The following is a 72,089-nucleotide window of genomic DNA, read 5'->3' on the forward strand; positions in this document are numbered from 1 at the left end:
GTAGAACAGCTGTCTGCAGTCAGAAGGTGGTCCATAGACTGCAGACAGGAGTTGAAGCGCCATTTGCAGCGTGGCGCACGCCGTTCTTGGCGCCGAGGTGAGGGTAGCGAGGGCGTCACTGCCGAGCATCGCCGGTAGCGCGCGTAGTGCTTCGTCATCAGTCCATTGTGACATTTCTTGGTGAGCGAGGAACCGTCTTCGGAACACTCCCCAGTCACCGTCTTCCCCCACAAACTCTTTAAGGGGCGGCAATCGCTGCTGGAACGCGGCGTCCGCAGCCGTAGATCGCGCCCCGTCGTTCCCGCCACTCCGCACAGTATCGGCGGGAAGGGCGGGTGCCATCGGCGGTCGCTCTGCTGGTGACGCGCTGGCCGCTATTGACGACGTGGCGGCTTCTGTTTGGCGAATATCGGTCACCTGACGTAGCCCGGCCCCGCCCTCAGCACCCACTGTACTGATGGCGGCAAATCCGACTTCCAGCCCCGTTGAAATGGCGGGAACCGGCGTCGCGTGTCGTCCGTCGTCGCCCCGTGCAGCTCCTCCAGCCCCCAGGTGAGTGATTTCCTCCAACGTGGCGGCTGCCGCGTAGAGTAGCTCCGCCAGGCGGGAGTGAGCCAGCCGTAGTCCGTCCCCACCCATCCTGCCGTTGCGGTGTGGGTGGACTCGGTCCCGGTTGCTCGGATTCGCCCTCAACAATCTCGGGCTCTGAGTCGTTCGAGGTTTCCTCCTCCCCCAGTTCCCTGGTACGAGCCGTCCGTCTCGTATCCATCCTTAGAAGATCACTTCTGACGCCAGTTGTAGTAGGTTCCAGGAGACTTGGACGACGTTGTCGGAGGCACACTTATTTATTAACCACAATGAATATTACAGGCCGAGATATAAAACACTCAAAGGAGTATCGGCCCCTTCACCCATCTAACAGGGAGATCACAAAATCTCTGTCATGGCTAGCCTACTCCTAGGGCCCTCCACTACAGGGCTAGGGGAGGCTAGCTGCCCCAGCTCTGGTTAAGCTGGGATTAAGGCACCCTGAGCCCCAGACCGGCTCTTACAAGAGCATCGGCTCTGGGCTCTCGGGGCCACGCCACTGGCTTGCCCTGGTCAGTCCTGAGAAGGACAGCGATCCAGGGGAGTCCCAGGGCCTATCTAGCCGGTCTTCTTGCTTCGCTGGTTAAAGCTGAACACTGAACCCCGAGCCCTCTGGCTCACCGCCTTATATAGCAACTCCCCCACTGAGGGGTGGGGCCGTGGGGGATCCCAGCGCCGTGTTAGCCCCCCAGGCTAAACGGTGTGGACGTGGATGTAAGCATCTCTTGGCGTACGGGCATAACCACGCCCAGTGTGTTTGTTTGCCCTCCGTAACACCTCTACATCAGCACCAAATTGGCGCACATTATCTCCAAGGGTCACTTAAAATAAAAACTTTAATTTAGCCACCTAAAAAATAACCGGTACATAAAATGGTGGCCATCTTGGGGAAAATGGCGGCCACTTTTGATGTTGAGCTGTTAAATAAGTTCACTTTCTCTAAACCTCCACCATCGCGAGCAAGTTTCATCCTTGTGTAGTGGCATAACGCACGGGGTTAACAAAGAGAGGGTGCAACTGAGGTTGCGCAGGTGTAAGCGGGGAGACATGGATTGGCGTCGGCGAGGCGGCAGCAATTAGAGGGAGAAGCAGCGATTGAGCGGGTTCAATTGGGGACGAACAGGTGCAAGCTTCGAGACATGAAGTAGGCAACCTGAGAGGCGGCAGCAATTAGGGGAGAAGCATTAATCGAGCAGGGGCATCTGGGGATGAGCAGGTGCAAAGCGTTTGAACACGGGGTAGACGCTGGAGAGGCGGGAGATGGAGGCGATAAGAGAAAGCACATGCTGGAGGCGCCGGGGAGGCGCCAGCTTAATTGGGGGTAAGTGAGGACCCCTAATGAGGAGGGAGATATAAGGGAGTGTGCGGAGCAACACCGGGAGTTGGTTGGTGCTCAAGGGATGAAGAACACAAGAGTCGGGGAAAATATACCTGGAACGTCACCCTCCTCACCTCGTCCTCCCCAGCAGTTTTGGCTGATCCCCTGCTGGGGGCAGGGACGAGGGTGGAGGTGTGAGGGAAGTAGGAGAGAGTTAGCGGAGTATTAAGTGAGGGAGTTGGCGGAGTATAGAGTGAGAAAGATAGTGGAGTATAGCGGGGAGTTCAAAACAAGTGTGTGTGTGTTAGTGTAAGTGTAGTGGCGTTATTTCACGCGGACAACGTTTTTTCTCCTTTGTCACTTTATTCGTACAGAACTCCTCACGTTCAACACCTTGTATCCTCATCGCAACTCTTCCTCTTGTGCTGCTCATCTGCTACCCTCCGCTCGCACTCCCTCGCTCCGCTAGCCTGCTATGTCGCACTCTGCTATCTTCTCCACTGCTAGCCTCTTGCTATACACTCTGCTAGCTTCTCTACTGCTAGCCTTATCACACTCAGACTTAGGATTCTGCTAGCCTCTCTACTGCTAGCCTGTCTACCCTCACTCCTCCCAACGTTGCCCGTGCCTCGAGCAGGGGATCAGCCAACACCACTGGAGAGGACGAGGTGTGGAGAGCGGGGTCCCGGACTTCTCTTGTACTAATCTTCTGTCTTCACTCCAACCAACTCAACTCTGCTTCCCGCTTATATCCCCTCACTCATTAAGAGACCTCAGGTGGCCCTCGTTGAGCCGTCGCTCACGCGGCGTCTCTGCCCCGCTTATCGCCTCCATCTCCCGCCTGCGAGGCGCCTACCCCGTGTTTGCATTTTCAGCCAGCCAATCACCGCTATGCGTCTTAATTGGTTGCCTCTCTCTGATTGCTCTCTCTCTGCAACTGACGTGACCTCACTGTCTGCAGCTCACACATGCGTGCACACTATTTGCACACCCCCCGCGCGCATTACTCCACTACATAAGTGAGGAGCATCCACACTGGATGCGAGGTAAATAAAGTGACACAGGAGAAAAGCTAGTGTCCGTGTGAGTACCTCACTACACTTGCATTACAATTCAAACGATTCCTGTGGGGAGAAACAATGCTATGATCTGTGCCAGGAAAAACCAGTGACGATCATCTGGACCGGTTCTGGCCATCTCCATAGGTCGACTCGGCCTCAAATGAGTACTGGGTGCGGTGTGTAAACATTGCCACTGGGGAGACAAAGGTGGTTGGGCATGGTACTGGCCACCCACCCCCTCATGTGTGCCCTGCCAGTCGTCATAGGTACGTTTCACCTATGAAGACCGAAAAAACCCTTTATCATGGATAACAGCACTTTCTCCAACAATCTGTTAAAAGGTTATACGGGGGATATTTGTCCTTTTTCTGGTGGTGGTTGTGGTAGCGATGGTGTGAGTGTCGCAGAGGTGGGACAAAGTCATTGTTATGCAAGTCCAAGTCGAGTCGCAAGTCATCAAATTCATGACTCGAGTCTGACTCGAGTCCAAGTCACATGACTCGAGTCCACATCTCATAGGTGGGACAAAGTCATTGTTATGCAAGTCCAAGTCGAGTCGCAAGTCATCAAATTCATGACTCGAGTCTGACTCGAGTCCAAGTCACATGACTCGAGTCCACACCTCTGGAGTGTCGTACACCAGCACTGGGTGTGAGACAAAGGCGGCCGGGTGTGCGTGGCATCTCCATTCGCACGCGTTGTTAGCGAGCACCTCTGTTCGGCCCTGAGCAGAGGTGCTCGCTAATAACGCGTGAGACGGCGGACCGGCATTGCCCTCGAAACGCGAAAAGGGAAATCGAAGTGACGGGCAGCGCGCCCGATCCTGGCAGAGCTCGGAAGTTGACAGCGGCTCCTGAGTCTGCACGCACAGCAGGTGCCAGCACAGCAACATCCTTTGTTGTACCGTACTTGTGCTGTCTGTGCACCCCGCGTTCACCAAGCGGCATTGACCAGCGTGGTGAAAGTATTGCCCCCCACCTCTATCCACCACCATGCACGGGGCTGTGCACGTGCATCGCCTGTGAGCGTTCATGCGCGCCACGCACATGACGGTGACGGTGATGAGGGTGAGATCTCGCTCGCACTGCGGTAATTACACTCTTTACATCACGGGTGAGAATTTATACAAAAAATTCCACTATCGAGTCAAACGTCACCCCCCCACCACACTCCCGCGCCCTCCTGCCCACCCCGCCCCTGCCGCAGTGAGAGCGGATGATCCCCCGTTCGAGAGATAAGAGCTCTCAGCTGCGCCAAATGCTTGCAAACCTCGCAATCCGCTTACAAGTTTGCGAGCTTCTCTCCCCTCCCCGCACCCTCCCGGGCATCCAGCCCCATATCTCCACCCCCCCCCCTGCATATCCCCTCTCCTTCACACCCCCCTCGTCCCCGTCCCCCCCGCGTCTCCCCTTTCCCCCATATTTCTCGACATCTTCCACATCCCCTACTGCAGCTCCCCCGCCCCGCGTCTCCCCTCTCCTCCCCCACATCCCCTACCGCAGCTCCCCCCTCCCGCGTATCTGCTGAGTCCGAGCGGCGCTCGCGTTGAGTTTTAATCCGCAGGGACAGCGCCCTCGACCACGGCCAAGAGCAGAGACCGCGACAGCCGCGGGGTCACAGCTCGAGACGGGGGGGGCTGTGAGTGGGTGGGGGGTAAGGGGGGGGTCTCACACCCGGGCTGTGTTGTTGACGACGACGGTGATTGACAGGCGGCTGCTGCGGCTGCGTTGGGCGAGTGGCGAAGCGCGCACTGCGAGGGAGCAGGAGGCGCGGGGGAGGGCGATGCAGGAGCCATGAGCGCAGCTTCCTTCCGTCCCTGGGGCCACCGCCTGGACCCGTGCGCACGTCCAACCCCGCGGGAGGGCGCCGCATCTCGGAAGCTGCGAAGCAGCCTCCAGCCGTGTGGACACGTGACATGGGTTTATATACAGTTTATTTTGTAATTCATCGAAAGAAAATTCGCCTCCGAAAATCCCCACGGACGGGATCCGTCCCGGGCTGTGACGCGCCACAGCGGACACGCAGTGGATGGGCGCCCGCCATGCATGCCAGGTGTTACCGGCAGCAGAGGGCAGTGCAGCAACATCCATTGTTGTACTGTACTGCACTATGCCCCATTGAAATGTTTATGTTCCCTACCTTTGCCAAACCGCACTGACCAGCGTGGTGAAGTAAGGTTAAATTAAATACATTTTCGGTGGCAGCGCAGTGGTAGCGCTGGCAGGAGGGAGCGCTCAGCTTCGACTCTCTGTGTCGTCTCTCTCCGTGTCCTGCAGAGCTAAACACACACCCGGTGTAGCCACCGGTATTAGCCAAAACATGACCTACTCTAATCACCCAGAAATGTCTGTCCGTCACTCCACATGAGCCCCCCCCCCCCCCTCATTAATAATCATGAGCTGAACAATTTTTCTTTTGAATATTTCCGATTTATTGCAAAATACACCCGTCCTTGGACGGGCAAAAAAGCTAGTCACCAATGTTGATATACACCCTGCACATTTTTTGCATTTGGGAAGGTATCACAAAGCAGCAAAGAGCAGCAGCAACATCGCTCTCTCCTGCTAAACTCCTGGGAGGTCGTCATCCAGCAGTGGATTGATGCGTGGACCATAGGTGTACGCGTGAGTGAAGCCATGAGCAGGATTCCTTGTTGCCAGCTGCTGTGCAGCATGTGTCACCCCCCCGTCACCCAGTCCTGCACCCTCCCGCCACGCGCAAATTCTCCCCCTCTCTGCATCCCCCCCGCATCCCACCCCCTATCCCCCCCATCCCACCCCCCCCATCCCCCCCCCCATCCTACCCCCCGCCTCCCTCACCGCAGAATCACGAAAATCATCCGGGCTGCCGCTGCTACATCTATCACGCGTCCCACTGCTGACGTGACGCTGAATGTCGAAACCGGTCCAGAGTTTTGCTTGTGTTGTGAATAACTAACGCTGCAGGAAATATACATATATATGTGTGTGTGTGCACCTCCAATAGGCTGTGCCTCAAATGGGATGTGTAAAAAAATGTTATTATTTATGTGGAAGGAATGATAGGCGGCGGCGAATTGCCTGCTTATGTTTTACGTTGTACATTATATTTATCTACCAGGGAGAGTCTTTGTCTATAAACATCTTGCAGTTCACCAGCATTGATTCAAGAAGCATGACTCTTCTGACGAGAGACACTGAATGTCGAAACCAGTTCAGTTGCAGCTTCTGCAAGACCAATGCTTCTGGCTGGAATTATGTACTCCGATGCAAGTTGTGTGGCTGACGGGACGTGTAAAACAGATACTGTCATTTTAAACTATTAAAATATTTGTATTTTACCAGGTAAGGCCCACTGAGTTATATATCTCTTTTTCAGAAGCGACCCGGCCACAAATGATAGCTCAACAAAGTGGCTTATCATGTGGACATTTAAAGCGGCCAAATACTCTAAACGCGTTATGTTGATTGTAAATGTGGAGGGGAAAAAACGGAAGACCCGGAGAAAAATGCACGCGACCACGGGGAGAGAGAAAGAGAGAGACACGCAAACTCCAAATAACAGGCATCGGGTCGGGATCAAAGCCACGACCTCCTGCATACCAGGTGAGGGAGTTAACACCCCCACATGCAGCATACCCTGCTTACTTCTACTGACACTCACGACGCACACGGAGAGCGAGTTTAGTTAATAGCTCACTGTGTGGAGCTCGCTCGTTTTGCGTGCGTCAGAGCCATCCAGACTCGGAGTTCACGTTCGCACGGCCTGAACGCTGCTGTCACTGCTCCTCCTTCCCCCGGGCCAGGGCCACGCGGGCCCGCGGCGCCCCCTAGCGGTGCCCCCGGCAACAAACTTCGCCTCCAGCGGCGGGCGCAGGCTGCGGAATGGATACCGTGCAGAGGAAGATCGATAATTGTACGCGGGGAGCGTACTCGCGACATTGCGTTCGACAAAACACTTGAATACACGAACACATGCCTTGCTAACACGGAGCACTCATACACACCATGAAACATGCCTCACCGAGACCGCATTGACTCGAGGTGTACACGTGTGATGTGTCTGCATCTTGACCTGAGCGTACAGGCGTACCTCGGTTTACGCCCAGGATGCGTTCCTGAAAACCAGAACGTAAATCGAAGGAACCTAAATCGAAGCCTTCTTGCTGGATCGTAGAGTGGTTACAGTACCCAAACAGAGGATGCTCAGGAACCCAGTGTGCATATGTACTGTAAATCGGTAGAGTAGTGGGATGACATCATGTCATCTGTACAGGAGTGGGATGACGTCATGTGATGACGTCGGTGATCGAGGCGGCGGGGTACTTAAGGGGGACCCCAGGACGCGGGTCAGGTCGCCATGGGGAGTGAGGTGGTCGCCGTAGGGGAGTAAGAGAGAGAGAGGGGAACGAGAGCCTGCGTGGAAGCAGAGGCGTAGCTAGGATAGTTTGCGCCCGGGGACGAACTATAAAATTGGCGCCCCCCCTGTAAATTTTAATGAAACATTGTATTTAAAGAAGCAAATTTATAGAAATTATATTACATGGCTCACTCAGTCACTGTCGTAGACTGGTTGGCATAGTCTACAAAATATTATTTTTTCTTGATTTCACTGTCGCAAACTGGCCAATCACGTAAACAAAATCTGTTTTTTCCAATGTTTCTCTTTCAACGCTAAGAAGAGCAAGATCGCTGAGACGATATTGTCCCATTGAAGCACGCAAATACGACAAAATAAGTTTCAAATTGCTGAACGACCGCTCACAGCTTGCAATTGAAACTGCTATTGTTAATACAATTTGCAGTGAAATTCGCAAATTCGTAAATATGTCGTCTCCATAAAACACAATAAAACCAAGAAGATCCAAAGGAGTTTCTGGTAGAACTTCATTCCGGTTACTGAGCAGCATTTTGCAATCTCCAATTTCTGTGAAAAGTTCGTGGCCATTGATGTCGGTGTCATAGAAATTTCCAAAATCTGTGCAATTTCGACGAATTGCATCGACATCTGTGTCGGATAGAAGAGTTTTGACGTCCAGCAGAAATCCAAATTTTGTGTTCAGGTATTTTAGTCGATAAAACCGTGTTGACATCTCCTGTTGAAGTCGATAAAATACGCTCTTCATAACGCGCATAATTTCTTCTGCTGAAAGTCCTGCATCTCTTGCCAGTTCTCCTGGCATCTTCCGACGTCGCCTAATTCTTCTGTCCACATCGATCCCCCAGGCTGTGCGGGATATATAAACTTATAGGTTGAGGTGTAGATTTGTGCAGTAGTTTCAGGCTGCCGCGCTCGCCGCAATAAGTTATAATGTAACGTTGTAAGCCTCATTTTGGCGCCCCTTTACCTTGGCGCCCGGGGACATATGTACCCCCCTGCCCCCCCCTAGCTACGCCTCTGCGTGGAAGACATCCCAGCCGCCGCCGAAGAAGGGCTAAGGATGTAGAGGTGATGGGTGAGCCCCCGCCTGGGGCAGGCGAGGAGATAGGCATAAGGGAAGCCGTACCGGGGCGTAGATAGCTGAGGGATGTCCGCGTAGAGGACAGAGTTCTGACGTGTGTCAGCGTCGAGTGTAGAGAGTGTAAACAGAGTGTATAAGAGTGTGTAACAGTTGTGAATCAACGGCAAGCAGCCCTATGTAAGAATCCTCGTCTCAGTCTGGCTCTACAAGTATCCTGGGTGTCAAGAGTTTAAAAAGAAACACAACACATCCATCGGTGTTAAAAGTGTAAATTGATAGATTAATAAATATATATCACCTTGTATATTATACTATACATATTAGTTGTTTATGATATAAAAAATAGTTTACACGTGCAGAAAAAAGGCGCCATGAACAACATATGAACAGGGGCTCTCGCCAATCATAGACGCTAACGCTTGGGCACCTGAATGTTCACCGTGGAATGGAAAAAATGTGGGGCTTAATGGTTAAGTACGTAAATTTTGAGTACGTTGCCATCCCTGGTTATTCCAAGCCTCCGAATTGTGTTCGTGACTCACAGCACTAATAACCGTAACACTATAGAAAGCAATAAGTATTACTTATATCGTGTTACGGATTCACCAGAAAAAGCTCCGTGCCTTCTGACGTCATTCTAAAAGTGTTGGCCATCGTGTGCCGTCGTCGTGGTCCATGCTTGCCAAATAAGAAATAAGTTACCCGCAAATTACACAGTTGGGATTACACACATCAGCAATCGCCGCTCCATACCGGCAGACGAATGCCCTCTTGCAGACCTTCGTTGAGTCACCTCGTGCCACACAGGGACAGCTGTGCAGCACATGGTGCAAAGGCGTCGATGAGATAAGACGCGAGTCACTCATTGCGTGCAAAGCTAAGCTGCCGAGTTCCATTATCAGTGTGCCGTGCGGTCCCACGCTGATCTGGCACGAGTTGTCACTCGTACGCGCACACTGAACTGCCTATATTACTTATAATTTATCATACTGTAAAAGCTTATCCCGAAAAGCCGCAGAGTCGTGGGGCTCTTTTTCAGGTGTCCTGCATTGGGTTATTGTGAGATGTTTTCAGCCAATTAATGACGAGTGTTTAATTAACCCACGGACACGAGGGGGCAACTATCCCCATACAGACAGCAAAACCTAACTGGAGATGAGTCCACTTGCTATACTGCACTCTCTCGGTGAGCCCACAGCAAGGGAGTTTCACATTCGCGTGATTATCCACCAACCCTCACTGCTTCCACGGTGTTGGACATCAGGCCACATGCAGCATAGCCACTGCCGCACGGCTAAACACGACGTAGGTTTTCACAACCAATATTACGATTCATTGTTGGTTTTCGGGTGATGTGTTATCAGACCCTCTACCACCCAACAGCCAAACAATTTAAATGGTTACGTATGGATTGACGTAGAATCGGTCACGTAGCAGCATAGCACTGGCTGCTGGCAGGGAAGGGGATCTGCAGTTTCCAGCAGCCCTGACAGCAGGTCACGTGATAGACCAGAGCGGGATCGAGGGGAAAGGTTACGGAAGGGGCACATCTAGAACCCGCGAGTAGGTTCCAGAAGGGGGCGTGGCCGGGGGCGGAGCCAGGCCACGCTGACAATATAAGAGGAGCCCCGGGAGGGGACCTCGAGGCTGTCGTTTGCAGTGGGATCCCCATCGTGCTGCTGGAGTCTTCACCGTCGTCACCATCTTCACCATCTCGGCGTCGCCAGTCAGGCAGTCTACCAGCTGTCCTGAGTGGGAACTGGAGTTACGAAGTGTTACTGTCAGGCCGCGTTAATAAACAGAGTGCCTCCTACTCTTAGTGTCTCTAAGTCAGTCACTACACGTGTACGAGCATTTTACAATGCACCAGTTATTATCAGCTAACCCATAAGTTGCAGAACAATTCTGACAAATATAGCAATGTGATGACTCTCGACTTTCGTGACTGCAGGAATTCATATTCTTTGGGTCTTTTGGGAAAGCCACGTAGATAGAAAAATAATTTATAAAATATCACGTTTTGATCGTAACACAAGCAATCGTCATCAGGTGAAAAATATAACGGGAGAGCTGCTGAGGCAGGATGTAATAAAGGTTTGAGATGGGTGTAGCCCAAGGGTAAGTGGCGGGGCTAGATGAAATTTGCATGTAAATGTAAGAAAACCGGGCAACACCGCCACATCGAGGAAAACGAAGCTGTTGGAGGTGGCCATTGTATTGTGAGAGATTAACATGTCAATATAAGAGAACCACCGCAACTGTGGCTGTGTTTGTGAGACATTTAGCCTGTTAAAAAACAAGAGCCACCGCCACATCGAGGAAAAGGAGCAGCGCTGACTGTGTTAGTGAGACATTAGCCTGTTAATGTGAAGACATTTAACCTGGTAATGTAACTCAGAGAGTCGGAAATAACTGCTAACATCGGCAGATAGGATGGAAACATCACAACCAGTTGACTGAAACTGGTTAATAACGTCCTTCCAATGATTGCTCAGTTTGTACCCATCTTTTTCGTTGAAATTGTCTGTGTTAATATATCTGGATGGCTTCATGAACAAATCTTTTTTGATCACCAGTGGGTTTTCAGAGTACCTTCGTCTTGGAAAAATAAATGTTGTGTGTGCTCAAAGCGTTAAAACAATAATAAGCCACGGCCAAGGAATTGGTCCTACCGTGTTTCAGATCTGCCTTATGTTCACGAACACGGTCCGATACATGTTGCTTAGTTTTCCCAATGAAACTACTGCCGCAGACACAGCTTAGTTTGTAGACACCACATCAATTCCATACACCCAGCCATCAAATTCACCATGGAGGTGGAAAAGGATGGCAAGTTACCATTCTAGATTTGAAGCTTTCGTGACTGCAAGGATTCATATTCTTAGGTTTTTTCGGTAAAGTCACGTAGGTAAAAAATTAAAATTAATAAAAGTAAAATAAAATTAAGAAATCACGACGTTTCGGAGGCAACACAAGCCTCCGTCTTCAGGTGGAACCGTCACAGCCCGACAGCTGTATCAAGTAAATGAGAGATTACAAGAGATACCACTCCGTATATATAATGGTTGAGGGGGGGGGGCAGGAACGGCCCACTTTTTATTATTATAGTAAGGTGCGGCTTGAGACTACGAATAGACTACATAACAAATGACTGAGCCTTTATTATGGAGAGGTGCGGTTTGTGACTACGCCTAGCCTACATCACAAAATGCTGCAAATGAGACCGAGCCTCTGCCATGTAGATGGTAATAGACTACATAACAAATGACTGAGCCTTTATTATGGAGAGGTTCGGTTTGTGACTACGCCTAGCCTACATAACAAAAGTGTGAAAAAAGAAGCTAAACCTGGTAAAACAAAACTGGCTGTCTATCAGTAACCTGTAATAGTTGTCTGTCAAATAAGATGGTCCAAATAAGTGTAGTTAAATCTTTTTTGCATGGTTAATCCAATGATTACTCAGTTTGTAACCATCATCACGGTTGAAATTATGTCTGTGTTTGTATATTTGTATGGCTTCGTGTACAAACCTTTGATGGTAGCCAGAAGGTTTGCAGAGCACCTTGGTCTCGAAAAAGACAAGTTCATGAGAGCCCACAGAGTTGTAGCAATGATCGGCAACAGCCGAAGAATCAGTTCTGCCGTGTTTCAGATCTGACTTGTGCTCGCGGACACGATCAGAAACATGACGTTTCGTTTCTCCAATGTAGCAATCACCACAACTGCAACTCAGTTTGTAGACTCCAGGATACTGTAAGTCAGGAACGACATCCTTCACAGATGGAATCAGATCACGGATTTTATGCCCTGTACTGAATCGGACTTGGATCTTATGTTTGTTTAGAATTTTGGAGATCTTTTTGGTCACGCCTGCTATGTATGGTAACGTGATAGTTTTGGTCGGAGTTTCATGTGGCTGTTTCTGTATGGTGGGAGAAACAGCTTGGCGGATGGTGCGGTCAGAGTATCCATTCATCCTGAGGGCCCGATGTACATGTCTTAATTCACCGGCCAGGTGGTGTTGGTCAGAAATGCCATGAGCTCTGTGGTATAGCGTTTTGATGAGAGAATTATTTTGAGATGGGTGGTGGTGGGAATCCGGTTTCAAATAGGAATCTGTGTGGGTGGCTTTCTTGTAGACAGAATGTCCCAAGGATCCGTCAGGTCTCCTCTCAAACAGAATATCCAAGAATGGTAGTTTACCATCTTTCTCCACTTCCATGGTGAATCTGATGGATGGGTTTCTGGAATTGATGTGGTCCAAGAAGTGATTCAATGCTGGGAGGCCATGTGGCCAAATGACGAAAGTGTCATCCACATACCTCGTCCACAGGGAAGGACGCAGAGTGGATGTCTGGATGGCGTCTGATTCCAGAGCCACACATCACAAAGCTGGATGTTAACAAGACCGTTATTAATCAGAGTAACATCCCAATTTCTGACAATCTAAAAACGGTACTGGCCAAAGGACTAAATTTCGCCGTCACCCCTAAATATATACCAGTAGAGGATGTGATTTCTCAGATTGATGTCGCCCTCAGAGGCATAGGACACATCCATGCGGATGTAGCAAGAGCTGAAATAGCTACTATTCTTAAGAATGCTAAGAAACCCACAAGTAACATCAGCAAAAACGAATGCTCTGAACTGGCGGACCTAAAAAAGAGAGATGATATAGTCATCCTCTCGGCAGACAAGGGAAATGCCACGGTCATCATGGATAAAGATTCATACAACAACAAAATCCTGGACCTACTTAATGATGGGAGTTAGTCCAAAATTAAAAAACGATCCCACTAAAAGCCTAACGACAAAAACCCACAAAATCATCACGAGTTCGACTTCCCTAATCGAACCAAGCAAACGTCCCTCTCTAAAACCATCGGTGGCAAGACCTCCCAGACTCTCTGGTCTTCCCAAGATCCCCTCCCGGGGCTCCTCTTCAACTGTCAGCGTGGCCTGGCTCCGCCCCCGGCCACGCCCCCTTCTGGAACCTACTCGCGGGTTCTAGATGTGCCCCTTCCGTAACCTTTCCCCTCGATCCCGCTCTGGTCTATCACGTGACCTGCTGTCAGGGCTGCTGGAAACTGCAGATCCCCTTCCCTGCCAGCAGCCAGTGCTATGCTGCTACGTGACCGATTCTACGTCAATCCATACGTAACCATTTAAATTGTATGGCTGTTGGGTGGTAGAGGGTCTGATAACACATCACCCGAAAACCAACAATGAATCGTAATATTGGTTGTGAAAATCTACGTCGTGTTTAGCCGTGCGGCAGTGGCTATGCTGCATGTGGCCTGATGTCCAACACCGTGGAGGCAGTGAGGGTTGGTGGATAATCACGCGAATGTGAAACTCCCTTGCTGTGGGCTCACCGAGAGAGTGCAGTATAGCAAGTGGACTCATCTCCAGTTAGGTTTTGCTGTCTGTATGGGGATAGTTGCCCCCTCGTGTTCGTGGGTTAATTAAACACTCGTCATTAATTGGCTGAAAACATCTCACAATAACCCAATGCAGGAAACCTGAAAAAGAGCCCCACGACTCTGCGGCTTTTCTGGATAAGCTTTTACAATATGATAAATTATAAGTAATATAGGCAGTTCAGTGTGCGCGTACGAGTGACAACTCGTGCCAGATCAGCGCGGGACCGCACGGCACACTGATAATGGAACTCGGCAGCTTAGCTTTGCACGCAATGAGTGACTCGCGTCTTATCTCATCGACGCCTTTGCACCATGTGCTGCACAGCTGTCCCTGTGTGGCACGAGGTGACTCAGCGAAGGTCTGCAAGAGGGCATTCGTCTGCCGGTATGGAGCGGCGATTGCTGATGTGTGTAATCCCAACTGTGTAATTTGCGGGTAACTTATTTCTTATTTGGCAAGCATGGACCACGACGACGGCACACGATGGCCAACACTTTTAGAATGACGTCAGACGGCACGGAGCTTTTTCTGGTGAATCCGTAACACGATATAAGTAATACTTATTGCTTTCTATAGTGTTACGGTTATTAGTGCTGTGAGTCACGAACACAATTCGGAGGCTTGGAATAACCAGGGATGGCAACGTACTCAAAATTTACGAACTTAACCATTAAGCCCCACATTTTTTCCATTCCACGGTGAACATTCAGGTGCCCAAGCGTTAGCGTCTATGATTGGCGAGAGCCCCTGTTCATATGTTGTTCATGGCGATTTTTTTCTGCACGTGTAAACTATTTTTTATATCATAAACAACTAATATGTATAGTATAATATACAATGTGATATATATTTATTAATCTATCAATTTACACTTTTAACACCGATGGATGTGTTGTGTTTATTTTTAAACTCTTGACACCCAGGATACTTGTAGAGCCAGACTGAGACGAGGATTCTTACATAGGGCTGCTTGCCGTTGATTCACAGCTGTTACACACTCTTATACACTCTGTTTACACTCTCTACACTCGACGCTGACACACGTCAGAACTCTGTCCTCTACGCGGACATCCCTCAGCTATCTACGCCCCGGTACGGCTAAATGTCTAACAGTCACCGCTGCTCCTTTTCCTCGATGTGGCGGTGGCTCTCGTTTTTTAACAGGCCGTCTCACTAACACAGCCACCGTTGCGGTGGTTCTCTTACATTTACATGCTAATCTCTCACAATACAATGGCCACCTCCACAGCTTCGTTTTCCTCGATGTGGCAGTGGCAACCGGTTTTCTTACATTTACATGCAAATTCCATCTCTAGCCCCGCCCACTTACCCTTGGGCTACCTCCATCTCAAACCTATATAACATCCTGCTTCAGCAGCTCTCCTGCTATATTTTTTCACCTGATGACGATTGCTTGTGTTGCGATCGAAACGTCGTGATATTTTTTAATTTTTCTATCTATGTGGCTTCACCGAAAGACCCAAAGAACAATGAGATTACATTTTATTGAACTATAACTATTAATAACGCTGATCCCTCGCGACAAAGCCCCACGCAGTGCGAATAGTTCAGCGACTGTGACACCACCAATGCTAACGGCGGGTGCCGTGTTTGTGCGGGTCCAGTGACAGTCAGTGGCCCTTTTGTGTTTGAGCAAGTGATGGTCTGTGGGGGCAGTGTTTGTGGATTCACGAGTGAATAGGTTTAACACGTCATACGTCTTCGGAGACAATATTTACATTCCTACACCCAGGATGATGCTCGGCGCAGTCCCAAGCGAAACGTCATGAATTCAATCATCGAGTTTGCGAGGATTGTTCCTCAATTCGTATGGCCGTATTGGGTGGTGGAGGGTCCTTATTAAATAAATTTGGCCAGACCATTACACGTGGCCTAGTTGAGATGTGGAGTGAGAATGATCTGCGTTTGTGTTTTGTTGGTATAGAAGGCATCGGTGGTTTAGCTTTTTCATACGTTCATTTCTCGCATGAACGTACTGCACACGGTTTAGCTTTTTCAGTCTTTGAACTTTATTTCATTAAACAAAAACGTATACCTTGTTCGAGTTGGCTTTGCAGAAACATGAAAAAAACAAGAACACACTTGTTAAATACCACCACGCGGTGTGTGTAAACTCGCATTCATACCTCGCCACATGCGTGCGTATGCATGTTTGTGGGCATCCATGCATATTCCACGCACTTTACCATAAATGTGTATTTTAGTGTGCGCAGTAACGTACCGGTGCATATGCATGTATAGACACAGGGAGTCCACGAGCGTTACACTGTGTGTATATATGTATGTGTGCGTGTCAGCATGTATTGTTATGTCGCTCCCACTCGGAGCGGCTCTAGTTCCCGTCCCTCTGCACTTCTTGCGGCAGCGGCACCTGCACAAAGACACAGAGATGCAGAGCGGCCGTACCCTGTTCAGCATGCATATCTGGGGCCCGTTGTTATTGTTATCAATGTCGTTCCTCCCCTGGTTAATCCAGGAAGGCCTCGCTGCCGAGTCCTGCCAGGTGTTCTCAGTCGGGGGCAATGTTGCGGCTGCTGCCGTGTGATCCCAACTAGGTGATGATCTGCAGGTAATTTTTCAGGATTGGAATGTGTTTTCGGCCAATACCGGTTACAACATTGCCTGTTTTTTTTTTTTAGCTATGGAAGGAAACTGGAGAACACGGAGGAAACCCATGCAGAACAAGAGGGAGAGAATACAATCTCCACACACAGAAAGGCACCCAAAGTCAGGCATCGAACCCAGGTGATTTTTGGTGTGTCACCACTGCACCGCCACCCTGCCACCATCCTAGAGGGCCACCGAGACATCTATCGCATGGTTTAGGGTGTCTTGAGATGTGCTCATATTTTGGGTTATAAAAACAACCAAATAGTATGCATTACGCGTAGATATTGGACTCACCGGCGAGAGGCGACACAATAACAATCGGCCAGTTGCTGTTACCCCTTGTGCACCACGTAGATTGGGCAACAGACGGCTTTGCACGACATAACTGGGGCCACATCATGGAGGTGTCCCAACTCAGAATTTAACGATGGATCGTGAATAATGAGGGCCGAGTTAATAATGCGTGCACCAGGGGGCCCACATCGTTCCCCAGTGCCACCCTTGGATGCACGAATTAAACAATTACTCAGTCCAGTCAGTCGAGTGGCTCGGCGACAGAGCGAGTGGTGCACGTTCAAATGGTCTGCGAGTTCAAATCCGAGTTAATGATAAATAAAATGTCAACTGGAAACGCCGCATTGCCACCGCATGTATTCGCTCCTCGCTCTCGTAGAGAGACAGGTGATCATTTGGAGGCGCCAGGAGAAGGAATCACAAATGAGTGGGAAGGCAGCAGCAGCAGCCACACCCTAAGGATTTGGCATGACCAACAATTGCCCAAGCTCTGTGCTCCTCCATGTATTAAAAGATGGTATTGGCCAAATCATTAATTTCATCATGAGGCCTCCTTTGCCAGTACCAAAATATACTAATAGGGTTTTTCCCCTTTTTTCTGGCAACAAAACTGACACCTTTTTCAAGGAACCATGCTTACATTAACCACAATACTTGCAGTCAAAATGCAAACAAAAACAACACTCTCATAATTTATGCATTGTCCTTGAAACTCATTGGTCCACACCAGAGACAGCTTTCCTTAGAGCCTAGTCTCATATGGTGTTCGACCAGATGACGCCAAAAGGCGCACAGTTCAAAGACAACACACTATCAGAGCATGAGGGATCTTGTTTTAGTATTAGTAACAAATCATTATTAATGTTTATACAGGTGGGAGGAAACACGGGAAAAACCCATACGTGTGAGAGGGCAAAACTTTATATCGCGTACAGATGGAACAAGTGGAATCCACACTTTCCTGTACTGCCATTCCCTGGTGAGCCAGGGTACGGCTCCTCCTCGATGCCCACCCATCTCTGTGTGATCCAGAACCCTCGCTGCTGCCTCCACAACGCTGGATTCCAGGCAGCGTAGCCACCACCACCACCGCCCATTATGAGGGATCTTGTTTTAGGGGAAGTCAACTGTGGTTGTCCTATGAATATGCTGCAGCGCCGTCAACAGGAGATGAGCACCAATGTATACATTCTCATTTCTTCAGGAACTCACTCGGACTCTGAATACAACACTGTGCATGGACACGACTGGTAGCCACGTATCTGTCGCTGCTGTGTTGACACAATAAGCAACCCGCTGCTATCCTCACACAGCTACACTCACTGGCTGCTCCCATGATCCCCTGGAGGGAGACTTTCCCTTGATTTGCCCGTCATTGGGATCCCAAAAGGAGGCAGGACAGGAAATCTTCGGCTCATTCGGATCTCAATGTTAGATACAAGTTGAGTAAGTTGTCGCTTCCCAACATGGAATCAATCCTCCAAGCAACCGCCACCACGAGTGCCGTATGCCAAAGGCTTGTCCGTTGTTTTAGAGTTTATCGAGATTATAACACACAGTTGAATAGAATCCGCACGTATGCCCCCACCACATTACGTTCACAGCCGTTTAGAGATTCACAGGGACAGCCATCATTGTGCGTGCCGACGGCCCCCAGGCCTGGGAAGCTAAGGCACGCGAAGCGCTTGCAAGCAAAAAACGATGGTTGCGATTTCCACTCTGGCCGCGCGTGCAAACTTGCCTGGAAAATCGATTCCCAGGCGAGAGCCAGGCCGGAGAGGAATCTGCGCAGCTCCGAGTCGCAACTGAAGCTGAGGTCCCAGCCGAGGACGCACTGCGAGTCTGCGCCTTCCCTCACCTGCGCCACTCACACGTGTGCACACACACGGAGAGCGCATGAAATTAACCCAGCGCGTGCACACTGTGTGTACACAGAGGTACTCGTGATCAGCACTTTCCCCGACAATCTTTTATGGTTATGTAGTGAGCCCAAGGACGAGGGGGAGCCGGTAGTTGAGGCGACACTTTTATTTAACAACACTAGTGTACAGGGTCTCTAACACAAAGGGGTAACGGCCCCTTACACCCACTACCTGGGGAGGTATGGCCTCTGGGCTATCGTGCCTCCTCACACTGGGGACCACTCTGCACTCAACCCTCCGGTTAGGGGCCCTAGGGGAGACTATCCTGACCCGACCCAGCCAAGGTCCTCAGGTCCCGGCCACTGGCCCACTCAGTCCCGGCCCTTACAAGGATCGCGGGTCCTGGGGGTCTCAGGGTCCTACTCGAAGCCGGTCTTCAGTCTTCGGCTTGAGGAACACTGCCGAACCCGGGTCAAGGGTCCGGCTTTTATACACCTGCCAGGGTCCCGACGCCCCTGGCCACGCCTCCCTTCCAGAGAGTTCCAGAGGGACCTGGAATCTTATCCCAGCCCCCCTCTTGGGGTTTGGTGAACCTTGGTGGCCCACACATCTCACCCTACTGTTGGATGTCTGCTAGTGCAGGTAAGTACCCCGTTTATCGCATTACATCTATACTGGGGATCTTTGTCTTTGTGAATGCATGTATCTAGGTATGAATGAGTGTACCAGTGAGCACGCGTGGCGCATGTCGTGTGTCCGTGCGCGCACGATGCACGGCAGTGGGAGCCTGCCCAGGGAGCGGATGAACCGCGTCTCCGCGTCCTCGTGGCACAGGAAGAGGTCGTTCCGCGTGAGCAGCAGCACGCCAGGCACAGCGGGCACACGCACGCACACCTACGCACGCACACACATGCCACCGTGTCACTACCAGCACAGCGGGCACATGCACGCAGACCTACACACGCACGTACACACACGCCACAACGTCACCACCAGCACAGAGAGCACACGCACGCACACCTACGCACACACGCCACCGTGTCACCACCAGCACAGCGAGCACACGCACGCACACCTAACAACAACAACCGCCATTCGCCACGAAGTGGCAGTGACATCACCACGACGCTTGTGCCAGGCTATGTGCACGTTGAGGCCACGTAAAATATCGTACGCCCACTGGCAGGAGGTCACGGGGCAGACCAAGATGCCACAGGTTGACTGACTGAGATGACTGGCTGATGCACCACCTGTGCCCCCTACTGTGCCAACCTGATGTGCTTTAGCCACACGGCGCTCCGCTCGTTGTTGTGAGCGTCGCTCTTCCGCCCTCCATTGTTGTTGGAGGGCGACTGCATCCAACTGCCCAGTAGCGTTCTTCACGAGCCTCCTCCAGAGGCCGATCTTGACACCGCTGGTACCAGTCATCGGCCAGTCCACTCAGCTCAACATCCTCCTATACAACATCACTCAATCTCTTCTCTAGCCTGTGCCGCGCCCGTTTAGCCCCCTCGATCTCGCCGAACAAAAGCTGTTTAGGCATGCGGTGGCTGGGCATGCGGGCTACAGGACCCAGCCAAAGCATGCCTAAACAGCTTTTGGAGTTCACCGATTGGACTTTGTCTAGATCTTTCAAGGATTTGTGAGCTCCTCATACAATCCAGTCTGGTTACACCCAGCATGGATCATAGGCAGGCTAGCCTAAATGTTTCTAACTGGCAAAGATGTTCCATTAGGGGGGTCCATGTTTCGCAAGCGTAGAGGAGGAAGGGAATGACTGTGGCCGAGAAGACCTGAAGCTTCGTGCGGAGCGACAGACCAGGTAGCTTCCACACAGCGTTACGCAACCGATGAAAAGATATTGCCGCTCGACTGATTCGGAGTGAGACCTCTGCTGTCATACCGGAGCCGGTCATGAGCACACTGCCCAGGTATGGGAAACTCTCCACTCTCTCCACAACTGCCCTATCGACAATTGGGAGTTGTGGGGGTGGAGTGTCCGATGGTACAAAATACCCAGGCAGGTGCTTAGTTTTGGTGGGGCTGACGGTAAGTCCCCACCTCTTAGTGGCAAGCTCCAGGTTCAGCAGCAGCGCCTCCAACTCTTTCTCTGAGTGAGCAACAATTACAAGATCATCGACATACATAACATGGTTGAGCAATAGGGAGCCATCCCTTGACCGCACCCGGGCATCGATCAGCCTCCCAGTGTATCTGTGCCAGATAGAAATTCCTCCGGTACAGCGATTGAAGGCTTTACGAACTATGTGGTCGAAATAGATGTAAAATAATGTGGGAGCCAGAGGACATCCCTGTCGCACCCCAATGTGTACAGGAAATGGCTCCGACTCCCGGCCACGTAGTCTTATCTGGGCCGGCTCACAATCATGAAGATCCTTAATGATTGTGAGTCGAGGGTCAGGGACTCTGAAAGCACGAAGAACAACCCAGAGCCCAGGCCTACTGATGGTATCCTAAGCCTTGACCAGGTCAATAACGCAGAGATGTAGGTCTTGTTGGAATTCCCTACACATCTGCTGTAACAGACAGACAGAAAATATGGCATTTGTGCAGGACCGCCCTTTCCTGAAACTGCATTGGGGCCCCGCAAGCCTCTCCTCAGAGTGCCTAGCAAGGCGATGTTGAATAATCCTTGCCAGGACTTTTTCCTGCACACCGAGGAGTGAGATGCCCCTGTAGTTGTTACAGTCTGTGCGGTCCCCCTTCTTAAAGAGGGGGACCACCAGGGCATCCTTCCAATCCTGCGGAACTCATCCGCTGGTCCAGAATGTTGCCAGCCTCCCTCAGCATTTCGCTTGGGAGATCATCTCTGCCCGGTGCCTTCAGTACTTCCGCAACAGATGGCACCTCAGACAGCCATTCAATACTTCATGCACCACAGCCTCGGCAAGTTCATCCCCACTTTGTCCCACGTTGTTTTACAGGATTTCCCCTCCTCCAGAACCTCACAGAAATGTTCAGCAAATCTGCAAACCTGTTCCTGGGGATCGGAGATTAGATCACCTTTCTTTCCCATAATGATGGTAACAGGTGTGGCGCTGCAGGTTACTTTTTTATGGAATTAAAGAGCGATTTGTGATCGCGGGCAATTGAAGCAGACTCCATCTCCTCAGCAAATCGCGACCTCCACCCATCTGCCGAGCGAAGGCTGCCATAAACATACAAATGATAAGCTACTTGATTAAACTATCATTTGTGGCCAGGTCGCTTGTGAAAATGAATGATATAGCTCAGTGGGCCTCAGCTGGTATAATACAAATCTTTCGTTTATAGCGAGCACCTATGAAGGCCGGCACAGCATGCGAGTGGGCGGATGGCCAGCACCATCCCTGGACGCCTTTGTCTCCCAAGTGATGATTTTTACACACCGCACCAGGTACTCATTGAGGCCGAGTCGACCCAAGGTAGACCCAGAATCAGTTCAGATAATCGTCACTGGTGTTGGCTGTGAGCGGGAATTGAACTCGGGTCACCGGGGTCACAGTGAAAGGTAATAACCACGACACTATCACTCCCCCCCCACACACACACACACGAGCGGACACACCGTGCACACACAATCCTCTTGCACAAACCATGCGCGCACACATGCACGCATGCGCGCACCCCTCTCACACCCACATGCACACACTGAGAACATACGAATAGCAAAGACAAAATCCCCCATCTAGCCTTAACACACTGTTGGGACAAGTGCTGTTAGTGAACAACATTCGAACGAACAGCACACACTCGCTCACACACACACAGACCCACAGCTGGCACGCACGGTCGGCGCACGTAGCTGACGAGCGCACGCTCACCCCGTGCGACACAGCCTGGCAGATGGCCTGCAGCCAATGGGAGACGCTGGGCTCGGAGCGTGCGGCCAGGCGCAGGGGCGGTCGCCCCGTGAGCAGCACCTGGAAGCTGTGTGGCTGCTCGGCGTCGCGCACGCGCAGGCAACCGCCACACCCACCTCCGCTGCGCAACCACCACACAGCACAACGGGGGGGGGGGGGGGCCGGTCACACAATTCCATCCGAGAGCCAGGGACTCCGCTGCCACTGCCTAATAGGTTTGAGCCGAATAGTCCGGGGGGGGGGGGGGGGGTGGGGAATGGCGCCCGAGTGTGTGGGTTTGCAGGAGTCAATTTGTGCTGAGGGCCAGTGGGGCACTGCCTTCGTGACTGGAGACTCAGCGCAGGGAAGTGCGCGCGGGATCGGTCTGCGGTGGAAAAGGTGGCTACGCTGATCGCACATGGCGGAGATGATAACGCGAGTGCCACTCTGTGTGGAAGTGAACCTTGGTTCTATGGTGAAACTCTCCCCTCGCCATAGTAATGCAGAATTTCACCACTGGCCCAGCAGGGCTGTAAACATGTGATCAGTACCAATGCCTTAATGCTCATCTGAGTGGTACGTCACTCTGACTTTGACCTTTATGATGACTGGTGCTGCATGTGCGCTGCACTTGTGCTGCACATTCAGTGTTTCTGAATTAGTGTTTCACCTCATGCTGAGAGACATGATTGGTGTCACGCCCGTGCTGTCTTCGTACTGGTACAAGATGCCACTGCTGGAAACAAAAACAATGCCAGAGCGCACATTTAACATACGTGGACAAGCAAGAGAGTCACACGAGAGAGAGCCAAACGAGAGAGAATGACCCACACACGAGATAGTGAGCCACAAGAGAGTGAGCCACAAGAGAGCCATACGATAGAGTGAGCCACACATTAGTGCGATGGCACCGAACAGTCTGCACAACCTACTTGATGTACTGCTATCTCCTGTTCACCTCATTTAATTTTTTTAACACAGTTGCTGAGCACAGACCCAAAGGCCCAACATATCAGGCAGGCAGCAACAAACAGCACTATCAAAGTTGTACTAGATATAAGACATGAGTGTCACACATTTCTTGAAATGAGTGAGGTTATAACGGTGTAGTGACATCGCGGATGTCACTGTATGGTGCCGGCCCGGGACGGCCGTGGCGTGCGATGCACCGTCATCGTAGGTGGGTGTAGTACCAGCCCTAGCGGGGCTTGGTGAGCGTTGGGATAGCGCGGGCACCACGCATGGCGTGCAGTGCGGGCTCCCACAAGGGGGAGCGGGAGAGTGTCAGCCCGGGGACAGGGTTGCCCCGGGCCATGGCACTCTGGTTGACCCCGTAGACACGTGATCTGGAGTGTCCCCAGAGAAGGCCCCAGGTGGGGGGGGGGGGGTTGATCACGTGTCCAGGGAGAGCTCTCGAAGGGGATCGAGAGGGAGCTCGAACGCTCGCGAAGGCGGGCGGGACCTGGGCGGAGCCAGCCCCGACCCGGGAGGATATGAGGTGGGTCCCTGAGAGGGATCGGGGTCGCTTCGTTCTACAAGCTGGAAGCTCCACGTCTACAAGCTGGAAGTTCTACGTCCTACAAGGCATCAACACGTGGCCGGGGACACGAGTGAGGGTCCGACCCTTCGTAGCTGTAACTCCTACGTATAGTGTAGTTAGCTGGGTAGTCACCACCCCAGGCTGTATCTGGTAAAGGGGCAGTTACCCCTTTGTATATACGTGTTACAATAAATATGTTGCCTCAGAAAGAATAATGTCTGCGCCTCAGTTGGACTCACTACAATTGTAAGAGCTGGGGAAAAAAAGGCTATGGGAGAGGGAATTCCAGAGTTGAGCAGTGCGAGGGAAGAAGTAGAGAAAGGAGTGAGGTGACCTGCAGTATGGGGCGAGTGGGTGGGTGAGTGGGTGGGTGGGTGGGGAGAGTGAGTGTGTTGTTATGACCTGCAGTGAGTGTGCGGCAAAGTGGTTGAGTAAGTGAGTGTTGTTGCGACCAGCAGTGTAGCAGTTGAACACAGTTTGGATGACACAGTCTGGTTAGCAACACCACGGGTGTGGGAGTCAATGAGTGAAGTTTACGGGAACACTAACAACCTAACAATGGTAGCAGGGAACGAGTGACTGGAATGAATCCGTGAGAGCTGGATCAATCACCCCGACTGCCTTACAGCGTGTCCAGCGCAGTGAGGTAGGGACTGGGAGATCGGCGGTAGCCAAGCGCGACCGCTAGAGTCGGTGGCACCGAAGCCTGCGACCCACTTGTTGTATCACCTAGCGATGCCGAAACCTCAAAACCGCAGATGTCACAGTACACTGCACGCTGCTCCACACGCACGCACCTGAGCACCAGGTAGCACGGCTTCCACGTGTGGCCGCCCAGGCGCCCCGTCGTGCGGTACACGAGCAGCTCCTCCTTGTAGGGGACACAGCCCGGCCCCTGGGGGCAGCGTGAGGCCTGCAGGCAGCCTGCCGCGGCACAACCGGAGCCGGGCGCGCACTGCTGGTGCACCTCCTCCCAGTGCACGTAGCTGTAGCACGCGACATGCACTTCGGACAGCTGCAAAGACAAAGGTACCCCGTGTAGCCTTAACACACCCGTCAGGGTTGAGTGCTGTTCGTGAAGACTTGTTTAAAGCCGTCATTTAATGCCTAAGAGAAACCCACAACGGGTTCAGATTTCTATGAGCCCTATTTATTTATGTGTGTGTGCATTTGTGTGTGTGCATGGGTTGTGAGAGGGGTGTGTGTGTGCATATGAATATATTGGTTACGGAGGTCGCAAACGGGTTTTGATTCCTTACCCGTACCCGGCCGCACCAGGGTCGCTAACGGGTACCCGTACCCAGCCGGGTACGGGTACCCTACCCGATACCCGGTCGGGTACGGGTAGCCGGGTATCGGGTAGGGTACGGGTATCGGGTACCCGATTGCGACCTCTGGGATGAAGCCATTTTGCAGGTGCGGGTGGGTTGATTCTAAGAACTTTAATTGTGAGAAGAGACAAGACGTTGGGAAATGAGTAACAAACGGTTACTCACCAGTGACTCACGGCCTACCCGTACCCGTACCCGGCCGCACCAGGGTCGCAAACGGCTACCCATACCCAGCCGGGTACGGGTAGCCGGGTATCGGGTAGGGTACGGGTATCGGGTACCCGATTGCGACCTCTGATGTAAATACAAAAATCCCTGCATAGTGCTGTTAAGCGGGCACCTATGAAGACCGGCATATCACACGACGGGGTGGGTGACCAGCACCACTCCCGGCCGGCTTTGTCTCCTCAGTGGCGATGTTTACACATTGCACTTGGTACTCATTTTGAGGCCCAGGACCGGTTCAGAAAATCGTGAGTGGGAATTGAACTCGGGTTGCCGGGTTTGAAGTGCAGTACGCTAACCGCTACACTACCGCTCTCCTCTACCTATAGATGCTCACACACTGACACACACACACATGCACACATATACACGACCCCATACAAATAAATTAACACATATGCAGGCAAGCCCACACAGAGACACATGCATACACACACACGCATACTAACAAAAACAAATGTATACATATGTAGTGACTGTACTTGTCACTGTGTGGTGCCGGGACTTGTGAAGTCATGGCCGGTAATGTTGTCGTTGCGGGCTGCAGTACCAACATTAGCGGTGGTTGGGTGAGCACTGGTTAGCGCGGAGGCACCGCGAACAGTGTGCGGTGCCGGCTACCAGTGAGGGAGCAAGAGCAAGCGTCAGCCAGCCAGGGTTACTCTGGGGCATGATACTCTGGCTGACCTGTTGTCACGTGACCGGACGATACTGGGGGGGCACCGGTGGACGGGGGCCGAGGGGCAGTCACGTGGTTCCGAGGGGCTCTCGGGAACATTCGAGAAGAAGCTCGAGAAGCCTGGAAGGTGGGCGGGGCTAAGGGCGGAGCCAGCCCCAGCCCCGGGGACATATAACGAGAGCTCCGTGGGGAGATCGGGGTTCTTCGTGTGTTGGTGTTCGAAGATCCACGTAGGGGAGAAGAAGCCTCTAGCCACGCGGTCCGGGACCCAGCTTGTGGTCCGGACCGGGATAGCGAACCGCGTCTAGTTCTGCCGTAGTGTGGTTAGATGGGCATTCGAGACCCGAGCGTAGGTTGTGCTGTGTTCGTGCTGTTGTGTGAATAAATAGTGTTGCTCCCAAGATAACATCTGCGACTCAGTTGGACTCACTACACATATACAGGAACACATTACAAACAAAAACAAATACCCTTCGTATAGCCTGAACAGACCGACCGCCTTTGTCTCACCAGTGGTGATGTTCACACACCACACCAGGTACTCATTTGAGGATGTGTCGACCTAGGGGAGGCCCATGACCAGTTCACGTACACAATAACACGTTACGCATGCATTTACAACATGAGCACGAATACAAGCACACACAACGCAATGCACGCAACGCCCGCAACGCATGCAACACACGCAACACATGCACACACGCACACACGCACCGGGCACGGTGTCTCGCGCGCGACGAAGGCCATGAGGGTTGGGTGCGTCTCGGACGTCTCCGTGTGGGTGCGTGGGTACGGTGGCTCCCGGCAGCCGCGCACCAGCGCCGCCGTCAGAGACAGCAGCAGGAACCTGGGAGAGCACGCAATCACATGCAATCACAACATGGACACGCACGAAAATCACAACACGGCCGCACACGCAATCACACGCGACGCACGTAATCACACACGACGCTCGCCACGTATACGCACTTGACACTCGTGATTTAATTGCACGCGCCGGTGGACGTACTCAGTGAGGCCGTGCTCGGCGGTGTCGATCCAAGTGTGCTGGCGCTGGGAGGCGTCGTCCAGCCGCACCGCCTGCCCGTGCACGCCCACGCGCACCGCCGCCAGCTGGTGGTAGGGGGTGGCTCTCTCCACCACAAACGGCTTCTCCGCCGTCCCTATAACGCAGAGCACGCGGACCGCCGTGAGCCGCCGGCGGTGGTACTCATGCTGTCTGGTCAGAAGCGTCGAGGCCCCCCGTGCCCTCATTTCCTAGACCTCCATTGTTGGCTGGCGGCAGCGGCAATCTGACCGGTAAGTCCGGATCCGGTGTCATCTCATTGTACCTTCATTGTGCCCGTGTCCTCATCCGCATTTTGAAAAGCAGAGAAATAACAAAGAAATTCCATAAAAAGTTCAGGTGCAGGAGTGACAAGTGTCGAATATAAATGCAACGCTAAGGCTGTGCGATGCACTCGTACAACCCCACGGAGTATTGCTTTCAGTTCCGGACACCACGGTACAAATAGGACATTGCTGCCTGTGGTCGAATCACATTATTGCTGGGGTTATTGTCAATACTTTGTCCATATGAGTGTAACAAAGGAATGGGTTGACCCATAAAACATCGCTCATGAGGGACACTGGCACGGCCCATTTTGTGTAATTGGTCACGAAGAGAGGACATATCGAGAGAGACCTGAGCAGCCATGTTCAATTGAGACACCAGGTCTTTTCTCAAAGACGAATCCTTTTAATATGTGGGCCTAAGGCCAGGCATAAGTAGTTTAATTTAATACAGGACATTTAATAAGAAAAGGTACTACTGTATAAAGAATACAGAGACATGGGGGAAACTGGTGGTTTAAAATATTAAAGTGAACAGGCAGACCAGTACAGGCAAACCTCGGCAAGTGCTGAAAATGCGTTCCTGGAAAAGTAAGCGCGAATCGAATTGGCGGTAACACGGGGTCATTATACCGTTGTATGTGTGGGGATGTATTCTGACAGCGCGACCGCCCTGCTGTGCATACCCTTGCGCACGAGGTAGACATGGCAGTCGGTGAGCACCACGAATAAGGACCGTACCGCACCCTCCGCGTGCCCCGTTGTCAGCTTCAGCATCTAGGGGAGAGGGACCCGGGGGAACCTCACCAGAATGAGCACAGCGACAACAACAACGACCGTCGACCATCAGCCCGCAGCCTTAGCCCCGGGCCAGGTGAATGTAGCGATGCACGGCCAACCCCAGTCGCCTGCCGTGTCGGGGCCGGTGGTGGTGGCGACGCGGTAGTGCGTTCACCGCTTATTGCAGAGGTTCGTGGTTTTATTCCGGTAGGCCATCCCGGTTAATACTGCAGGTGCATTGATTGGAGCAATACGCGCACCATCTGCTTCATGGTGGATGTTAAAGACGCAAGTGGAAACGACCGGGCCACTGTGTGCCGGCATCACAGTCCAAGCTGGCAAAATTCGAACAATACACCGCAAACCGCTCCCAATTTGGGATTACACCCAGCGGAAATGGTCGCCCCCCTACTCTGGAAGACTGCTGCCCACCTGCAGGCCGGGTACCGAAGTCACCTTGTGCCACACAAGGACAGCTACCACTGGATGTGCCCTTTCAAATGTTTTGAGACGGTGTGTGATGTTTAGCGCTCTAGAGACGCCCCAGCATACAGGATGCTTCATCAAAAACGAATCATCATTCTTGGAAAGACACCCCGAGGGGTTAGGTAAACGTATGAGGAGCACAGCGGTTACCATTCCCCTGCAGCATTAGACGCGGGCAGCTGCCATTGCGGTGCAATGGTTATCACACTGGACTTGTAATCCAGAGGTTGGCGGTTCGACTCCATCTCCCAGCGTAGAAGTTGAAAAAATGGGGACGAGTTCCTTAAATTCCACCCCCCACTGCCTATGTCCATCCAGCAGCATCACAAGTGGTTCAACAGTTAGCCTATTGGCAGGTCACATGTGGTGCGGCAGAGTATCTATGGGACCTTTTTGCCATTATCAAATTGATGAAAAAATAAGAATAGGTTTCACCTTTTCTGGCAACAAAATAGGTGTTAAGATGATCAAACACCACTGGCAAAAATATCCAATGATATATCTGCTCACCCCGAGCTATAAATGTCCCGATACGTGCATTGTATTTGTATTGTTCGCCTTTTGGCGTTCTCTGGTCTGACACTGCTGAGACTAGGCCATGAAGAAGGCTGTCTCTGGCGGAGGCCAGACTGTTTCAAAGCGTACGGGGGCAGCACACATCAACTAAATTAAAACTAAACTATTTATTTTTTTATCAGGTAAGGCCCACTGAGCTGTACAGCTCTTTTTCAGAAGCCACAAAATATAGCTCAACGAATTGGCTTATCATATGGAGATGTCTAGCAGCCAAATACTTTTAATGCACGTTTCTAAAAGTGGAGCGAAAAACCGAAGGACCCAGAGAAAAATCCATTCGACCACGGGAAGAGAGAAACATGCAAACTCCAAATATATAGGCGTCAAGGTCGGGATTTAACCCACGACCTCCTGCTTACCAGGCGAGGTCGTCTCTTATCCACCATGGTAGTGCGACCTCTCACCTTGTACAGCTGCTCTTCGTCTTCCCGGAACACGTGCAGCATGAGCAGGAGCAGCAGATTGTTGTCCACGCTGCCAACAGAATAACATCACTCACTGTCTGCACACACGGCACCCCTCATACTCCTGTCCAGTGCCTAGGCGCTGTGTCTGTTGAGATACTAAAGAGATTTGTTTGTCTACGGATTATACGGTTTGCTTAAGATGGGCAGTGGTAGAGTATTAGCTGCTTGTTGCAGAGGTTCGCGGTGGAGTACCGGGCAGGCCGCCCTGGTTAATACTGCAGGCGTACTAACCGTAAAATGCTACGGGCCTTCTGCTTCTTTGGAGTGGACGTTAAAGAGCCTGCGTCATCATTGGCAATGAGTAGGCCGTTGTGCCGACGACACGGTCCCGAATTTGCTAACGTAAAAAAAAAATTACCTGCAATTTACTCAACTGGGATTGCACACAGCAGCAGCAACCATCGTCTACCACTGTCAGACAAACACCCGCTCGCAGGCTAGGTTCTGAGTTGTCTTGTGTTGCACAGGGGCAACTGCCTATGGGGGTGCCCTATGAATGTTTGAAATGAGATGATTGTTTGAGTTGTCGAGGCATTTAAACAAGCACCGTATACAAGAAAAGATTGTTACAGGCGATGTCCTCTTCTAACATGTCTGGGAAACAAGTGGGCCCGACAGTGTGTTTTACACCGGTACCTGATCTCGGCGCGGTGCTGTAGCGGCCTCCCCATCGCGGCGTCGTCCGTCTCAGTGTCTTCGCCATCCGCATCTCTGTCCTCTGTCAAAGCTGTTCCATTCTCAGCCTCCACATTGTCTCGATGAATAGAGCCACCGCAATCGTGCGCACAGTTTCCATTCTGACAACGGCAGTCTCCTGCGCTACCATCGTCCACCCCACAGCCCCGCTCACCGTAACAGTCAACTGAGCTTGCCACACCGGAGGGTCTTTTGTGCTCGATGTGGTTGTGCAGTTTGTCCAAATGTCCATCTTCTGAGGGTCGTACTCCGTCCGAATCCACGGCATCGTCGCCCAGCGTCCATTGCTCCTCGTCCGTGTGGGCCAGCGTGTACCTCTGCGCACTGGAGAGGTGCGAGCTGAGAAGCGCGTGCACGCTCTGATGCTGCTCTCCGTCCCCCTCCTCCTCCGCGTCGCCATTACCCGCACACCCAACATGCTCCGCCCCCTCGTCGTCATTCAGGGGATTGGCGATGTTCAGACGCAGGTTTCTTGACTGCACCTGACCCTTCGCTCGTGACATTTCCAAACCGGGCAGGTTAATGCCTCGCTGTTCGCTGCCCGATGCCAGGCCGACTTGCCGCGGCTCCGTGTCCACGCGCTGTGCTGCGTCTGGCTGCAACTCGTCACCCGGCTCCTGGGCTCCGCCCAACTCGCCCACCTTGCCCGCCTGCCGCAGTGCGCTCGGTTGCAGTATCACGTCGGGCTGCAGCGCGCTGCTTGGCCGCTTCACCGCGTCCCACTGCAGGACAATGTCCGGCTGCAGCACCGCCTCCGACGGCAGCGAAGCGTTGCTGCCACCGCTGCCGTGCCGCTGCCCGTCCGCGCCACGGGACCTCCCGTTGCCGTGGCGCTTGCGCCTTCTGGTGGTCAGGCGGATGACTTCCAGCGGGGAGTGGTCGTGGTCGGCGTCGCCGGAACTCGCCGGAATGGCTCTGCCGCCGACCTCGTCCATGGGGTCGCCGCGCGAGCCGAGGTTGGGTGACGAGAAGGGGTTCTGCCGGTGCCACGACCCCCGGGGGGCCGCGGTAACGCCGCCCTCTCTCTCCCGCTTGGCGGCAGTGGTGCCTGCGGTGCCCATGGTGCCCACAATGCCCGCAGCGTCGGGGCTGTGCAGGGGCTCGGCAAGGCTGTCGGTGTCTGCTGGTGGCACGCATTCACACATATGACACCACCGGAGGTGTATTATTATCATTATTATTCTAATAATCTAAAGGACAACTTTATCAAACCCGGAGCGATGACAATTGGCCGAGTTGACCCCCAACCAGGATTTGAACTTGCAACCTTCCGATTACTAGCTGCTCACTCTACTGCTCTGAGCCACAAGCATGGATTATTATTTCACTCGTTTTACCCACGAAAGCCTCACTGGGTCTCAAGGCTCGTTTTCAGGTGGGTCCTGCCATGTTTTCACAGTAGTGGGCAATGTTGATGCTGTGTCATCACAATTGAGTAACTTGCAGGTTATTATTCAGATTTCAGACGTATTGACGAATACCAGTTACAGTACATGTGGTGTTTTTAGGTATGGGAGGAAAGTGGAGAACCCGGAGGAAACCCATGCAGAAAAAGGGGGAAAACGCACAAACTCCACACAGACAGGCACCCAAGTCGAGAATAAAACCAAGGCGCTTCTTGCTGCGAGACGCGAGTGTCTCCACTGTGCCACCGCCCTGCCGCCCGAATGACTTGGCAAGGAATAAAAAGTGCCACAGAGGGGATGTTAGTGCAACACACGGGCAGCATCAGCTGCAAACATGTATATGTGTAAGTATGCGTGCGTGTATATGTGCATGTTCGAAGTGCAGAGCGCTAACCGGAGCACTACGAACCTGGCGACCCGAGTTCGATTCCAGCTCAGGGCCAACACCAACGCGATTCTCTGAATCGATCCTGGGCCTGCCCTAGGTCGACTCAGCCTAAAATGAGTACCTGGTGTGGTATGTAAACTATGACATTGGGGAGACAAAGGCGGCCGGACGTGGTGCTGGCCACCCACCCCCTTGTGTGCCCTGCTGACCTTCATAGGTGCTCGCTAACAGCACTTGCCCCAACAGTCTGTTAAGGCTATATAGGGGATCTTTGTCTTCGTGTATGTGTGGTTGCGGGAAGTAATGACACGGCAGTTAGCATGCTGCACTACGAATCTGGTGACCCAAGTTAAATCCCTGCTTACGGCCGACACAAGTGGTGACTATTTGAATCAGTCCTGGGCCTCCCTTAGGTTGACTCAAACTCAAATGAGTACCTGGTGTGATGTGTAAACATCGTCACTCGAGAGGCAAAAGCAGCTGGGCGTGGTGTTGGCCATCCACCCTACATGTCCCGAGCCGGCCTTCGTAGGTGCTACTCCCTAACAGCAAATTATGTTAAGGCGACATGGGAGATTGCTGTCTTTGTGCGTGTGTATGCGTACGTGCGTGGTTTGGGCTGTGGAGCCAGTCCCACCTGTGGCGTCCGTGACACAAATGCAAGGCTCGAAAACGTCTTGGAAGTCAAAATCTACAACACACGTGTTACACACACACGCCGCATGAATATACGCAACCACGCTCCGCATCAGCACGACCGCGACACGGCCGCCACCTGCTCCACTGCCGAACAAACGTTGACGTGTTCCTCCGTTGGCACTGGTCGAGAATCAGAACTGCGCAGGGTTGGTGGCTCACACAAATGTTACACGCACACAAAATGGGATACAATGTTGCCCCCTCGCATGTGTGGTTTCCTCCGAGTGCTTCGGTTTCCTCCCCATGTGTAAACACTCATTGATTGGTCAATAACACCTCGAAATTTGAATGTATTGGCGGTGCACCGGTGGTGCGCAGTATAAAAGCAAATTTTTCGCAATTTTTTTTTCCTTGCGATTCACAATCCCGGTCAGAAAATTTTGCGGGGTGTGCGTTAAAATCAGTCCTCCTGATGTCGAAGCAGTCGGAAGACGAATGTTATGAGCGGCTAAACAGGAAGCTTCATGGTCTGTTGCCGTATAACACCCAGCCTGATGACAATTGGCACCGTGTTCCAAAGGCAGATTTGACAGGTGTCCTAGACTTGGTCGAATGGTTCCTCGATTCATTTCTGAAAAAAATTCATGGCGGACGGTGGCATCAAAAGATTACGGCTCGTAGCATTACACGTTCGAATGGGAAAGCAGCTGCTGAATCGAAGGCAACTTCTGATGTAGAGACTGCAGCTCACTCAGGGGCAACAGCGACATCGTCAGACTGTCTTATGAGGACCGGTGTGTTATGCTTCACCAGTGTACCGCCATTACATCCATATAAAAGAACACAGAGCTTGGATAATTGTTGGCACTGGCTTGCACCGTCTCGCTGCTGCATTTCCCGCTCGTCTGTGGTACCTGCTCACACCACTCCCGAGTCGCTTTCGAGAGCGAGAACACTGTGCAGGGGCGCGTTACACATTTAAATTACGATAATTTTACACAGAGAAAACCCCCACATGATCCTTGGTCAGCCCAGGTCTATTATCAAAGCTGTGCACTCTCCTGCAATCAAGTTCAACTCGGCATCATCGGTATCAGATCTCTCGATACAAATAAGATGATGCCGGGTTCCCCGAATGTCCCGTTCACATCCAGACAGGTGGCGGCACCACTCCATATGCACTTTTCAGATTAAAACACCACCCGTGCACACAATCACCGTCACTCAAATATACAGTGATCCCTCGTTTATCGCGGTTAATGGGGACCAGAACCTCCCGCGATAAGTGAAAATCCGCGAAGTAGGATTGGCCCCCCTAGGAATTTCCGTATATGTGTGTGTGGGTACCAGAATGTTTAAAATATGTATATTTATACTTTATATATATTTTACTTAAATCTATGTAATTATAAAACCTTAATATTATACAGTACATTCACTCTCTCTCATACGATACGCATTATGGTGTTCTACACTCACCAGTTAATTTCGAACACAACACTAAGATACGCGAGACACAGTTGACAGCGTGAACGAGAGTGGCGAGATACAACACGGGAAGACGCTTAGAGAAGATGTACAAAGCCTCAGAGGGTTTCTCTCTTTGTCTGGCATCCTGGGAAACCGTTTCTCTCGCGCATCACGATGAAACAACGCTGCTTTCCGCAATACGGCTGCCGATATGGCGGTATTTTTGAATTTTTATTTTTCGATTAATATTTTTGAAAAATCCGCGATGCACTGAGGCCGCGAAACTTGAACCGCGAATAATCGAGGGATTACTGTATACGCAACCATCACCACGCACTCAATCCCCCCAGGAACTGAATTCAATTCCTGCTCAAAGCCCCCAAAATGTGACGCAAAACGTCGGGCATCGCACCCAATGACAACAACGACCCGAGAGCACGCGGGAGAGCTAGAAATCCGATGTCCTGCCACTGCCAAAAACCTGCCGGAGTGCATTCGCCCACCGGCACCTTCGCTAGACGGAGCGATGGCCGAGTCATCCCACTCCAGGTTCGCCGAGTTCCCGGACTCGAGGGAGGCGCTGTCGGAGCAGCCGCCCTGGCACGAGCCGCGGCACGAGCCCCGGCACGACGGGGAGTGGCCGTGCAGGTCATCGGGCAGCACGGGGCGGTACGGATCGGGCATATACGCTGCCAGGTCCAGGTAAGGCGCATCCTGCGAGCGCACGAGAGGAGCGGGCATGCATGTCACGTGGTTTTCCCCTGCGTCATTAACGCGTTCATTCAGGCAGGAAAGCCTCGTTTTCTGGAGAGTCCTGCCACGTGTTTTTCAGTAGGGAGTGATATTGCTGCTGTGCATGATCCGGAATTGGGTAATTTGCAGGCGATTTCTCAGCATATTTCGGAGGAATGTGGAGAACCTTGAGGAATTTCATGCAGAACTGGGGGAAACCATACAAACTCTACACACAGAGGCACCCAAGTCAGGAATCGAACCCACGCTCTTCTTGCTGTGAGCCGCGAGAGCCACCACTGTGCTGCCGCCACCCTGCCGTCCACTTTCACCTTTTCGTGTTTTATCCACATTAACAAATACGAGTATTTTTACACATCCCATCAGCTGAACAGCCGACAAGCACTTAGTACAGGCAATGTGGAGAGACATCCACGTGAAGGAAGAGGTCTGCTCGCAGTGTCCCAGACGTTCCCCACGCCAATGCTCGCGAGCAGCTTGCGCTGCACGTGAAGGGACGAGATCCCGGTCTCCCACGGGTTCAGGCCCCATGAACCCCACGAACATGACAGGCTTCCCTGCTGCTGCCAATCAGAATGGAGCCGGGACCCCTGAGCATAAGGTCCAAGGCCCAAAACGCCACACAGCACTCGTATTAAAGATGTAAAAAATGAGAAAGTAACGCAATTCCTGAATTGACCAAGGTTATTACAGTTATAATAGCTTTGGGAAAGTAGATGAGAATAATGATGATGGTGGGAGGAGGGAATTCCACAGTCGAGCAGTGCGAGAGAACAAGCGAAAAGTGTGGCGAGTAGCAGAATACTGTTGTGACGTGCAGCGTGAGGAGTGAGGGGGAAAGTGGGTGAGTGAGTGAGAGGCTGAGTATGTATTTGTGACCTACGGTGTGGTGGTGGTGGTTGAATACAGTGCGATGGATGAGATGCAACAGCCGGTGTCTGACAGACCCGAGTCCTCAATAGGTGTGTATTTGCGTGTGTGCAATCGGGTGCACACACCAGCTCCAGCTCGAAGTGAATGAACTCGAGGCCGGAGACGAGCGTGAGGAAGAGGTTGAGGTGGTCCGAGCTGCACACCAACGCGCTCCTGCTAGCGCCACACGCACACAACAGCGCACGCGCCCCGTCAGAGCCGTTTACCGCATGCCTCAAAGCGAGAGGTATAGTGGACGCGGTATGCCGGGTGCGCACAGAAGCAGAAGGTCACATCGCGGCCGTGGTGATGCCACAGTGACTCAGTGGCAAGTGGCAGCCTTGGTGATGTTATCATGGCTCGGAAGTGCGTGGTGGGTGTGCAAGTGAGCGAGTTACCCGCTGTAGTGGGAACGCAACAGCACCGGGTTCTCACTAAAAATACGCAGGTAGCTCTCCAGGCTGCTCTCGTTCAGCGCCAGGTACAGCCACGCGCGGCCTGAACGCACCACCACACAAAACATAAAGGTCCCTTGTATAGCTTTAACAGACTGTTGGGGCAAACGAGCACAAATTAAGGCCGGCACGGCACACGAGGGGGTGGGTGGCCAGCACCACACCCGGATGGCTTTGTCTCCCGAGTGGCGATGTTTACACATCGCACTACCAGGTACACATATGAGGCTGAGACGACCCCAGGAAGGCCCAGGACCGGTTCAGATAATCGTCACTGGTCTTGGCCTTGAGCGGAAATCGAATTCGGGTCGTCGGCTTCATAGTGCAGCGTGCTAACCATTGCACTACTGCAACACCACACACATACACAGATACAAGATAAAGATCTCCCCTATAGCCTTAATGAACTCTCGAGGAAAGTGCTCTTAAGGAGCACATATGACAGCTGGCACGGCACACAATAGGGTGGTGTAGTCAGGTCCACTTCCAGCCAGCATTTTGACTACCCATTGCTGATGATCAAGACAACCACATAGATAACAGGTTAATGTGATGCTGCAACATCATCTTGGGCAGAAAGGTGGTGGCGCAGTGATAACACTCGGCCTCAAAGCAAAAAGGCCCTGGGTTCTATTTCTAATTTGAGAACCTCTCTGCATGGAGCTAGTATGTTCTCCCCCTGTTCTACAGAGAGTGAGATGCGTGAACTGCATCATAAACCCAACGACATAAGTTTAATTCCAACACCGGTGACGAATATCTGAGCAATCCTTGGCCTCCCCTAGGTCGACTCAGCCTCAAATGAGTACCTTGTGTGATGTGTCAACATTGTCACTAGAGACACAAACGCAGCTGGGTGTGGTACTGACCAACAACCCCCTCGTGTGTTGTTGCCAGTGTGAACAGTCAAATAAAATGATATCGTCAAATTGAAAAAGAAAAAACTTTTTTTTTTATATCCGGGTGGTGATGCAGCTAAGCTGTAGCATGTTCGCCCCTTATTTCAGAGATTCGCAGCTCCAACTCGGCAGGCTGCCCTAGTTATCACTCTGGGTGCATTAATCGTAAAATGACTACAAGCCGTCTGCTTTACAGCTCGGCGAGTGTGCGAGCAGTCGGTACGTTCTCCCCCTGTTCTGCATGGGTTTCCTCCGGGTTCTCTGGTTTCCTCTCAATTGCAGGACAATGGGGAGCACGCATGTGGAAGTGGCCGCACGCGCCGGCTCGTGATCGATCCTGGCGGGTGACACCGCGGGAACTCACTCCGGCCCAAGCTCGTGGTCACATGATGCAGGGCAGAGATCGTCGCCACCGCATCGGAGCGCGTGAAGTGCATGACCAGCGGCCAGTAGCCGGCAGGGATGTGCTGCAACCTGGCCACACACACATACCAGACTTAATGGACAAGTGCTGTTAGCAAGCACCTATTAAGGCCGGCACAGGACACGAGAGGGTGGGTGACCAACACCACGCCCGGCCGCCTTTGTCTCCCTAGTGGCGATGTTTACACACCGCACCAGATACTGAGTTACACTGACACTCACGGACACACACTGCACTCACTGATACACACTCTCACGCTCACGGACCCATGCAGCAACGCGTGGTCCAGGTGCTCGCACACGCGATGTAGCAGACGGTCGTGGTTGCGCACGGTCGGCTGGCTGTCCACGGATACATCCTCCTCCTCCTCGCGCTGGCAGGGAACAAAGCTGCCTTGAAGCTGCACCCACACACAGACACACAGACTGACTCATATAGCAGTGCAGACTGCTGATAGGACCAAGATGGTCAAAACCAGACCAGAATTTGCTTGCTTAAACATGGATCATGGATGCATTTACAATAACACCTGCTCCAGCTAGCTCGAAACATTCAGGCTGGCCACTCTACGATCCATCCTGGGCTAAACCAGACTGGATTGTGCGAAGAGCTTACAGATCCTTGAAAGATCTGGACATGGTCCCATCAGTGAGCTCTCACAGCAGGCGAGGCTGTGTTGGCTGGGTCATGTAGCGCGCATGCCTAGCCACCGCATGCCCAAGCAGCTTTTGTTTGGCCAGATAGAAGGAGCTAAACGGGCGCGGCATGGGCTGCAGAAGTGATGGAGCTAATGTGGTACAGGAGTATGTGAAACTGAGTAGACTTGCCGATAGCTCTGTGGAAGAGATTCTTAATGGATGCTATGGAGTGTCTGCAGGCATCACGTGAGCTTGTGATAGAACAATACTGCATATCGCACACCTGACACAATGCAGGTATCGGAGATTTGATTTTAATCAACGAATGAATGCATCGTTCCGGCCTGAATACAGGCGAGCGATGTGTGCCCTGGGCCGGTCAACATGAGTTTGCAACTTCGTGAACGAGAAAATTATATTACCGCACTCCAATGACTCCGCTTCCATTTCTGTCATTGCAATAAAGGCAGCACAATCACCAGTACACTACAGGGGCAGGTGGAGCCATAACTTTAAAACATTCATTATTAATCTTTAAATATATCACTGCCAGCTCGCGTTGCCAAAGGACGTCGCCACCAGACGTGTCTACCAGTTAGCCTTGGGCCTATTATCAAAACAGTGCAGGTTACTGTATTGAAGTTCAACACAGCAACACTGCTACCAGGTCTCGGTAAAAATCAATTCCAAGGCTGAGTGTAAAATCAAAGCAGATGGCAATGCAACCCAACTTTCAGATTGAAAGACCGCAGCATGATCTGAGAAACATCAATCGGACAATTTTCAAAGTATCTTTGGGGACAGAAACTATATCGATTTTTTTTCAAACTACTCCCTAATACTAAGGGAGGTCCTCAAGGCTCCGAAATTGGCCCACTATTGTTCTCTCCGTGTGTAAACAACATTGGCTCAAAGTTAATCTGCTTAAAAATTATTATTTTATATTCACAACCTGAATTGATACACACCTACTCCATCTGTAAATGAAAGACCAAACGATATTATTTAAATTTCGATTTAAAGCTTTCGTGACTGCAGGGATTCATCTCCTTGGTTCTTTCGGTAAAGTCACGTAGAAGGGAAGTAATAAAATAATAAAAATAAAACATAAAATAATTCTCACGACGTTTCGGCCACAACGCAAGCAGCCGTCTTCAGGTGAAAACCAGGTCTGTCGAGGCGACAGCGTCTGAATGAAACAGCACCATGCTTGGAGCATATATTTAAGCTGGGTAGGAAGCGGGGGAAAGGGCGCCTTGACAAAATAATTTGCATATCAAGAGGAATTTATTTATGGGAAATGCAGGTATGTGATTAGTACAACTTATGCCCATGCATTATGCAGGATTAGCAGCATCAAAGGGAGGGGAATAGGGGTAGCATTAATAAAGGGAAGGAGTTTTAATAGTATGTAGCTGCAGTAACTAAAACCAACACGTAAACAACTAAAGTATAAACTACATAGTATCATCAGTATACTAAATATACTCTACAATAAGCTGAGTTACTAACAGTAAGTAATACATTACAATTATACGTCGTAAAAACTATAATATGCTTCCATCTAAACTTTATTCTCTTACATCACACGAGTCTACACCGTACTATATACTGCCATAGACAAACCCAACGTTAAATTATATACTGTATTGCTATGAACCACCCTAAACCTTATACATTGTAATATTACACTATGTATTATTCTACCCACCCTAATGTATATCACACTGCTGTATATTCACTATACAATTACGATACTATATATTACTTTGTACATTGTATTAGGGATATACATTTTATACTATTTGTTATTATACATTGTACTATTGAACGTCGTGTGAAAGATACTAAGAGGAAGCAACGAAATATGTCAATGGGAAAGTAGTTCAGGGGAAACTTGCAGCGAAGCAAAGAATCCATTCCCTGCGGAGAATACAAAGCAAGTGAGGGGAACGCGGTCTGAAAGTCACCGTAAACGTGAACACAATCAGTTAAGATCCGAAATAGTTTATTACGTCCTTCCAATGATTGCTAAGCCAGAATCCATCTTCTCGGTTGAAATTGTCTCTGTGTTTGTATATGTGGATCGCCTCATGAACGAATCTCTCATGGTAGCCAGATGGCTTGCAGAGAACCTCTGTCTTGGAGAAGTCAATATCATGTGAGCCCACTGAATTGTAACAGTAATCTGCCACGGCCGAGGTGTTTGTCCTACCGTGTTTCAAGTCTGCTTTATGTTCACGGATGCGGTCCGAGACATGTCGTTTGGTTTCTCCAATGTAACTGCTACCACAGAGGCAACTTAGTTTGTAGACGCCAGGGTACTGTATGTCTGGAACCACATCTTTTACAGACGGGACCAGATCACGGATTTTATGTAATGTGTTGAATCGGACCTGGATCTTGTGTTTAATCAGGATTTTGGATATCTTTTTTGTGACCCCAGCAATGTAGGGTAAGGTGATGGTCTTGAAAGGCTCCTCAACAGGATCCTTCTTGATGGTTGGAGTGATGGCTTTGCGGATTGTGTAGTCGGAGTAACCATTAGCCTTAAGAGCTTGGCGTACGTGTTTGAGTTCACTGGCAATGTGTTCCTGGTCGGAGATGCATTGGGCTCTATGGTATAGAGTCTTGATGAGGGAGTTCTTCTGGGATGGATGGTGGTGGGAATCCGGTTTTAGGTAGGCATCCGTATGGGTGGCTTTCCTGTAGACAGAGTGGCTCATTGAACCATCAGGTCTCCTTTGAATTAGGACATCCAAAAAGGGTAGCTTGCCATCTTTTTCGACTTCCATGGTGAATCTGATGGCTAGGTGTATGGAATTGATGTGGTCGAGAAATTGGTCTAGAGCAGGCCGGCCATGTGGCCAGATGACAAAAGTGTCCTCTATTACCTCTTCCATAAGGTAGGGCGTAGAGTGGCAGTCTGGATGGTGTCAAGTCTCAAATTTCTCCATGAAAACGTTGGCTACAACCGGAGATATGGGGGAGCCCATTGGGGTGCCCTCAGTTTGCTTGTAGAAAGTTCCATTCCAGGTGAAGTATGTATTGGTTAAGCAGTGTCTCACCAGGGGGGGTACCCAAGTATTCAGTCCTTGATGAACCAAGTCTTCAATGATTGCGATGGTGTCAGGTACAGGAACTTTGGTGAATAAGGAAACCACATCAAAACTGACAAGCAGGTCGTCTGGGGACAGGGAAATCCCCTTGATTGTCGATACCAGGTCAGTAGAGTTTAGTACCGCAGAGGTGGTTTTTCCAGTGAAAGGCCGTAGGATTTCAGACAAAAAAACGAGCCAGTTTGTAGGTGGGGGAGTTGATAGTAGAGACAATGGGACAAAGAGGTGTATCTTATTTATGTATCTTTGGCAAGCCGTATAATCTTGGTGGCCTGGCTGCATAAGGTTTCAACGAGAACTGTTTGGTCTGATCAATTAATGCGGTTGAATCAGAAATGATTTTGTTGGTTTTAGTGACGAGGCTGTTGGTGGGGTCTCTTTTTATTTCTGTATAGCTGCCATCGTTGAGTAGTTCTTGAATTTTCTTGTTGTATTCTATTTTGTCCATGATGACAGTGGCATTGCCTTTGTCGGTTGAGAGGATGACAATGTCATCCTTCTTTTTTAATTGAGCTAATTCAAAACGCTCATCTTTGCTGATGTTGCTAGCTGGCATCTTAGCGTTTGAGGGTTGCAGAGATTTCAGATCTTGCTACGTCTGCAGTAATGTGACTCAGGCCCTTGAGAGCTACATCTACACGGGCATTTATATCATTAACTGGTATGTGTCTAGGTGTGACTGCAAAGTTTAGTCCTTTAGCTAAAACGGATTTCAGACCTTCAGAAATAGAACTGTTACTGTGATTAATTACGACATTGTTAACGTCTAGCTTTTCAACGTGTGGGTCCGGTCTCTTGTTTGAGAGGTGGTTGAATTTGGAAATCAAGTTGTCCTTACATTTGGTCGACATAGCGGCAGCTGAAGAGGCAGTCATTTTGTCTACATGTTCCCAATCCGATGTGGACATTGTTGCACTCAAAGATAAGTGTGATTTGTAGAGTGTCTTGTCTAATTGATCTAGATCGGTGCGCGTAAGTCTGATTTTCTCTGAGATAAGAGCTCAGCTAGTTCTAGACAGAATTCGTTTAGCATTAGAAGAAGTTACAGCAGCAGATGTTAGTGTAAATGCGTTTGGTATTACCTTAGAGTCACGGCATCTCTTCAGAAAGGTGAGAGATTCGTTCATGAGGCGATCCACATATACAAACACAGACAATTTCAACCGAGAAGATGGATTCTGGCTTAGCAATCATTTGAAGGACGTAATAAACCATTTCGGATCTTAACTGATTGTGTTCACGTTTACGGTGACTTTCACACCGCGTTCCACTCACTGGCATTGTATTCTCCGCAGGGAATGGATTCTTTGCTTCGCTGCAAGTTTCCCTGTTATACTCTCCCATTGACATATTTCGTTGCTTCCTCTTAGTATCTTTCACACGACGGTCAATGGTACAGTGTATAATAACAAATAGTATAAAATGTATATGCTTAATACAATGTACAAAGTAATATATAGTATCGTAATTGTATAGTGAATATACAGCAGTGTGATATACATTAGGGTGGGAAGAATAATACATAGTGTAATATTACAATGTATAAGGTGGTTTATAGCAATACAGTATGTAATTTAATGTTGGGTTTGTCTATGGCAGTATATAGTACGGTGTAGACTCGTGTGATGTAAGAGAATAAAGTTTAGATTGAAGCATATTATATTTTTACGACGTAGAATTGTAATGTATTACTTACTGTTAGTAACTCAGCTTATTGTAGAGTATATTTAGTATACTGATGATACTATGTAGTTTATACTTTAGTTGTTTACATGTTGGTTTTAGTTACTGCAGCTACATAATATTAAAACTCCTTCCCTTTATTAATGCTACCCCTATTCCCCCCCTTTGATGCTAATCCTGCATAATGCACGGGCATAAGTAGTACTAATCACATACCTGCATTTCTCCTAAATATGCTAAATTCCTCTTGATATGCAAATTCTTTTGTCAAGGCGCCCTTTCCCCCCCTTCCTACCCAGCTTAAATATATGCTCCAAGCATGGTGCTGTTTCATTCAGATGCTGTCGCCTCGACAGACCTGGTTTTCACCTGAAGACGGCTGCTTGCGTTGTGGCCGAAACGTCGTGAGAATTATTTTATTATGTTTTATTTTTATTATTTTATTACTTCCCTTCTACGTGACTTTACCGAAAGAACCAAGAAGATATTATTTAACTATATTTATTTTACCAGGTAAGGTCCAGTGACCTGGCCATAAATGATAGCACAACTAAGTGGCTTATCATGTGGACATTTATAGCAGCCAAATATGATAAACGCATACTCTTAGGTTTTTCGGTAAAGTCACATAGGTAAAAAACAAAATTTCAAGTTAATAATGTAATAATGGAAATATGATAAAATAATAAATCACGACGTTTCGGAGGCAACACAAGTCTCCGTCATCAGGTGGGACCATCACAGCTAAAATTACTGCATCAAGTGAGGAAAATTCCAAAAGACCAGCCCTTAAATACAAGTTAAGGAGGGAGGGGCTTATCTGAATGTGGTAACCAGGGAATGGAACGTGGGGGTGGTGGGCGGGGCTACAAGAGAAATTGGTCAACGTCGTGTGTAAGAAAACGGAGCTGCAAGAGAAATTGGTCAACGTCGTCATGTGCAAGAAAACAATCGGTGTACCTCGACCTAAACCGATGTTGGTTGAGAATCCAAATACATAAAAAGCAGTACTGTTAAACGCTGGGGATGTCAAAACTCGGTAAAGTAGAAAAGTACCTGTCAAATAAGATGGTACAAATATGTGTAGTTAAATATTTTTTACATGGTTAATAACATCTTTCCAATGATTACTCAGTTTGTACCCATCATCACGGTTGAAGTTATGTCTATGTTTGTATATCTGAATGGCTTCGTGTACAAACCTTTGATGGTAGATAGAGGGTTTGCAGAGCACCTTGGTCTCAGAAAAAACAATATAATGAGAGCCCACAGCGTTGTAGCAATGATCGGCAACGGCAGAAGACTCAATTTTGCCGTGTTTTAGATCTGACTTGTGCTCGCGGACACGATCAAAGACATGACGTTCCGTTTCACCAATGTAACAATCACCACAGCTTCTACTCAGTTTATAGACTCCAGGGTATTGCAAGTCAGAGATGACATTCTTCACAGATGGAATTAGATCACGGATTTTATGTACTGTACTGAATCGGACTTGTCTACAGAAAAGCCACCCACACAGATTCCTACTTGAAACCTGATTCCCACCACCATCCATCTCAAAAGAATTCTCTCATCAAAACGCTATACCACAGAGCTCATGTCATTTCTGACCAACACCACCTGGCCAGTGAATTAAGACATGTACATCGGGCCTTCAGGATGAACGTATACTTTGACCGTAACATCCGTCAAGCTGTTTCTCCCACCATACAGAAACAGCCACTTGAAACTCCGATCGAAACTATCACGTTGCCATACATAGCAGGCGTGACCATAAAGATCTCCAAAATTCTAAACAAACATAAGATCCAAGTCCGATTCAGTACAGTACATAAAATCCGTGATCTAATTCCATCTGTGAAGGATGTCATCCCTGACTTGCAATACCCTGGAGTCTATAAACTGAGTAGCAGCTGTGGTGATTGTTACATTGCTGAAACGAAACATCATGGCTCTGATCGTGTCCGCGAGCACAAGTCAGATCTGAAACACGGCAAAATTGAGTCTTCCGCCGTTGCCGATCATTGCTACAACGCTGTGGGCTCTCATGATATTGTTTTTTCCGAGACCAAGGTGCTCTGCAAACCCTCTGGCTACCATCAAAGGTTTGTACACGAAGCCATTCAGATATACAAACATAGACATAACTTCAACCGTGATGATGGGTACAAACTGAGTAATCATTGGAAAGATGTTATTAACCATGTAAAAAATATTTAACTACACATTTGTACCATTTTATTTGACAGGTACTTTTCTACTTTACCGAGTGTTGACATCCCCAGCGTTTAACAGTACTGCTTTGTTGTATTTGGATTCTCAACCAACATCGGTTTAGGTCGAGGTACACCGATTGTTTTCTTGCACATGACGACGTTGACCAATTTCTCTTGCAGCTCCGTTTTCTTACACACGACGTTGACCAATTTCTCTTGTAGCCCCGCCCACCACCCCCACGTTCCATTCCCTGGTTACCACATTCAGATAAGCCCCTCCCTCCTTAACTTGTATTTAAGGGCTGGTCTTTTGGAATTTTCCTCACTTGATGCAGTAATTTTAGCTGTGACGGTCCCACCTGATGACGGAGACTTATGTTGCCTCCGAAACGTCGTGATTTATTATATTTCCATTATTACTTTTATTAACTTTTAATTTTATTTTTTACCTACGTGACTTTACCAAAAAAAACATAAGAGTATGAATCCTTGCAGTCACGAAAGCTTCGAATCTAGAATTATAAACGCATGTTTCTAAACACGGAGGGAAAAACCGGAGGACCCGGAAAAATATCAACACGGCCAAGAGAGACACGCAAACTCCTAATATACAGCAGGCGTCAGGGTCGAGATCAAACCCATGACCTCCTGCATACCACCGTGACACCCCACATTATAACTGTGTAGAGGTGGTTACGGGAAGGGAAGCGGACAAACACACAGGGGTGTCTACATCCACGTCCGCAACGGTTAACCCTGGGGGGCTATGGGTGGCGCTGTGATCCCCCATAGCCCCACCCCTCGGTGGCGATTGGTATAAAAGGCGGGGAGCCAGAGGGCTCGGGGTCCAGTGTGAAGCTTTAACCGGCGAAGACTGAAGACCGGCAGATAGGCCCTGGAACTCCCCTGGCTCGCTGTCCTTCCCAGGGCCAGGCAGGGCAAGCCAGTGGTGCGGCCCTTAGAGCCTCAGGACCGATGTTCTTGTAAGAGCCGGTCTGGTTGGCTGGGTGCCGGGATCCGTGCTTGACCAGGGCCAGATCAGATAGCCTCCCCTAGCACTCTTAGAGGAGGACTGGGAGTAGATCAGTCGGGGATAGTGCTAGGGGTGTATTCCTGTTGAGTACGGGTGAAGGGGCCGTTACCCCTTCAAGTGTTATGTTACTGGCCTTTGGGTTAATAAACAAGTGTGCCTCGACTACGTCGTCTCTGTCTCGCTGAGAACCCACTACAACTGTATTTGGAAAATATTCAACAACATAAGCAAGCACTGGGCTATCCAATTATTTGAGTATGGCAAAATTTAATTATCTGCAATCCAATAATACGAAATTCCCTGTATTTTGTGGATTATTGGCAGTTTGTCCTCCCACCTGTAATCTGCAACACCCCGCAGTGGACTGAAAGCGCTTCTGACTGCAAAGCACCATCCGCAGAAATGGGCGGAACTAATGGGGAGCTGCATGCGTGGAGCTACAGGGAAATGATGAGCTAAGATTTTTTTTATGTTACTCTTCGTTTTACATCTGCACAGACGAGCTGTGCTGAAGTGATTTGTTCGTAGTTTTCCGTTTCAACTTGTAACGCACCGCCACACAGTCGGCACTCACTCTCGTAGAAAGTGAACGAATTCAGAGGTGCGAGGGATGGTGCTGCATTCAGGTCGCCTGTTGTAGTTTTCGCAGCAGGGGGTGATGTAGCTGCTGCGTAGAATCCCAATTGAGCGATTTGTGGTGTAATTTTCTGCATTTGTCGAATTTGAACTGGGACACCGACTCGTTTCAAATGACGTCACGTCATGTTTCTCATTATCCGCTTGTACCAGCTTGTCGCGCCTGTGTCCACGCCTCACTGCTCGTGGTGACATGATTCGTTAAATCGACACAAGTCTCGGCTTTAAATAGGTGGATCCGGTTTTCCAAACCTCCCGGCGTTTTCTATAAGAAGACGACCGCAATGTTCTGTTCCTCCTCATCAAAGTTTATAAAAAAAACATCCGACGACCTCCCTCAGCTCTCAATGGGGAGTGGTGTGCGCGCGACAGACCTGTACACAGCCAAACACCCACTGCAACACGAACAGTGCATGCCGCAAAACTAATTTAACCACACGCACACAGAGGTGTGTAGCGTTGCATGTACAGTAATTACCCCGGTTTACGTGAGGGATGCGTTACTGAAAGGTGCGACGAATAATATCGAAACAAAGTCAATGGAAGCAGTTTACAGGGTAGGTGGAGGCGAAGGCTGAGGTGACGGATAAGAGAAAGGGTGGACGATGCTGTCAGCGACATAAGTGTGCGTAAAGGGGACGCAAATCAGGTAGTGGTATGAATAAAGTGATCACGTATTTTTGAAACGACATAAATGGGAGAGACGTAAATCAGAATATTACTGTACCAATGTTCTCAGCCTTATCCCGACCACCAACTCACAAGAACTGCATGTAGTCATTTTGTCGTTTTAGACCACAAAATAGAAAAAAACACTTGAGAAAAAGTTCAATGCAGAGGACTCACCCCCACCATATGAATGTGGAATTTGCCCTTCACTGACTCACAGGTGTAAACAGGAGATGAGCACCACCTAAAGGTGCAATCACTTTGGCTCTTTGAGCTTTGCTTTTGCCATGAGAATAGGGACTGTGACAATGACAGGCATCACTCCCAGGCTGTCCTCGTAGAAGAGAACGCCCCTTGGCAGCTGAGGCTGAACCTACAGTGGAGAGGTTAAGATTCCAAAAGTCTTCGCTCGGCACAAAACGAGTGGCAGAACAAGCCGCACGCTGAGGGAAGAAGGAAGAGAAACCACGTAGCCTGTGCCACGCGGCGTCACCGCAATGCCCCAAGATGCATTTTGCGGCGTGAATAATGGCACGCCTGGAGTCCAGGGGAGTGTTACATAGAATAGACTAGGGTCAAAAACAGCAATGGGAAAAGCGGCGTCTCCTTGCAGTGTGAGATCAGATGTGATGAACAGGACTAAAGTATAATGATAGACAGGCTAAAGCGAGGGGAGTAGCACCGTTCACAGGTTCTTCCAAGGTTGTTCTTCACAGTAACACTCCAGCTTCACTGCCAGTGTCAAGAGTAGCATGGCGTCCCTTCAGCCATGAGCCGTCTCGGCCACCAGTGTCTCTCCAAGGACGGCGGCTTCAGCACTGCAGGGTTGCTGGTACAAAAGCTCAACGCTTCTGGTGCAACTGCAGGCACAGTACCGCCATCAGCAGTTCTCTGCCACCACGGGTGTTAATCTACGTTCTTCTGCTGTGTTCCACCATCAGCAGTAGTTGTTCGTCTCCCTCGGCTATCATCTGCGGCTTCTCCAAGCACGATGCCATCTCCAGTCCAATCTTTTCCCTCCATCAATGAAAATGGGCCCAGTGACTCCTCTATGAAACAAAAACCTGTCTCTGACCCCAGGGACCCTGCAAACTACGGCCCCATTGTTGGCAGAAAGGGTAAAACCTCTTCTCATTTTTAAATCCTTTATATTAAGTTCACTTTCTTGCTTGCGCGCTTACGACCGTACAAATCTTTCGGTCGTTTTTTAACCCACTTCCCGTGATCCAATCGAGCTGACATTTTGCACACGACTCGTTGTGCGTGACAATTTATTTTCGTGAAAAAAAATTCCGTAACTTTACACTTTTTAGGAAAAAAAAATTATATTTAATTACCAATTGCTTAATGGTGGCAGGCAATCATCTGACCCATAGGTGGCAGCCATCTCAAGCCAGAGGACGAGATGACTCTAGCCGCCACGCATATAAAGGATTTATAGTGAAAAACTTTGTTTTTACGGGTTAATTTTTTTCATATGGCCCTATTACAAACGTTTCAACCATTTCCAAACTCCTGCAGCGCCTCGCTCTTGTCACTCAAAGATCACATCACCTCATCCCCCAATGATGTCCCCTACAGTATGCCGACTATCTAGCCTACATAAGAGGTTTTTGGGTTAGATGTCGTTAAAACCCGCCACCACCCGACACAGCCAACTAGTAAGGGTTGTCACGTAAACAGAACATGCCAATTCGTCACGAGTACAGCACACCGGTGTGTTGGAGAGCCAAGCCACAACATCAAGCGACAGCCACATCTGGCTGTCGCCTGATGAAGCTAGTTGTAATTACTGGTGAAACGTCATACTCAGTTTGTAAATTTTGTGGCTTGGCTCTCCAACACACCGGCGTGCTAGACTAGTGACAAATTGGCATGTTCTGTTTACGTGACAACCCTTACCAGTTGGCTGTGTCGGGTGGTGGCGGGTTTTAACGACACATTTATACATATACGCGATCTAACCCAAAAACCTCTATTATGGATTATATTGGTCGCGAAAGCCTACGTGTTAAACTACCTAGCCTACTCCAGGGAGACTGCGCTCGTTCATATCATTGACGAGTGCTGGACCAAAGGCTGCCAAAAGGCGAACAGTACAAGGACAACGGCAATACTGTCGCCTTTGAGACAAAGACAAAAAAGAGGCCACCTCTGGTTCAGGCCAATCAGTTTCCAGAACAGTGCGTGCAGTATCAAAGCATATTTTGTTTGCATGTTTTACCACATGTCCGTGCAGTTAATTCAGGCTTGATGTCTTATAAAAGGTGTCTATTTGGTGTTTGAACATCTTAACACCTTCTGTATTTATGCCAGAAAGGGTTAAGCCCCATTTTTATCATTCAATATCTTGATACTGTGCACAAGGATCCCACAAGTAAAACTACAGCATCTCAAAAACAACGCGTCACGTGCTCTCCTTAGCATTAGGCGTAGCTACATGGCTTTAAAAAATAACATATCGCTGGTGTTAACAAGGGCTCAGCACTCTCGGGTAATTGACATTTCCTACACGATAAAACCCCTAAAAAACTACTAAACGTGTTTGGTGAACTCGGCGAGACCGGCGGGAGAAATCCGGGCTGGCACAGCCAGCGTTGGCATTCAACTCGAGTTGACGTTTTACAAATAGGAACGTGGGCAGACCGGACAGCAAATAGAGCTCGCTCCCTCACGACCTGCCCCTCCACACCGACCCCACGACCTGCCCCTCCACATCAACTTCCCGACCTGCCCCTCCACATCGACCTCAGGAGTCTGCGCTGCGAGTTGACGTCTCGCGACACGAGAACGCAACGCGAGACGCCAGGACGCGGAGAACGCAACACGACAACAGCGCACAACGCTGAGAACACAACACGAGGGAACACAATAAACACACTCCACTGCGTCACACCAACGGCACAGATGTGGGGGAGGTCCGCACCTTCTTGATGGACCAGGAGATGTTCTCCAGGATCCGATCTTTCAGCTTCACGGCCTCCATTCGCTCCGCTCCAGGAGCGGGCCCAGCCGCGAAGCCACAGCCCAGCACCGGCTCCAACCCCAACCCAAAACACCAACCCCAACCCTAGAGACCGCGAACCCCAACCCGTACCCTCGAGACCCTAACCCGTACCCTCGAGACCCAACCCGTACCCTCGAGACCCCAACCCGTATCCTCGAGACCCCGAACACCCCCGGGCAAGCTAGCGCCGGTCCTGGTCCTGGGACCCCGCTCCCCGGCCTGGCTCTCTATGTTGAACTTATTTCGCACTGTACGTGGCCAACCGTGCGAATCGCTGTGCCCAGCGCCGCTACTGATCACGAGACGCAACCACAGACTCACTCACACAGAAACGTACACACACACAGAGACACTCACACACAGAGACACTCACACACAGAGACACTCACACACAGAGACACTCACACACAAACAGACACTCACACACACACTCACACACAGACTCTCTCACACACACAGACACTCACACACACAGACTCTCTCTCACACACAGAGACACAAAGACTCACACACAGACACTCACACACACAACTCACACACACAGACACACAGAGACTCACAGACACTCACACGGAGACCCTCTCAGACCACTCAGGTGCGGTGACGTCACCACAGGGTCTGTGCCATGCTCGGTGCACAGACTCACACGATACACAGCCGCAGAGATTCACAAAACAACAACACGCACAGCGACACTTCCTCTCTCACACACAATTACAGACTCGCACAATAACCACACACGCTGAATCACACACACAGAGCCACAACAACCACTCCTATCCAGGCGCTCAATCGAATCCTGCGCTCCCACGCCAGCCCGGTTTCACTTCACCCTAACCCCTGCCTCGCTCACTCAATCATGAGCTCACTCACCCATCATCTCACCCAATACCCGTCTCGCCCTCTCTGATCTCACTCCTTTCTCCCCCCCACTGATCTCCCCACGTTCCCAGTTCTCCCCCAGTTCTCCCCGCACTCTCCCCGCGATCTCGCCTGGCACCAGCCAGCAGCTGTTTAGAGCCACTCCTTATTTGGGCGGTATCGATTTATCGATTCAACACAAATACCGATTCCTCGCACTCGCGATGCGGATTTGGAATCGACGGTAGGAATCTAACGCGGTAAATCGATCCAGTGGTGACACGCGGAGCACGTGACTGATCATGGGACCGGGGGTGTCTGCCCACACCGCCCACGCGATCCAGGAATCGAGGTGATTAGATAGAAATCGATTAAATTGGCTGCGATATCACGATATCGAGTTGACGTTTACGTGATTTGTGTACGCGCATGGTTCCCGTTTAGCCAATTTTCCCGGTTATTTTACAAGGGAAATCCGTGGTGCGTGAGCACAGCAATAACATTTAAAACAACAATACATGTATCGCACAAACACTGGGTTGATTAATGGTCATTAGATAAACACGCGGATACAAAAAAGACAGTGAAAATATAATCTCAGCAGAAAAATGTATTAGGTACACGTACAAGTAAGCTCTGTATGCTAATCTAACCGTGACATAAACACGCTTATCTAAAAATGGCAATGAAAACATGGGAGCAAGTGGCGCCAGATGAAAGTTAGGCGCAGGTGCAAATAAGCGCTGTGATTTTGGCCTGATATGGGAATCAAGTGGGGGAGTGAAGGCAGGGAACGAAGCTGTAGATGAGGGGGCCAACGCTGTTCCAGAAACGTGGATCAGTAACGCTGAAATACTTTTTTTTACCAAACAACTTAGAGCGAATGGTTTTTTGGGGGGGGGGGAATAGGAGTCACTTCTGAAGCTACAGGAATGAGTTAAGAGGAACAAAGTGGTGTGGGGGTCGCTAGCCCCCGAGATCCCTCCCTCGATAATGCCAACGGCCGGGCTAACATCATCAACCGCCCCCCCGCTGCTAAGCGAACCGCTGCTAGGTTCCTCACCCATGGTGTGGGAGCCGTCGCCCGAGGATTCCCCTCCACCGCGGGTCCGCGTAGCAGGCATGGTTAATTACGTACGCGCACACCCACACACAGCTCCACACGCGATACCCACTCTTGCGCCGCTCTGCGCCGCGCTGGCCGCGCACGTTACGATCGCGCACCTGGGGGACGCCGATTACGCACGCCGAGAGCTTACGCAAGTGTAATGTAGTAACTCGGCGGGAGACGACTTCACGGGTAACACACTCTTTATTTTACCAAACTCGTTCACAGGTGACTAACACCTACTTTGTATCTCGGGTGACAAACACCCACTTAGTATCTCGGGTGACAAACACCCACTTAGTATCTCGGGTGACAAACACCCACTTAGTATCTCGGGTGACAAACACCCACTTAGTATCTCGGGTGACAAACACCCACTTAGCTACCCTGGCGACTAACGCCCACTGAGCTACTCGGGTGACCAACACCCACTTAGCTACTCGGCGACTAACGCCCACTGAGCTACTCGGGTGACCAACACCCACTTAGCTACTCGGCGACTAACGCCCCTGAGCTACTCGGGACACTCCCTGCCCGGGGTATCCGTCTTGACTGTGGGTCCCCAGCCCGACCCACGTGGGCGTCGGACCCCGGGTCCCACAGTCTCGCCTCCGAGCCACACAGGGCCCCGGTCCCTACAAGGACGGCGGGACTAGGGGTCTCGGGGCACTAGGTCTTCAGCTCCGTCTTCTGGTCTTCAACTGGGTAACTCTCCCCGAGTGCTCTCGCGCGTCCCCCTTTATACCCCACCTGCGGACGTCGCTGCGAGCACCCATCCTATTCGACCAATCACTGGGCGCTGGCTTCGATCCTGTTTTCCCACATCTCAGCGTGCCTCAGCACCCACGCCGCGCCGCCCCGTCATCTGTCACTCCCGGCGCGCGCGTCCACACCACGCCCACAACGCGTGCCCAACCCCGCACCCCGCGCCGCCCCGTGATCCATCACTGTCACAGTCGGCGCACGTCAACACCACCACTACATCACCCCCTACCACATAGCTCGCAGCCGACCCGGCTGCTATAAAAATATACAAACCCCCCTGTGTGCCCCGTAACACAACACAACAACAAGAACAACAACTAACGTAACAACACAACACAACGCGAACACTACCATCCGCAACCATCAACCAATGCCACCGCGACAACAGAACAATATATACAATCCGGCGAGTGACAATAGCAATGTGTATGCAGAAAGAAAAATAAATGGAATTTTTTTTTTTTCCTCTCTCGACTCGTGCAGCGTCCCATTCTTTCCGAGCGTCCCTACAACGGGACATTACCCCGGCAGAGGGGAACACTGGGCGAGCTCGGTGTCGAAAAAAAAATGTCTTCATGAAAATTGCTGTGCCCTAGCCCGAGTCCGCCTTGCCGGTCCGTCGTACGGCACCAGACGCGGTTGAACGTCCGGTGGTGCCGGCAGTTCAGGAAGACATTGGCCAGGCATCGAGGACCCGTGCGTGCCGCGGGGTTCAGGTTCCCGACGGTCAGCAGCCGTCAAGCCCGAGGCACCTGGGGGTGGGTCAGGTGGAGACACGTGAGGAGCAGCCTGCGACACCTCCCTCCCCAAGTCGACGGTCACATCACACGCCCGGTCGTTACGGCACAGAACGGGGTCACACGGTGCCGCATAGGGCTTCAGTCGGGAGGGGTGCACGTACCAACGGCGTTTTTCCCATTTAATCTGTATACTCTGGGGTCGTGCAACCCGCACAATTTCCACCGGTCCCCTCCAAGGTCTCAACAATTTGGGGGACGTAGCCAACGGTGCATGTGGACAATGCAGCCAGGCCTTATCGCCTGGTTTCCAATCATGCGTATGCACCCTCCGCCCATGCAATCTCTCGTTCGCGATTTGCCGAGACCGCGAATTCAACCTCGCCGCCTCCCGCGCTTCAGTCAATTTGGCGATATTAAATTTGATGTGGTCTGCCAATTTTGATTTTGCACGTGGCTGGGAAATCCCCAGTTGGACGTCCATGGCCGGATCGGCCTCCCGCCCATACATAAGAAAAAATGGGGAAAACCCCGTCGCCGCATGAGGGGCCATTCGATAGGCCGCGAGTACCCCCGGCACCTGTAAGTCCCAATCAACCTGATCGTCGCAGACCTGTTGGCACAGCATAGACGTAATCGTCCTGTTCAGACGCCCAACCATCCCGTCAGTCTGCGGGTGGTAGGGGGAAGTACGCACTTTCATTGTACCCAACAGGTCGCACACCTCGCGCAACAAAACGCTCGAAAAATTCTTTCCTTGATCCGTCAGCAAGCGTTCGGGGGCGCCCTTGTCCAAAACATAACCCTGGACGAAGGCGTCCGCCACCGCTGCAGCCGACTGGTTGGCGAGTGGCCATGCCATGGGCCATTGGGTGAAGTATTCTACGCCAACCAGCAGGAACCTATTTCCCCTCGGTGTAGCAGGAAAGGGCCCCAAGATGTCCAACGCAACCAATTCGTTTGTGCGCGAAACTTGAATGGATTGCAGCGGTGGATTAGCTGCCAATGGTGGCGGTTTTCTTTTGGCGCACCCTACGCATCCCTTAAGAATGTTCACCACGTCGTTACCCATCCCCGGCCAATAATAGTCTCGCTGGATTAGGGCGAGCGTTTTGTGAAAACCCAGATGCATGAGCCGTTCATGAGCTGCCAGAACGACCCTACCCCGCATAGCAACAGGCACAACGAGCACGTGACGCCGGGACATGTTGTCCCACTTCATCAAAAGGCCCTGTCTGCACACCCAGGAACCGACCCGCGCATCCCCTACCTCGGGAGCGCCAACTTTTCGACGTAGCGTAAGTAGGGAGCTGTCGGACATTTGGAGACGGCCCCACTCAATGAGGGGCAACGACAACAGCGAATCCCTCCCCGTGGGAGCGTCGACTCCCAATTGCACTTTGGACAAGTTAGCAGAACCGGCACACAACGAGTCCAACCACTCTGTCCCCTCATCACTTGGAGGATGCGACTCGACAGTGAAATCCGCTTGAGCCACGAGCCGTTCCTCAACGGGTAGCGGCGCGGCGTGAGCCAGCACCGTTCCCTGCGCAATTACGGCCGGCCGCGACCCCGTATTCAGGACCATTACGAACGGCTCACTGTCCCCTCTCACCCTGGTTTGAGCAACCGCTAAGTCGAGGCCCCTTCTGGCCCTGTTAGACGGCCCCACCGCACCCACCTCGAGTGGTTTCCTCAACCGAAGGGGTACCAACATTTGTGATCCCGGGGGCACCCGTACAGTCTGAGTTGCCAGCGCCTGCACCGTCGCACAAACCGTGCGTATTTTGGTAGGGCTCGTCAAGAACGCAACCCGCCGACCTGACGGAAGCTCAATGCAGGCCTGATCTATGAGAATTTTGATGGGCATTTTGGACAAAAAGTCCGTACCTAGCAAACAGGGAACGGCCAGCGATGATGATACAAAAATAGGGCCCGCCAATTTGACGTCACCAATGCAAATAGTCGCCCGAATCTGGCCGATGATCCCCAGGGATCCCCCATTCGCCGCATAAAATGGCACGTCCACTGGCAGAAGGGGTCTACTTTTGACGGGAAGAATGTTATAAATAAGGTCCGAAATGATAGTGGCCGACGCACCCGTGTCCACAAGCACCCGGACCTCAACCCCGTCAATAAACCCCGTTACCACGGACGACCCGGCCGACGCAGCCACTATCCTGTGGGCCAATTCGGACCATTCGACTGCTTGCGGGCCGTGTACGGACCCCCCTCGCCGAAATGAACCCCCGGCACCCAGCCGCGAACCCCCCACCGCCAAGCGGCGACCCAAATGTGCCGTGTTTGTGGACCGAGCGTGTGAGGTGCCGCGACTTGCCGGGTTTTGTTGGGATGACTTGTGGGCCTGGTCGTCGTCCCGACGTGGTCCTGTGGCGCGCTGACGCGGGGCCCGGCACCCGGCTGCGACGTGACCCCGAAGGCCGCAGTTGTAGCAGACGACGAGGGACGTCGTAGGTTTCGGTTGCTCCAGCTTGCGGGATGAACGTGTGGGCCAACGACCTCCCGTTCTCCACTCCCCCGGACGCGATGCAGCGAAGGCCTGCTCCTGATCCGCAGCTGGCTGAGGTTCGGCGATCGTGGCGGCCAGTGCCGCGTTCCCCGCCAATTTGCAGACGACCCCCGGCTTGCGTTTGAGGACCTCGTACGCGTGAATGCTCGTGGCGATCGCCAGGGAGCAGATATCCATTTCGTCCGCCACATTGATGGGGACCCCCAACTCGTGGGCCAACGCCAGCAGCTGCTCCGTCACCATGGCGTCCTTCCCCTCCTTGTCCATGCGGGGAAAAGCTGCGTCCGCCAAGGCGAGCAGCGCCGTGCGATAGGCGAGCGTCGTTTCTCCAGCCACCTTTCGCCGATCGTAGAACTGGTGGCGACAGGTGGAGGGCGGTCCGAACACCTTCGCCATCAGGTGTAGTGCGGCCTGGAGCGTAGAGCGGGACGACCTTGCAGCAGATGTGAAGGCTGCAAGCGCGTCGTCGTCGAGCATCGCTGGCAACGCACGCAGGGCAGTGGTGTCGGACCACCCCGACATCTCCTGATGAGCGAGGAACCTTCGTTGGAAGGCTCCCCAGTCGCCCCCATCCGCCTTGAACGCCGACAGCGCGGGCAATCTTTGCTGGAGGACCCGATCGTCGTCGACGTCGGAGAGATTTTCCCGCGCTCCGCTGTAGTTGTGTAAAATGTCGGCTCGGTCGTCAGGCGCAAAATGGAGAGCTCCGGCGCGCGCTGATGACGTGGGCTGCGCTGAGCGGAGGTCTCCGGCCAAGTGGTGTCCGTGCTTCCCGCCAATCGATGGCGGCCCCTCAAAAACGGCGGCAACTTCCAGACTTTTGGCGCGAAGCGCCTTTTGGCGGGATCCCTCCAACCTCGCTTTCTCCACCAACCCCGCAGCCGTTTTTTCGCTCGCCGGAACGGAGATGTCCGCCAAGACAGCGGCGGCGGCGAGTAGCAACTCCGCCAACCTGGAGTGTGCGTCTTGGAGGCTGGTGTCGGAGGCGAGCGGAGCGTCGGCCATCACCGCGAAGTGCTGCATCGGCGGCAACTCCTCGTCCTCTCCTCCCGAGGTTGGTGTCCCCGGTACGCCGTCGTCTTCCCGACCTCGCTCGTGGGTACGGGTAGTCTTCCTCGTGTCCATTCTTCTTGAAGACAGGTTCACTTCTGACGCCAGTTGTAATGTAGTAACTCGGCGGGAGACGACTTCACGGGTAACACACTCTTTATTTTACCAAACTCGTTCACAGGTGACTAACACCTACTTTGTATCTCGGGTGACAAACACCCACTTAGTATCTCGGGTGACAAACACCCACTTAGTATCTCGGGTGACAAACACCCACTTAGTATCTCGGGTGACAAACACCCACTTAGTATCTCGGGTGACAAACACCCACTTAGCTACCCTGGCGACTAACGCCCACTGAGCTACTCGGGTGACCAACACCCACTTAGCTACTCGGCGACTAACGCCCACTGAGCTACTCGGGTGACCAACACCCACTTAGCTACTCGGCGACTAACGCCCCTGAGCTACTCGGGACACTCCCTGCCCGGGGTATCCGTCTTGACTGTGGGTCCCCAGCCCGACCCACGTGGGCGTCGGACCCCGGGTCCCACAGTCTCGCCTCCGAGCCACACAGGGCCCCGGTCCCTACAAGGACGGCGGGACTAGGGGTCTCGGGGCACTAGGTCTTCAGCTCCGTCTTCTGGTCTTCAACTGGGTAACTCTCCCCGAGTGCTCTCGCGCATCCCCCTTTATACCCCACCTGCGGACGTCGCTGCGAGCACCCATCCTATTCGACCAATCACTGGGCGCTGGCTACGATCCTGTTTTCCCACATCTCAGCGTGCCTCAGCACCCACGCCGCGCCGCCCCGTCATCTGTCACTCCCGGCGCGCGCGTCCACACCACGCCCACAACGCGTGCCCAACCCCGCACCCCGCGCCGCCCCGTGATCCATCACTGTCACAGTCGGCGCACGTCAACACCACCACTACACAAGTAACGAGCACACGTAAGCTCGCACAAAGCTAACAGCTTCACTGCGCACCGCGGTTTCGCACACGCGAGCGGGGCGCACGCCGACACGACGACTCGTCCCCTCCCGCACTCGCGCGTGCACGTCAACACAAGTATCGTACAAGGACGATTCTCCTCTCACACGGCGGCGTAGGCACGCCAACACACAAAAGTGCTCTCCCCGGGCGTTAACACACACACCTCCGTACCCGCACAATCGTACAGAGACCACGGCCTTTACGCATACAACGACCACACACCCGCGAATGCAGTGCACGCTAATGCTACGTTCAAAAACACCCAACAACACGGTTTTGTTGCTACGCTCGAGATTTTATTAGCCCTTGTTAACCCACCGAGCCACCCGTGTGTATGTGCGGGCCAGCAAGGCGCTTCTAACCCACTCTCTGGTGGCGTGCAGCCCTATTCTATGCTGCGCTCTCTGTTAAACCGCTTTCCTACTCGTCCTTACCCCGAACTAACCCTCTCCTACGGATCCTACTCTCCGCTCTGAGGTGTTGTAAGGCGCGTAATACGATACCGTCTGTAGTTCTTGGTGACCTTGCGGCACTCAGATCGTCCTGCAGACAATCTAGCGGCTCGCCCGATGACTCCCTCGTCGCTGACTCCGTGTCAAAACTCCAGAAGAAGAGAGTTCCCTACTGCCCCTGCGTTTTCTTTTAAACTATTCACATCAAAGGCTAGGCGCCCCCATCCCGACCGCCTTGGTCTCTCGACCAATCCTGAGCCTAGGATTTCCCGCTCTTTTGCGATCCCGCCGGCCTTTGACCTTTCGACCAAGCAGTCGCCCCGGTTCCTGATCCCAGCTATCTGCTGTGCTGACCCGTGTTTGTGTTTGTATGCGTTTCTAACTTCGGGGCTCTCTGAGCTCGCCGTGGTCGTGCGATCTCAAATCCGCCCACGGCGCCGCAGTGTTACTTGGCCTGGGAAGGGTCCTGTCCAATTCCCTGGCCCTGAGAAACCGTGGGGTAACCCCCCGAGGGGGCCCTCGGGTGAAAACTCAGGGTAGGTGACCCGACCACGAGGCCCTACGTGGGTGGGGGTGCGTGCTTATGTGGGGGGGGTGATGGGGGGCAGTGCGGTGGTGGAAGCCGGGCGGCTCCCTGGCTCGGCAGAGCGGCCCCGTCGCTGTGGCACCACAGTGGTCCTTTTGGTAATTGCAGATGTTTAAGGCGATCTTTGCGATGAAAACGGAACAGCGACAATCTCTGGATTTCCATGGAGGCAGATTTAGGTTAACGTACAGGCACCTCCGATTAGCACGGTTGGCTACGTACAATGCTAAAGAAGTTGAACATACGGTGCATACATATGGGTTGCAATGATGATTTTTATAGGGGGTGTCAAGGACAAAACGGAGAGTGGAGTGGTATAATGGACCAGGAAGTTTTAAGGTAGATTCAGAAGCTAGGTGGTAGATGGTGTCCCAGCCATCAAATATCGGCAGGATGGTGGCATGAACTGTATTAAAGCGAAGTCGAGGTGAAATAGAGCATTTGTTTCTGTATAGGAATCTATTTTGGTTCAAGTTCAATTTAATTTATTAGGTATAGCCCTGTGAGCCATTCGGCTCTTGAATCGGGTGCAACCGCAACAAACAAAAAACAAAAACATTAACAAGAAAACATCTTAAAGTGACTATGTGACTATGTGCAAACAGAAAATCCAAGAAAAGACAGCAATATATTGCAGAAAAAGCACCGTACACTAACGCTGTGTGCAAAAATCCCAGTGGGATGCAAGTCAAACAACAACAACCACAAGACAACTTAGATTAAGGCCATCAGTCTAACTCCGTACTACAACAAACAAACATGGCCAAACCAAAAACTTTTCGAAATCACTAAAATAAAGCCATGAAAGCAATGAGACAGTGATCATAGGAACTGTGACCGAATTTTCACAATAAACGACATAAACAACATACTACCAAACCCTGCAGCCATAGCTGGCTGCATGAGTCGCTCCACAACAGCAGGAGCATCAGTCGGAGTATCAACATTTTTCAATGCACCTTTAAGATCAGCACACTAAATCAAAACACAGGTCATACTTTGCAGCGATCATCCGGAGCGAAACATTTTATTTTAGGTCACTGAATAGCAGTGGCATCTAGGGGTGTACAACTCCTCTAGAGCAGTTTTGAGTGAAGATGTCATAGGTAGTGATTCAAGTTGCAGTTTATTGGCAATAGCATTCCAGACCCTGGGGGCATCAATAGCAAAGGCCCTTACTCCAGTATTTGTACGGCAATAGGGAATGTGAAGCTGGTAAATGAGCGAAGACATTAGGTCAAATTTGTTCTTTGAAACAGAGAGGAGATCCAGCAGGTAATCTGCGAATTTTTTTGTAAGCACATCATGAGTAAATAAGATCTGGTGCACAAGCCGTCGAACATTAAGATATGTTAAATTTGACCCAATGTAGTGAGATATGTGCATGAAGGAACTTAAATTGAATCGTCCTGAGACAGAGGGATCTTAGAAGTTGCCGGGGGTTGTACCAAATTAGTTTCCAAGACTCTGATGGGATTGGGCAGCCCAGCGCCCCCTCCCAAAGCGCCCTGGTCTTTGGCTTCACCTCTGTAGAAGTTGGTATGCCGCAAATATTTTATAGTGGGCCCTTTTCTCCATCAGCCATACCCATATCGGGGAGGGGATCTTTTAGAAGTCAACATCTCTTGCCTAATTAATAGAGTCCCTGATCTTTCTAATGTTTTGGAGAGTGTCCATCCCCCCTGAGTCAGATGAGAGATTACTGACCCTCCTGATTTCTGCTCTTTTCCAAGCTGGCCAGCTGACCCCCTTGCCCCAATTCTGAGGGATGGCTAATTCCACATAGGGGAGAGTCGCTGGAGGCCAAAGGTGATAGAGATCAGTCTATTTCTCAGGATCCAGAGGGTTGTGTTGACCGAGGATAGTAGTTTAAAATATGAAGGCTTATCTCTAGCATGCCAGTAAACTATTTCCTCAAAGTTCCAATAGGATACTGATGTCTCTTCCCACTTCTTTCAGGAACCCTGTCTGTTCTTGTTGAGCCAATGATTGTGTAATATGAGGATATATCCGGCTCACTGACGTATCACAACTCGTCATGGTGATTGGCTCTGCCGGTCCTGGTTTACAGCCAATGGGAGGAAGCCTGGGGGCATGGCCCTGACGTGATGGAAAGGTGACAACTATAAGGGTTGGTTCTGCTGGCTTTGGCCATAGGCAATGGGGAGATGAGTCAGGGGCGTGGTCCCGGGAGCTGACGAGGGAGCCTGGAAGATTTGATGCAGGCTAACGAGGATTGGCGGAAACGTACCACGTGACCCGGGTATTAAATAGGGGTGGAGACGAACGACACGTGGTCAGAATGGGAACGAACAGAGGAAGGGGGCCACGTGGGAGCGGGGCTCCGAGTTGCCACGTGACAGTGCGTCTCTCTCTGTCTATCTGTCCCTCTCACGCTGCCTATCAGCAGCGTGAAGTAACTGTAACATAAGTTGAATAAAAGACGGATTCCAGAAGTCGTCTCAACGAGCTTTATTACATTGGTGTCAGAAGTATCTTCTGAGACCGTTTGGACGATCCTTCAAGATGTCCAAGCACCTCAGGAAGAAGAACCCACCAGACCCTCCATCGGAGGAAGAAGTTGAGGCGGACGAGGATGAACTGCTGGGAGCTGCGGGTCTTCTGCCTCCGGCTGCTGCTCTCCTCGACGCCGCTCATCGCCGACAGGCTGGAGAAGCGACGGTCTCGACTGCGGACGAGGGATGGCGGCTACTGGCGGAGCAGATCGAGTCGCTCCGCGCGATTTTGCTGAATCTGGTGACGGTGGTCGCATCCTCAGCGGCCCTTGGTCGGCCGCGTGGGTTTCAGCCGAGTGCCAATGACCAGGATTTTCAGCGGGAATCGACGTCCGCCATTGCTCCTGCCACACGGGGAGAGGCCTCCATCTTGGGCGGGGCGGCTGCGATGGAGCCGCCGGACGCCATCTTGGGCGGGGCTGTCGCCACGCGGCCGCCGGACAGCCATTTTGACGGAGCCGTGAAGAACGCGGGAAGCGGGAATGGAGACGCTCGAGGCGTCGGACGTTCACTGCGGACATCGCCTTCCTCAAATCAAGGAATTTATCGCCGGGGGCGATTGGAGTGCCTTCACGTGGCGCTTCGAGTCGGCCTTTAGATCCGTTCGATGGACGGAGGCAGAGGCACTGGAGGTGCTGCCCACGCTGTTGGATGTTGTCTCCCTGGCAGTCTTCTGATCCATCCTGGCGACCAAGAAGAAGACGCTTCGTGATGCTTTCACAGAAATGGCTTTGTTTTATGACCCGCCGACGGCGGCTACCAGAAAATTTATGTCACGTCGTCGAGGATCAGAGGAATCGCCCTTGGCCTACCGGGGGGCGCTGTTAGCTTTGGCTATGGCCACCTACCCCGACTCGTAGGCTGATCTCCTGGATCCTCTCATCCTTTCCCGAATGCTTGAGCTATCCCAGGAACTGAACATCTCGTTGCCGGTATGCGGCCACGAACCGCTCACGTCACGATGGGCGGCGCGCTGCTTGGACGCTAAGTTCAATCTGAAGATCTGGGATCAGATGGCGGCATGGACGGGGAATCCCCAAATAGACGGTCCACCGTTGGGGTGGTCTCCACGGCGGGTCGTCCACTGCTCTGATGACTCCGGCGACGACGAGGTGATGGCTGCTGTTCCTCGCTGGGTCCCGAGACGCCGGCTGCGCGACCAGCGTGATGATACGGGTCGACCACGTGCAGGGCCCGGGATGAGCGACCGCCGGGCAACGACGGCCACGTGCTTCAAGTGTGGCCGACGGGGCCATTTCGCCCGGGATTGCCGCTGCCGACCTCTGCCCTCTCAGCTCCTGTCGGGTCGGCTTCCATCTCCTCCACAGGACGCGGATCCACGACACCCTCGGGCGAGTCGGCACAAATCGGACACCCGGCAGGTCTTGTCACATCACCCATCCACTCGCACACATGTTTGCGCTCCGGGTGGAATTTGTTGTACATCTGTGTCGATGCCACACTCTACGACACAATGGAAAAAATTGGCCCGTAGGGTGGTAGCTGCCGCGTCGGGCTCATCGATGGTACGAGGATCGATGTCCGTATTTTGGTGGACACACGCGCGTCTGCCACCATCATTTCCGATGTCATTTTTCATCTCCTGTCTATTCCCACGTCACGGATCCGACCGGTTAATGACGCGTGTGTTGCTGCTAATGGGGGTAGCATGGGTATTTTCAGGCAAGTTGATGTGCGCATTGCTATCGGGAATATTACCGCGGAAGGACCCGTGTTTATTTCTCGCTCACTGGCCGTCCCATGCCTATTAGGCACCGATTTCTTGCGCCGCATGCCAGTTAAGATACTTGTCGACCAAGGTTGCTTAGAAATGCCAGGGGGCCGTAGGATGTCGTTCCTGCCTTCCCTGCTGGGCCGTTCGTCCCCGGGTAATGCAGTTAACGCGATTGTTGCTGCCACGGTAGAGGTGCCGTCGGGCTCGCAAATGCTTATTCCGCTGCGTTACCGAAAGCCTTTGGATGCTGCGGACGCTGCGTCGAATTCGGTGGCTAAATCTTTTTCCCTGGTAGCGGCTCAAACTATCGTTCGGCCGGGTCAGGCCTCGTTCATACAAGTATTGAATGGGGGCCCGAACCGGGTCGTCATTCCGGCTGGATCGATATTGGCTCACGCCACTACCGATTTCGCCAGCTTTGAGGGTAAACTACCCACTAAAATAGCCGCTGATGGACCTCGATACGATCGTTCACAGGATCGATGGATCGCGGATTTGTGCGAGGAAAATACGTCTTTGTCGACCACGCAAAGGAGTGCTTTGCATTCATTGTTGTTAGATTACGCTGACGTTTTCAGTAAAAAGATTTGGATCTTGGCCATACCTTGCTCTTGTCGCACCATATTGACACCGGTGCGGCGGGACCGATTTGTATGCACCCACATCGCATGAGCCCTGCTGAAAGGGAACACGTGCGCGGCGCGGTGGATGATATGTTGGCGGCTGATATTATTCGCCGTCCAACAGTCCTTGGGGCGCGCCGGTGGTGCTGGTTAAGAAAAAAGATGGTGGGACGAGGTTTTGTGTAGATTTCCTCCGATTGAATAAGATATCCGTGGCAGACGCATACCCCTTGCCACGGATGGACGACTCATTGGACGCTTTGTCAGGGGCAATTTTTTTCTCCACCCTCGACCTGTCGTCTGGGTTTTGGCAGCTTCCCCTCGATGACGCGTCAAAACCAAAAACGGCGTTCCGCACGCCACAAGGCCTCTTTGAGTTTATCCGTTTACCTATGGGCTTGAATGCGGCACCGGCGACGTTCCAACGCCTGATGGAACTGGTGCTGGCGGGGCTGCAGTGGGAAACATGCCTCATATATTTGGACGATATCATCGTATTCAGCCGCACGTTCGAGGAACACCTCCAACGCCCGGAGACTGTCTTTCAGAGGATGTGCTCGGCTGACCTAAAATTTAAACCAAAGAAATGCCACCTTTTGCAACGGTCTGTCCGATACTTGGGTCACATCGTCAGTTCGGACGGTGTGTCCACGGACCCTCAGAAAACAAAGTGTGTCCGAGAGTGGCCCACGCCCACTTCAGTGGGCGACGTACGGCGGTTTATTGGGTTTGCATCCTACTATCGCCGTTTTGTTAAGAACTTCGCGACACTGGCTAAACCACTGCATGTTCTGACGGGGAAAAATCAGAGAATTAAATGGGGCCCGGAAGAGGAACGCTCTTTTCAATCTCTTCGGGATCACCTCGCCACGGCACCTACGCTGGACTACCCAGACTTTTCCCAGCCGTTCATCCTTGACATGGATGCTAGCGATATCGGCATAGGAGCCGTTTGGTTGCAACGGAAAGACGGAGTCGAGCGAGTGGTGGCATACGGCAGCAGGGTTCTGTCCCCTGCCGAAACGCGATATTGCGTGACGCGATGAGAACTGTTAGCAATCGTATATTTTGTTCGCCAGTACCGGCCGTACCTGTATGAAAGTAAATTCCTCGTGCGCACTGACCACGCGGCCTTGCAATATTCGTTGAAATTGGACCAACCATCGGGGCAATTGGCTCGGTGGTTGGAATTGTTACAGGAATTTTCCTTCGATATCACGTACCGCAAGGGTACTCGCCATGCCAACGCGGATGCTCTCTCCAGGTTGCCACTCACTCCTCCCTGCGCCTGTCTGACGGGTACGCACTGCTGTGCAAGCGCTGCCTACCTCGCCCTGTCTGGTTATGGGGGCAATGTCGAACAATGAAGGCCAGGATGTACCCGTTGGCGCCGACGATACACTGCGGTTGCGGCACTTGGTGTGGCTACGCGAGCAGGAGGCCGATGCCTCTCTGGCTCCGCTGTGGAAACTAATCAGGAAACCGAGAGTTAATTTGGCGGGATGGAAATGGCAGATGTTCCGGGGCCAGGCAGGACTATTGATGTGTACTGATGGATTGTCTGACCGTTCACGCCTGGTCGTGCCGACATCCCTTCGCCATGACCTGCTCCGCGCTCTGCACGCTGACAAATTGATGCACCTCGGCGTGCAGAAAACGTTGGCCGCGATGCAGCAGGATTTCTTTTGGCCCGGCATGACGGCAGATGTCACTGACTTTGTCCGGTCATGCCATGATTGTGCAAAGAGGAAACTGCCTCTTCAACATTATGTTCTGCCACTACGTTCGATTGAGGTATCCCATATCAATGAACTAGTTGCTCTGGACATCCTGGGCCCATTCCCTCCATCGGCTAGGGGAAACAAATACCTTTTGGTCGAGGTCGAATATTTTTCTCGATGGCCTATGGCCTGGCCTCTGCCTGACCAAACGGCCGCATCCATCACCGAGGCTTTCTTGAATGGTTATGTCATGGATAAAGGAGCACCCGAAGGGCTGCTCACGGATCAGGGACGTAACTTCTCCTCCAAATTGCTCAAGGATGTATGCACTGCGCTGGGCACAAAGAAAATCCGCACTTCCCCTTACCATCCTCAAACGGATGGCATGGTGGAACGGTTTAACCGCACCCTTTTTGCCATGCTTTGTCACACGGTACGTGAAAAACAAACCGATTGGGACTTGCACATACCGGGCGTCCTGGTGGCATACCGCACGGTTCCGCACGCGTCCACAGGATATTCGCCATTTTTCCTGATGTATGGCCGTGAGAATGTACCCCCGATTGATGTGAACTGGGTACGGTGGGTAAACAACCGTCCCCTTCCTTGCCTGATCACGTACGGGGCTCGCTTAAATGGGTTACAGAGTCACGAGAGGTTGCCAGATGTGCGACGGCCCGTACGCAGGCAAGGAACGAGAGGTATGCGCGTCGATCGCGAACTGACATGCCCTGGTCGGTGGACGATCTGGCATGGCTCCATTGCCCTCAGGTGCCAGTGGGCACGTCCCCTAAACTGCACAGGCCTTGGCGGGGGCCTGTGAGGCTGGTGGACATTCGGAACCCCCAGAGTGTTCGCATCCAGTACAGCCAACGTCGTTGGTATGTCCACTCGTCGCGACTCAAACCCTACGTTGACCCGCGTGCTGGCCCCTCATCTCCACTTATTGACCTGCCGGGGTCTGGCGTGCCGAATGTGCCACTTGCCTCGCCCGTTGATCCCCAGCGGGGCTGTGTTGTACCCCCCGCGGATGAACAGGTTTTGAGGGACGAGACCCCGGACGTCCCTCCTCCAACGGGACCTATCCCAGATACGACCAAAACCGAACATTCTTCTTCTTCTTCTCCACGGCAACCACCTCCTGCAGATCGGGCGGCGAGGCGACCATGCACGAAAAATGAAGAGGGTCCTGCGTCGCGTACGCGGTCGAAATCTCTTCCGTTTCGTTAGTAATGATTGCCTTGCCGTCTGTTACCCTGTTGTTACTGCGCTACAGGGGCGCCCTAATGTATGTCTGTTGTTTAATGTTTTGAATTCCTCGGCGCGTAGACGCCTACTCCCCCCCCTTACCTTGTTAATGCATCTCAGACACCCTATTATTTATCTAATTGGATTCGGCTTGTCACCCTTTTCCCAGCCGAGACGGCTGACTTTTTACACCGGGGCGGGGGGGGGTGATGTAATATAAGGATATATCCGGCTCACTGACGTATCACAACTCGTCATGGTGATTGGCTCTGCCGGTCCTGGTTTACAGCCAATGGGGGGAAGCCTGGGGGCATGGCCTTGACGTGATGGAAAGGTGACAGCTATAAGGATTGGTTCTGCTGGCTTTGGCCACAGCCAATGGGGAGATGAGTCAGGGGCGTGGTCCCGGGAGCTGACGAGGGAGCCTGGAAGATTCGATGCAGGCTAACGAGGATTGGCGGAAACGTACCACGTGACCCGGGTATCAAATAGGGGTGGAGACGAACGACACGTGGTTAGAACGGGAACGAAGAGGAAGGGGGCCACGTGGGAGCGGGGCTCCGAGTTTCCACGTGGCAGTGCGTCTCTCTCTGTCTATCTGTCCCTCTCACGCTGCCTATCAGCAGCGTGAAGTAACTGTAACATAAGTTGAATAAAAGACGGATTCCAGAAGTCGTCTCAACGAGCTTTATTACACTTGATTGTAAGGAGGCCTCTCGATAAGTAGTACTTAGCCAAATCAGGTAGCACTAGCCCACCACATTAATTCCCCTGAGTTACGGTATGGTTGTTGATCCTGGCCACCTTGTGGCCCCAGACAAAGGAGGATACCAGGGAACAAAGCTTACTTGTAATAAACGACTGGACCACGATGTCTGGCTCAGTGTCCTTTATTCGGTTCGTGCTGTACACCCACACGGCTGTCTTTACTCTGTAGCTTCTCCACGGTGCTGACTCCAATGTCGGCCCGATCCACAACAGCAGCCCCGCTGCTGTTTCTCTCACACAGCCCCCCTTGGCTGTACTCGCTGCAACTCCTCTCTCTCTCCGCAGCTCTGACAGCCTCGTGCTGTCTCCCTCTCTCCCTCCGCAGCTCTGACAGCCTCGTGCTGTCTCTCTCTCTCTCTCTCCGCAGCTCCTCCTGGCAGCCACACCGCTGCCTCTAACACGCAGCCCTTCTGGCTGTCTCTTCTGCAGCTGCACACCACTCCGCAGCTTCCTCTTCTCTTCGGGGTTGGCTCCCGATGGCCGTCGGTGCCCCCCCTCTTCTCACTCGCCCGCGTGGCCTCACTCTTTTCCGCTCACACCCCGACTGACTTCCCCTTCCGGTTTACCCGCTTAAGGACCCGAACCTTCCACCCACGTCACATGACTCCACCCCCCGTGACGTCACATCCGGAAGGTCGCTTACGCCCGCATTACACCACCCTCCCCCGTAGAAAAATCCCAGCCGACCTCGGCTGACCAATAGCAAATCGTAATGCGGCGAACCGAGCTTCCCCCCCTAAAGGACACTAAGCATACAATGTAACAGCAAGAACAACAACAACAACGCAATTAACATCAACGAACGCACAAAAAGCATGCAATAAATACAACTGTAAGAAAAAAAAATAACAAGACAGCAACAATCAACGAAACGTAAGCGATTTGGAACGTGTGCGGGTCGCCGGCCCGTCCCGGACGGTCGGCGGCCCACTCGCAGAACGGGAACGCGATGAAAGTCGAGGAATGACAGGGGGTAATCCCCCTGTCGCAGCTGGAAGTCCACCGACGTCCCGTGTCCCTAAAGAGTTAGTCTTGGGCTTGTCCTGTGACCGTGACCGCAGCTGGGTCGGAAGGGCTGCAGGGCTCGAAGGTCCCGCAGACCTGGCAGGCGTCCTCCTAGCAGGGCCCCTCGTCCCCCGCAATGTCACGGCCGGCCTGTCTGGAACAGGTACGACAGGCGCTCCAGCAAGATCAATGGACGCAGGCAGGGGAGAGTCAGCAGCAACAGACCCCGGCAAGGCAACATTGGGGGATGACGCATCATGTAAGGGAGCAACATATGGTTTCAAGCGCGACGTATGCACAACCCAGCGACGAGACCCAATCTGGACGCGTGCTGACTGTGGGTTGGGAACCGCAATGAGGCGTACGGGACCATGCCAGGGTTTGTGCAATTTCGGCGAGGTCCCCGGACGTACCTGTGGACAATGAAGCCAGGCTAGGTCCCCAACCTTCCAAGGGCACTCCCCCTCAGACCGTCGCGCATATCGCTCGTTCCGGGCCTGGGCTTTGGCCGTAGCCACGCGGGCATTCTCCCGCGCCTCCGTGACTCGGCGAACCGTGTCCTGAATGTATTCAGGAAGAGGTTTACGAGGTCCCTTCACCCCAGTTCCCAATTGCACATCCACCGGCGGCACGTTTTCCCGACCATACATAAGGTAAAACGGCGAATATCCTGTAGCCGCATGAGGCGTCATCCTGTACGCCGAAAGCACCCCGGGGATGTGCAGATCCCAATCTGATTGTTGTTCACTCACGGTATGGCAAAGCATGGCAGACAATGTCCTGTTCAGCCGTTCAACCATACCATCCGTCTGCGGATGGTATGGGGATGTCCGTACTTTCTTAGTCCCAAGGCCCGCGCACACTTCCGCCAATAATTTAGAAGAGAAATTCCTGCCCTGGTCCGTGAGGAGTCTCTCAGGCGCCCCCTTATCCATAATATACCCAAACAAAAAGGCGTCGGTAATGGCCGCGGCCGACTGATCGGGCAACGGCCAGGCCATCGGCCAACGGGAGAGGTACTCAACCCCTACCAGCAAATATTTATTACCCCTCGCCGATGGTGGAAAAGGTCCCAATATGTCCAGTGCCACCAATTCATTGACTCGAGACACCTGAATCGACTGGAGAGGCGGCACGTAAGGATGTTTCGGCGGCTTACGTCGTGCACACGCAGGGCACGCGCGCACGTGCCCTACGACATCTGTCGCCATGCCGTGCCAAAAATAATGACGTTGCAACGTCAACAAGGTCTTCTGCACCCCTAAATGTAAGAGAGTGTCACAATGGAGGGTTCTAATCAACTCGAATCGCAAGGACGTTGGTACCACCAGGCGCCAACGTTCCTGGAACCCCTCCCGCCACATAAGCAGACCATCTCGGAGAGCGGTTTGCGGCCCCATAGCCGTACTCGGACTCCCATTGTCCCTAGCAGACCGCTTCCGCAAGGACACCAATGACTCATCCATCATCTGTTCCCGGATCCAGACAGACCGCGGCAGATTCAAAACCCCGTCAGCCGGTCCCGGTTCCATCGGAGTGTCCGACTTCTCGACGGCCAACGTAAGCGGCTGAGGGGGGTTTGGAATCGGCGAACACCTATGCGTCCCCGACTCACATTTACAAGGGGCGCGCCGCGGTAATCTGGAAAGTGCGTCAGCGTTCGCATGGCGCACTCCCTTCCGATGTTGAATTTGGAAGGAAAATTCCTGTAGCGTGTCCAACCAACGTGCCAACTGTCCGGATGGCTGGTCAATTTTAAGGGCATATTGCAAGGCCGCATGATCCGTACGCACAATAAAAGAACGACCGTAGAGGTATGGTCGAAATTGCCGTAGGAAAAAAACAACCGCCAATAGTTCTCTGCGAGTGACACAGTAGCGGGTTTCCGCAGGAGACAAGACTCGGCTACCATACGCCACGACACGCTCTACACCCCCTTTGGACTGTGATAATACCGCCCCAATAACTGTGTCACTCGCGTCCGTATCAAGAATGAATGGGTGATCGAAATCGGGATAATCCAACGTTGGGGCCGTGGCCAATAGATCACGCAGACTCCGAAAGGCCGCCTCCTCCGGCTGTCCCCAAACAAACTTCCGTCCTTTACCCGTAAGGAGATGCAAGGGCCTCGCAATCGTCGCAAAACCCGGCACAAATCTTCGGTAATACGAGGCAAATCCCAAAAACCGCCGAACATCCCCCACGGTGGCCGGAGTCGGCCAATCCCGGACGCACGCCGTCTTTTCCGGATCCGTGGACACTCCCTCAGCACTCACAATGTGCCCCAAATAGCGGACGGACCGTTGCAGTAGGTGACATTTCTTTGGTTTGAATTTCAATTTGGCAGAACGCATCCTCGTGAACACTGTCTCCAGCCGCGTCAAATGTTCATCAAATGTGCGGCTGAAGACAATAATATCGTCCAAATATATAAGACACGTCTCCCACTGCAACCCCGTCAAAACGA

General features: G+C 51.8%; 1 protein-coding gene across 10 annotated transcripts; it reads right to left on the bottom strand.

Moving 5' to 3' along the window:
- Positions 1-15,843: 15,843 nt before the first annotated feature.
- On the bottom strand, positions 15,844-51,895 carry PLEKHM2 (pleckstrin homology and RUN domain containing M2). 10 transcript variants are annotated; one of them, XM_078871143.1, is made up of 18 exons: positions 50,842-51,895; positions 38,185-38,318; positions 37,859-37,968; positions 36,539-36,638; positions 36,227-36,314; positions 34,985-35,189; positions 33,004-33,057; positions 30,513-31,692; positions 29,814-29,883; positions 28,254-28,344; positions 27,245-27,398; positions 26,950-27,082; positions 24,798-25,015; positions 23,131-23,196; positions 22,443-22,602; positions 19,345-19,512; positions 18,498-18,614; positions 15,844-16,223 (listed from the first exon to the last, which is right to left on the bottom strand). In XM_078871143.1, exons 1-18 carry the CDS (start codon positions 50,899-50,901, stop codon positions 16,185-16,187), a joined length of 3,147 nt encoding a protein of 1,048 aa, XP_078727269.1. In that variant the 5' UTR covers positions 50,902-51,895; the 3' UTR covers positions 15,844-16,184. The 10 variants fall into 10 exon arrangements, with proteins under 10 accessions (XP_078727269.1, XP_078727268.1, XP_078727267.1 ...); XM_078871142.1 differs by having other exon boundaries at positions 30,513-31,695; XM_078871141.1 differs by having other exon boundaries at positions 34,979-35,189.
- Positions 51,896-72,089: the final 20,194 nt, after the last annotated feature.

This window comes from Lampetra fluviatilis, chromosome 31 (genome assembly GCF_964198595.1).
Source record: "Lampetra fluviatilis chromosome 31, kcLamFluv1.1, whole genome shotgun sequence".
NCBI classification, from domain to species: domain Eukaryota; kingdom Metazoa; phylum Chordata; class Hyperoartia; order Petromyzontiformes; family Petromyzontidae; genus Lampetra; species Lampetra fluviatilis.

Coding starts and splice junctions, on each gene's coding strand:
- PLEKHM2 (XM_078871140.1), bottom strand. CDS start 50,901: ATGGAGGCCGTGAAGCTGAAAGATCGGATCCTGGAGAACATCTCCTGG. Junction 22,603..23,130: donor ATCATGTCTCTCAGCATGAG/GTGAAACACTAA, acceptor GTGGTTGCGCAG/CGGAGGTGGGTGTGGCGGTT. Junction 16,224..18,497: donor CCTGGGAATCGATTTTCCAG/GCAAGTTTGCAC, acceptor GTCTTTGTGCAG/GTGCCGCTGCCGCAAGAAGT.